The 72,089-nt window shown below is 32.5% G+C and overlaps 5 protein-coding genes, 1 long non-coding RNA gene and 1 other non-coding gene across 11 annotated transcripts in view; 4 read left to right on the top strand and 3 right to left on the bottom strand.

Annotated features, from left to right (window-relative positions):
• Positions 1 to 9,996: 9,996 nt before the first annotated feature.
• On the top strand, positions 9,997 to 10,786 carry LOC116402533. Its single transcript, XR_004214966.1, has 2 exons — positions 9,997 to 10,187; positions 10,262 to 10,786. It is a non-coding gene; the product is annotated as an uncharacterized LOC116402533 (long non-coding RNA).
• Positions 10,787 to 18,456: 7,670 nt separating this feature from the next.
• Positions 18,457 to 18,538, bottom strand: TRNAS-UGA. The gene has a single exon. It is a non-coding gene; the product is annotated as a tRNA-Ser (tRNA).
• A 52-nt stretch (positions 18,539 to 18,590) lies between these two features.
• Positions 18,591 to 28,793, top strand: LOC101215372 (protein transport protein Sec61 subunit gamma). Of its 4 annotated transcripts, none has more exons than XR_004215277.1 (5): positions 18,591 to 18,785; positions 18,868 to 18,983; positions 20,114 to 20,967; positions 21,120 to 21,195; positions 28,779 to 28,793. XR_004215277.1 is itself a non-coding variant. In XM_004145616.3 (3 exons), exons 1-2 carry the CDS (start codon positions 18,692 to 18,694, stop codon positions 18,981 to 18,983), a joined length of 210 nt encoding a protein of 69 aa, XP_004145664.1. In that variant the 5' UTR covers positions 18,620 to 18,691; the 3' UTR covers positions 20,114 to 20,526. The 4 variants fall into 4 exon arrangements, 1 of the variants encoding a protein (XP_004145664.1); XR_004215278.1 differs by lacking the exon at positions 28,779 to 28,793 and having other exon boundaries at positions 18,593 to 18,785; positions 20,114 to 20,485; positions 20,638 to 20,967; positions 21,120 to 21,266; XR_969280.2 differs by lacking the exon at positions 28,779 to 28,793 and having other exon boundaries at positions 18,592 to 18,785; positions 21,120 to 21,266.
• On the bottom strand, positions 20,448 to 23,139 carry LOC101214890. The gene is made up of 7 exons (XM_004145614.3): positions 22,628 to 23,139; positions 22,495 to 22,538; positions 21,854 to 21,911; positions 21,343 to 21,436; positions 20,981 to 21,065; positions 20,814 to 20,879; positions 20,448 to 20,685 (listed from the first exon to the last, which is right to left on the bottom strand). The coding sequence occupies exons 1-7, from the start codon at positions 22,740 to 22,742 to the stop codon at positions 20,581 to 20,583; spliced, it is 567 nt and encodes a 188-aa protein (XP_004145662.1). The 5' UTR covers positions 22,743 to 23,139; the 3' UTR covers positions 20,448 to 20,580.
• Positions 28,794 to 36,558: 7,765 nt separating the features above from the next.
• On the top strand, positions 36,559 to 40,263 carry LOC101214648 (uncharacterized protein YciO). 2 transcript variants are annotated; one of them, XM_004145613.3, is made up of 9 exons: positions 36,559 to 36,926; positions 37,403 to 37,515; positions 38,037 to 38,090; positions 38,188 to 38,212; positions 38,426 to 38,548; positions 38,787 to 38,953; positions 39,301 to 39,370; positions 39,468 to 39,566; positions 39,876 to 40,263. In XM_004145613.3, exons 1-9 carry the CDS (start codon positions 36,720 to 36,722, stop codon positions 39,945 to 39,947), a joined length of 930 nt encoding a protein of 309 aa, XP_004145661.1. In that variant the 5' UTR covers positions 36,559 to 36,719; the 3' UTR covers positions 39,948 to 40,263. The 2 variants fall into 2 exon arrangements, with proteins under 2 accessions (XP_004145661.1, XP_031739482.1); XM_031883622.1 differs by lacking the exon at positions 39,876 to 40,263 and adding an exon at positions 39,707 to 39,869.
• Positions 40,264 to 44,951: 4,688 nt separating this feature from the next.
• LOC101215126 (mitochondrial import receptor subunit TOM20) lies at positions 44,952 to 50,232 on the bottom strand. Its single transcript, XM_004145615.3, has 6 exons — positions 49,948 to 50,232; positions 49,437 to 49,515; positions 49,048 to 49,217; positions 48,910 to 48,957; positions 46,576 to 46,665; positions 44,952 to 45,287 (listed from the first exon to the last, which is right to left on the bottom strand). Exons 1-6 carry the CDS (start codon positions 50,044 to 50,046, stop codon positions 45,168 to 45,170), a joined length of 606 nt encoding a protein of 201 aa, XP_004145663.1. The 5' UTR covers positions 50,047 to 50,232; the 3' UTR covers positions 44,952 to 45,167.
• Positions 50,233 to 68,692: 18,460 nt separating this feature from the next.
• The window catches only part of LOC101215772, a 3,476-nt gene continuing 79 nt past the window's right edge, over positions 68,693 to 72,089 (top strand). The window contains exons 1-6 of the mRNA XM_004145618.3: positions 68,693 to 68,871; positions 69,896 to 70,509; positions 70,778 to 70,878; positions 71,299 to 71,382; positions 71,478 to 71,588; positions 71,691 to 72,089. The exon at positions 71,691 to 72,089 is cut by the window's right edge and continues 79 nt beyond it. Of these exons, the coding sequence (XP_004145666.2) occupies positions 68,708 to 68,871; positions 69,896 to 70,509; positions 70,778 to 70,878; positions 71,299 to 71,382; positions 71,478 to 71,588; positions 71,691 to 71,738 (1,122 nt within the window). The 5' untranslated portion in view covers positions 68,693 to 68,707 and the 3' untranslated portion in view covers positions 71,739 to 72,089. The remainder of the gene's footprint in view (positions 68,872 to 69,895; positions 70,510 to 70,777; positions 70,879 to 71,298; positions 71,383 to 71,477; positions 71,589 to 71,690) is intronic.

Here is a 72,089-nt window from a genome sequence, read left to right on the forward strand (position 1 = left end):
ATGGAGTTATTGAAAATATAATATTGGGAGGAGAAAGAGGAGATTATTTTAATTAGTTGTAGATAGTTTTACAAAGCAAATGGATGATTAAAATAATCCGAAACCTCTATTATTTAAATAAATGCTCGATAAGCCTTGCAAACACTTGGTATAGGTTTGAGCTAACAAGTAAGTTATCAGATTAATAGGTTATCATAGTTGAGTCATAATAGTTTGCATTTAGGTGTAGATTATTTTGGTTTGGATTATAATAATATGTGTTCAAATAAAACATTGTAGTTAAAAATAAAAATATTATGAATATCAAATAGTAAAAACAATAGCAAATAAGTGTTTTGAAATAGTGTTTACGGTAGTCTAATTGAGATTTTAAATAGTAATTATTGTAGCTAGAGGTGATTATAATTGTCTTGCATAATCCTCACCTAAATGGTTCTTGAATGTGATATAGTAGTCCACCCTACCTGATGAAAAACGAGATAAAGTTTTGGAATGAATTTCTTGAGGACTTCACAAATGGATGAAATACCAAAAAAATGTTGTTTGAAAAACTTGTTACGAAAATATGGTAGTTTTGAAACTTTTTACGTAAATGCCGTGGATTTTGACATTTTTTTTTTTTAAAAAATACCTTTATGGTTTTTTTTTTTTTAAAATACCTTTATGGTTTTTTTTTAAAAAAAAGATTAAACAAGACTCGTCCTCCATTACTTAAAAAAAAATTAAAGGGGTGAGTCTTGCCCTCTGTTTATATAAAAAGAAAACAAGTAGAAAACAGGGCACAACAGGTTGCATCTCACAGTAAGTATTTCATGCATTGGTCTTGACACGTCTCAAAGTAAGTATTCCATGCATTGGTCAAGTCACACTTTTCTGTGACTTTGATCTTTAAAATTCCTTCATCCCCATTCATTTTCTCATTCTTCTCAATTCTTCTTCCTTCGATCTTCTAAATTTTTCACCCTCTCGTCCTTCTTTCCATCCTTTGCAGGTGACATTTTTTCCGTCATTCTTCTTCCGACCATTTTTCATCATTTTCTTATCATTAGTTAATTATTTTTGGGTTTGGCTCTCCTTCTCTTAATAAATATAATTTTTTTATTAGTTAAATAAATAAATTTTAATTTATTTATCTAAATTTTAACTATATTCTTGTATTATATTTTCAGATTTGATTGTTGTTGGAAAAGATTTTGTTGTCGTTTGGATTTTTCTTTTCGAACTATCGTGGATTGACAACAATAAAAGAGCATGACCGTCCTCCAAATTTTGTAAGCTTTTTTTAAAAACTGATTACGCAGCTGTATTATGAAAGGTATATTATGCTTAGGTGTAATTTATATTATCAACATTTTATTAGCATTAAATAGACATGATAAATTTGTTTATTAAAAACAAACAAATGTTAGACTCATCGTAGTCAAATTTGTTTCAAATAGTCATTTTATTAGCATTAAGAATGAAATTGGGTATTTTGTTTAATATTTGAAGCGAAATTTACAAATATTTGAAAATTTGAAAAGATAAAAAGAAAACAAACATAAAAATATAAATTTAGAAGCAACCACTTTGCCTCAAATTGCAAACTTCTTTTAAATGAAAATTTTAAAATGGTTAGATTTCAACCTTTAAAAAAAATGTGTTTTACTCAAAATATATAAATATATATATATGTGTGAAAATTAACGTAAGCTTTGTCCAAATGTAGCTGACTACAACATCATGCACCATAAAGAAAAAAAGTAGTACAAATAGAGTTGTACCAAAATGTACATAATTTATTTATTCTCAAAAGGAAAATTAATTAAAAGTTATTACTTGATAATTTTTTAATTTAGTTCAATATATACCAAATTTGTGACCAATTTATTAGGAGTGAAAATTATGAAGAGAAAAAAAACTGTCTTTAAGATTTAATTATGTACGAAATGTTGTGATCGTAAAAAAAAATCATTTATTTTAAATAGTAAAAAGGACATTTATTTTAAATAGTAAAAAAAACTATTTAATTTAATAGAAAAAAATTTGTTGTTAAAATATTTGGTTAACTTTTTAACTATTTAGGTGAATTTTCGATTTTTTTTTTATAAATTTCAAATCATAATTGTTTTAAACCTATGACCTTACTTTTTTTAGTTTTAAATTATAAATGAGATAATAAATCTTTACTTTAAATTATAAATTAGTTGGCACATTGTATTTATTGTTTTTTTTTATATACAGAAAATGACAAACAAATATGTGTCGTTTTTGTTATTTACAAATGGTCATATGATTGATGGTGGGGATGTGGTTGATTATGATCAACCTCCATGTGGAAATTTTAGCATGAATTTGAATAGTTGAATTGTTTTCGAACAATTCCTCCAAATGGTGAGATTATCACTTACGATAGATATGAGTTCAAGCAATATAGAGATAATATATAGACACCCTAACTTAACCTCATCCGGATCAGTAAGGTTTATGTCAATCCCTATTTCAAACGAACAAGCAATGAACATCATGTTTTCAATGGCACAACCCTTTCCGAACATGATGCATTTGTATATGACTGTGAATATGGTAGATTTGGGCATAAACTTAAATGTAGAAATAGAATATGTTGATGTTGACGTGGAGTCAGATGCACAACCAATGTGCGATGAAGAAGAAATGGTAGCTAATATTGAGTACAGAGACTTCAGAACAGAAACTGATGATGAATTTCAAGAGATGGACTTTGATGGTCGTGAATATGAAGTTCCATCAAATACGTTCACTGAGTTGGACATGAATGTAGTAGATAACATTCGGGAACACGATCCAATTATAGTTTCAATGCTGACTAAGAACATAAAATTGTACAAGGGAATGATTTGTGAAAACAAAGAGATGCTACAACATATGGTCAAGTGCTTTGCTATTAAGAGTCACGCACCATACGAAGTAGTAGAGTCAACACCGACAAAGTGGACCATCCGATGTAAGAAGTCGGACGAAGGTTGCAGATGGAGACTTCGTGCAATAATGAAATAATCTCATGGTTTATTTGAGATCACGAAATTATCTTACCCAGATACATGTTTTTACTCAGAACTTAGTCAAAGTCATGCTCAGTTGAATTTTTCAATGCTTGAACGAGAGTTTTTTGAACTTATTAGAGAAAAACCATCAATAAGTGTTGCGTCACTGCAATCAATCATCAAGAAAAAGTTTGGCTACCATGTTTCTTACCGTAGGGCTTGGGATGGTAAAAGAAAAAGCAGTGGCTAAAGTGTTTGGCGATTGGGATGAGTCGTACAAATTACTACCTAGGTGGTTATACATGGTGAAGCACACCAATCTTGGAACACTTGTTGAAGGAAGGGTACAAGCCACATCTACCGAAGGTCATGTCATACTATCATCGGTATTTTGGGCATTTGGTCCATGTATAGAAGCCTATAGTAGATGTAGGCCACTAATTCAAATCGACGACACTCACTTGTATGACAAGTATCAAGGAAAATTATTAATTGCTACGAATGTTGATTCGAATCTCCATCTTCTGCCATTAGCATTTGTCGTTGTGGAAGAGGAGTCTGCAGATTCATGAGGATGGTTTTTAAAACATCTAAAAAAAATTGTGACCAACGATGAGGTATGCTTAGTTTCTGATCAACATGCTAGTATTATATCAGCAGTGAACAATTCAGAGAATGGGTGGACAGGATCAGATTGTCATCATAGATTCTGTGTACGCCATGTCATCAACAATTTCTATAACAGATATAAATTCACACCATTGAAGAATTACGCTTATGGCACGGGTGTTAATTCTAGATCTGAAAGTTTGATAAAGTAATTCAAAATTTGATGAGAATAAACAACAGTTGTATGAGTTTTTTTTTATGACATTCATTTAGAGAAGTGGACTCAAGCACGTGACAGATGATTTCGATACGGGTGAATGACGACGAACTTATCAGAGTGCATGAATGGAGCCCTCAAAGGAGCTCGAGCGTTGCCGATAAATGCTCTAGCTCAAATTACATTCTTCAAATGTGTGAATTACTTTGAAAGGAGAGAGAAAATAAGAGATGCATTGGAACGTCAAGATAAATACACCGAGTATGAATTTTTCAACTTGACAGTTGTCAATAGCTTTTATGGTTTTCATGTTATACTAAGTGTGTCAATTTTTAGGTACGCCATTGAAAAAATTTCGAAATGGGCTGCAAGATCCAATAAGCATGAAGTTCAATCATATGATCGATTTCAAGGAGTTTTTCATGTGAAAACTGGACGTCATGACTTGAATTCTAAAGGAGGAAATATCTAAATATCAAGGTTGTCTAAGCAGTATTGTTCGTGTAACAAGTGGCAAGCCTTCGGTATACCATGCTCAAATTTTATGGCAGTTTGTTCACGGTTTAACATGAATTACGAAGATTTTATTGAGGACTATAATAAAATATCAACTTATGTTGCATGCTACACTCCTCAATTTCAACCTGTACCGCATGAAGATTATTGAAGCACACCCACGACTATGCCTATCTTATATCAAGTTCCATCGTTGTTGAGAAAATAAGGAAGATCAAAGAGTTCATGTTATCACAACGTGATGGATTGGACAAAACAAAGTGTTCAACAAAAATGCTCATTATGTGGTCAACTTGGTCACAATCAATGAAAGTGTATTTTGTTAAGGAGACATGCACTTGATAATTAGAGATCTTTGTATACTCAATTTTTTTTGTTATAAATGTTCACATCTTAAAATGTTTGTTACACTATATTGTAAATAATTGATATTTAATTAAAATTGACTTCTATTTACTTTTTCTTTATGTTGTTCTTAATGCTAAAAATAAATTATTGTTATGTAAATAATGACATTAAACCCATGACCAATCGATCCAAATGTTTATATGATCAGGACATTCACCGATCAGAAAGTGTATGGAATGATCGAACTACACCTGAGATAAACTGTAGACGACCTGAGACAGTTGTTTATCGTACTATCCACTCCTACGTGCTTCAGAATTTTATGGAATTGCCAGATTGGGGTTCATCCAGTTAGACTGACATCTCATCACTGCACTTGTTTAGAGATGGAGACCAGAGACACATACATTTCACATATCAGTTGAAGAGTGCACAATTATGTTGCAAAATGTGGAAGTTTTGGTGGGATTACCGGTTGATGGCGAGCCTATTACTAGTCAGAGTCATGATGATTGGTTGCATCTTTGCCAAATGTTACTCAATGTGACTCCACCTCCCGAACAAATTAGGGATTCAAGATTGAGTTTAACATGGTTGGGGGCAAAGTTTCCTGGATTGGCTGACGATGCCGACGAAGAAACTATCATAAGATATGCACGAGCATATATCTTGCAGTTAATGGGTGGGAGCATGTTTGCAAATAACTCAACTCGTTATGTGCACCTAATGTTCCTACCATTCTTAGCTAATTTGCACCACACGAGACAATATTCTTGGGGTGGAGCCTGTTTGGCATGGTTGTATAGACAGTTATGCAAAGCATCCATATAAGAAATTTGTGAAATTGTTGGACCACTAATATTGTTATAAATATGGGCTTGAGAACGATTCCCAATAGTGGCTCCACAACTTCTACATGTCAATGCCCATCAATTACGTGATCGAGTTAATGGTTCAAGGTATGTTATTTCAATTTAATTTAGATTAAGAACAACTTTTTATATGGAATAGATTTAAAATCTAAAATATTACTTGAACAATACAGATAGAAAGATCAATTTTGTGTGACCAGGTCGGCTATACATGTAGTCTCTCAGTAAAAGTACATGTTTGATCTTCTTTAACCCGATCGATCAAGTACATCAAACTTGAATTTTAAGTTTTATATTATTTGTGCAATATTATTTTTTTCATACGATATGTTGTGTTTCAGATTATCCGGGACCCATACAAAGCTGTCATAGATAATTTATCACATTTCTGTACGAACGGTCAAGACATATGGCAGACGGTTAGTCCTCTCATATGTTTCTACATTGGTGAGTGGCATCAACCTGATAGAACACTTGGACAGTTCGGTATTCAACAAGGTGTTCTACGTGGCTGTAATACTGAACCACTTTTGCACGAGATAGACCTAAGGACTATTGATTGGTCAGAGAGTTGCTCATTTAGTGATGCGATGGCTAAATCGCATAAGGTTTATTGCTGAGGGACATCCAATTAGGAAATTTCATATGGATGTAACTCCAGAATACATCCATTGGTATAAAAACATCACTAGGCTGTGAGTCATCTGGTACACATTTAAATATTGTCTAATTATTTTAGTATAAATTTATTTTCAATGCTTTCTAATTCATTTTAATATTTAACAGAGATAGAACAATAGTAGATTTCAAGATGTTGCAGATGATCCACAATAGGTCCTAAATATATGCAACGAAAACGAGCAATACATGGAGAACATTCACTATATGTACGTTGTCCCTATTATACCTGCTCTAGTCCAAAGGAGATGTGCTCGAGAACAAGAGCCTGATCAAATGGAAGAAGTTGACCAACACGTGGAAGAAGTGCCTCCCGTGACACAGACACAGAGCGAGCATGGTTACATTAGTCCAATAATGATGATGTCAGCATTTGGAACGACATATTATGATTCAGGGTTCGGTCAATCATCAGACTTTGGAACAAGATATTAGAATTCAGAGGCAGGTCAATCATCATCAAACTTTGGACAAGGATACTATGATTTAGGAAGCGATCCATCATCTTCATACATGCATGGTCACGGGCGCAATCGTGGAAAACATAATGAACATTTGTACTACGAAGTGCCTGTAGCAGTACCCGAGCAACTAAATGAGCAACAATAACATGAGAGTCAGGAAGAAATACAACAACAAAGAGTTCAAAGTCGACAACGACAACTAACTAGAAATCGTCGACGTCCAGGTTGTGGAACACATTGATATTTTTTTTCATTGAATGAAAATTGCTAAATTATTGTATTAGACATTTTGTTCCATCTTTTAATTATTTTTCAATAAAAAGCACTTACTACAAATTTAGGTCATTCAATTAATATAAAACTAGTGAATTACAACAATAAATATACATAAATTAGAAAATTAAGTAAACATAAATTGAAAAGTTAAAGAAAAAAGTTTAACAAATTTTAATACATTTAAAAAAATTGGTTTTCATAAAAATTAATTAAAAAATTATTATTTTCAAATTAAATTAAATGACGTGAAAATAAAAAAAATGGAAAAAGAAATATAAAGGGCGAGTTACTATGAAAGAGAAAGAAAAAAAATTAAAAATTTGGTCATTGGTAATTAGTTTGAAAACATCCACATTTTGGTAATTAATTTGAGAAAATGTATTATTAATATAATTTTAGAAAATGCATTATTAATCAGTACCAATATATTTATAATATTTTAATTAACTTTGGCAACAAAACAAAAATTGGAACAACTAATGTTAATCAACAAAATATCTAGTACATTCATCTTTTTTTATTAAATAAAAATTATTAAATTATTGTATTAAACATTTTGTTTCATCTTTTAATCATTTTCAAATAAAAAACACTTACTACAAGTTTATGGTCTTCAATTAATACAACTCTAGCCGTTTACAACGATAAATATCCATAAATTAAAAAATTAACGTAAACATAAATTTAAAAGTTAAAGAAAAAGATTGAACAAAATTTCATCCGTTTAAAAATACAATAGATATACTTTTTCAACAAATTTAAATAACAATAAAACTGATTTTAAAACAAATAATTTTTTTCATTGGAGAGAAAATAAATTGATATTAAATTAAAAAATTAGAATTTAATTTGTTAACAAAATAAAATTTATTTATTATATAAAATAAAAGTTAATTACTTTGAATTATTCAATTATGTTAAAAAAAAAAAAAAAAAAGAAATAGGGTCTCTCATAGAAAAACTCACCCTATGAAAAAGAAAAAGAAAAATATTAAAACAACTACGTTTTAGTAATTACATTAAAAACAGCTACATTTACAACATTAATTTTAAAAATTACATTATTAATATAATATTTCTCACAAACCCCAAAAGATATTTAGTGAAATATCTTTATGAAAAGCTTCTCTTTTTTTGCAAGTATATATTCTCACACATAACCTATATATTCTCATTTGTCCCTAGAAGGGATATAGTACAACTCTTGAATGGACCTTCATTCAAAAGTTTTCTAAAGAATCACATTTTCAAGACTTCCAAGTTTTCATCACATATATCTTAGCTTCTTCAACTTACAGGATAATTCTTGCATGAGTACTCAACAAGATCATTACAATTTGGTCTGTCTCACGATAACAACTATGAAAATTTTATTTTATTTATATTGACTTGTGGATATCAAGTGAAAAAAAGACGAGACTTCACACTCCATACATAAGACATGTTGAATTATATACTATGAAGCAACGTTGTTTTGGATCTCTTTATCGATCAACTTTAAGTGTTTCAATATGAAATAAGATTTAATTTGTTGTCCATTAATTTATCATTTTATGAATAATAAGTTGACGAGCAATGTTTGCCAACAAATGTACCCATCGATAAGTAGTTTTTTTTTTTTATTATTGTTTATGGATCCTCAACTAATTGAAAAAGTGAAATTTCATTTTTAAATTTAGTTTCTATTTGAATTTTATATTTTAAAATCTAACCTTTTATTTTGAATAATGTTTAAGAGAAAACTGACTAGAATAATGACTAGAGTAAAATATATAGATGATGTGACCACTTTTAAGAAAAGAAAAGAACTCAAGAGACATTGTTTGGATCAATGCAAACAAATATTTTTTAATATTTCTCACATCTCTTCCTCTTCCTCTTCCTCTTCCTCTTCCTCTCCCTCTCCTCCCTCCTCCCTCCTCCATCTCCATGTATTCTAAGACTGAGATGGAGGAGAGGGGAGAGTAGATTTAGATAAAACGGCTATTTTTTTTTCCTTTTTCTTTGTTTTGAACTTAAGCTTTAAAAATGTGGATTTGTAGATAGTGGAGATTGATAATGGGCAAAGAGTTTTTTTCTTTTTTTGTGTGTGTGATTTTATAATGAAACTTAGTGTTAGGTTAGGATTTAGTTTAGTTTGGGGGCTCAAGTTCATTCATACATCCATGCACAACCACAACAAAAAAAAAAAGAAAAGCATTTCTTTAGAAGTTGTTAGAGAAGAGGAAGAAACAGAAGGGAAAGAGGTGGAATATATATATATATATATGTATGTATATATATATATATGTATATGTATTTGTTTTCTTCTTCTTAACATTATTCCATTTCAAAAATTGTCTATTGAGTTTCTTTTTCTTTTATTGATTTTGTTTTCTCAAACGAAACATTTTGCCTAATGAATAACATTCTTACATCATCAATATATTTTAATTTAAATTTAGTGTAGCCATTCCTAGCTAGTCAGTCAGAAGATTTGTAATCTCAACGACTAAAATTGAATATTATTAAAATCTAAAGGACAAAAGTGTTAAATTTTAAAACATAGGAATCAAATAAAAACTAAACTCAACATTTAGGGACAAATAAGAGTTTTTTTTTTTTTTTGTCACAGACATCAACTAAACAAAAATTACTACAAGAACTACTCTCTCTTAGTCAATTTATTTGAGATAAAACCTATCAAGGTGGCAGTCCAATCACCAAAATAATTCTAAGAAAAACTTATTATGAAAATTAATTTAGAAAGTATCTACAATACAACTAAGTGTCTAAACAAACAACCAATCCACACTAGAATAAAGTTTGTGATCAATCCTTTTCAAGTTTTAAGTGATAAACTTTATGGGATTCCTAAAGTAAAGATATATGGGAATTAGAAAGAGAATAAAAAAGATCAAGAATGAAGGGAACTAAAAAAAATAAACCCAATATAATGTTATCCAATAATCTCAAGTTATTATATTCCTCATCCAAAAAGACACCTTGCAAATCCATATATATATCCATGGCATATAACGCTCTAATCCTCTCTACAACATCCCCACCATATTAAGTAGCTTTATACAGTCTCAAAAGAAGTTTGTGTAGAAGAAGAGAAATTGATCGATGGAGGCAAACAAAAGAAAACTTAGAGGCTTCATGAGAGGGAAATTGATGCCTTTCTACAAGCAATATAATGGAAGCAAAACAAAGCAAACTGGTTTGGTTGGCTATGTCTTCCATAGGGAGTGCTATAGTAGTGTTTCTCAACATAACATTGGTTTATTGGTGCAGGATGACCCCGGTCGGGACACGACGGCCACTCGTGACTCATTAAGTCAGTTTGATCGTTCATATGGAATCATAGCTGACGAAGGTGTCGATGTAAAGGCAGCAAATTATATTTCCTCCACGTTAGCAAGATTCAAAAGCTTGAATGAGTTACCTCATCCAATAGAATTGTCGTCGATTCCATTGCCCCACCAATAGATTTGATGACCTTGTCGAGCACTTCTCTATTATTTATCTTGGACTTTACTAGTTGATTATTATTCTAAGTAAAGAACCGATGCTCATGTGGTTGGATATAGTGTTTCTCTCACGTATATAGAAGGTTTGAATCCCCACCTTTTATATATTTATAATGAAAAAAAACTTGAATGCATCTTCTCATATATTTCTTATCTCTCCATATACAAAAATAAACGTACCAAATATTTATAAAAAAAGTTGTCTTTGTGGTGGAGAGATGGAAAGCATTTGAGGATGCAACTAACCCTTTTATAATTATAATTTTATCACAAAACTATTTTATGATTGCATAAGCTGCAATTTAATTTAAATAAACATTCCATCATCAATAATTGACTCTTTAAAATATATGTTAAGTTGGAACTTTGACAGTTGAATTTTAAATGTTGTGTATTTTATCTAATAGATTATCTTGTTAACTATCAATTTTTTCTACACATATCTCGATCATTTTTTAAGTTATTGTACTCTCAAGAATCTTTGAACTTTAAATGTGTTTAATATGTGCAAAACCTTAAACTTTAAATTTGTCTGATAGGGAGCTTTCGGTTTGATATGTAAGCTTCTAAAACTCACTACTACAAATTTAGCCTTCTTTGATGTGCAAAACATGTCAAAAAATATCTACCTTGATAGTCTTTGTGCATCAAGTAGCCAGACATCAAGAAAGTTCGACCATCAGAAAACTAGTTTTCTTGATGGTATTGGCCATCAAGAAATGAGACTTTGATGTTTTTTGTCCGTCAAGAAAAGTGAATAGTCCATCAAGAATTTTTTGGATTTGAATCCGGGACTTCTTGTCCACAGGTATATACAGGTGTCAGTTGAGTTAAGCTCATGTTGTCACTATGAATCTTAAAAACCCAAAATTACAAACTTTCAATTCAACTCATTAAAGTTGAACACAATAACTAATTTGATTATGATAAAGTCACTTATTTCAATCTAATTATAATTACAACAGTTAACTTTTAAAAAAGTAATATTGTATTATTGATGAATATAAAGTAATAATTGGAAAAAAAAATAGTAAAGATTAATAATATTATTCTAAATATTGACTGGCGGTTCCTCTCTGGTATAATTTCCCTTAATCGAAATCGAAATTTACTTCATTGTGTAATCGTCGTTGAGTTTTCCCTCTCTCTTTTAGTATTTAGCGTCACATTTTTCACATCATGGGCTTGGGCCTCAGATACCCACCACCCACAACAACCCCATTCATTTAGGGCTAATTTAATTGTCAAATCACGGTCATTCACCATTTGGGCTTCACGAGTACAATCTTTCAAGTTAACTGGGTGACGACTTTTTACTTCGACTTGCAAAGTGGTCTCTAACCCTACGATGAATGCATCAATCAAGACGCTCTTTGTCATCTCTGGCAATGACGCAAAATAGTTCAAAAACTTCTTCAAACAATGGGCATAAGATTCGTCTTACTTAATCCATATGAAATGGACACCCAAACTACCTTCACTAGGGGCCTTGAAGTGTTCAAACATCCTCTTGAATTCTTCCCACGATGTAAGCTTCTTTTGACTGTTACTTCAGCAAAACCAATCAACCTCGTCTTGGCCAAGCTAATGATGGCTACCTTCATCTTCTCCTCGTCGGCCAACTCATTGATGTTGAAATAGTGTTATGCTCTATAGAGGCATCTGAGGCACAAGATTCTTCCCTATGTTTAGTGTGACTGCTCTTCTTCACTTCTTCTGTCAGATTCTTTATGCTCTTATGTAGACTGAGCATCATTTCCTTCGGTTCCAAAATCTCTCTCTCATTTTCAATCACTCCTCCAATGTTTTTGTGCCATAGCTTGTGTCTTCACAAGGATGTTTGTGGCTCTAATACCACTTTGTTAAGACTCTTCCTCTACACTCAGAAAATCCCAACAATAATACATAAACAGAGACGATACTCTGTGGATATATATATATCAACCAGAAAGTGTTCACAATGATTGTTCAAAACAAGAAATACAATAATAGCAAGGTAAGAAATATGAAAATGGTAGCAAAGAACTCCCAGTCGTTCGAGAAGCTGGCTCTCTCCTTAAAAGCTCTCATAGCAACTTTTCACAAAATAAAACCTACCTCACCCATCCCTAAAAATATTCCTTAAGTACCTTCATTTCCTTGGTGGAACCCCCCTTGCACTTGTTGCTATGAGAGACATTTGGTGGGTATGTATGATAGGAGGTCCAAAAAAAAAAAAAAACTCCTTTAATTTATTTATATTGGTCGAGCTGTCTTATTGGATATTCTCTTTTTTACCCTTGCACTTGTGGGTATGTATGATAGGAGGTCTAAGATATTATTAATAAAGATGCCCATTATTACGCTTAGTGTCCACCATATGCCACTCCTCTCTACCTCTCACTCCCTTGTCAAATGTCTTGAAGGTACTCACTCTTAGTGGCCATGTAATTTACATGTTGCTTGTCAAATTGCCTATAAATAGAGACATTTGGTGGATTTGTAATACATAAATTTGGAGAGAAATCCATGAAATTTGGAGAACGCGGGGAAATTTAATTTTTTTTAGTTTTTATCATTTCTTTATTTTATTTTATTTATATATTTGATTTTATTTATTTTAACATTATATTTCTCGATATCCATATTTCAGTTGTGTCTCATTTTTACAAGAGGTTATCAGCATATGTTTCAACTGTCTCCTTCATCGAAGGTAGGTTCTAAAGGTATATCGGTTTTTTTCTACTTGTTATAATTAATAAATGTTATTTTATATATTTTTTGTATACTAAATTTCTAATATAATCATAATATTTTATGATAGTGTTACCACGTCAAATCTTGCAAAACTAGAATTTAGGACTCTTCTTATTAAAGGTAACAATTATTTACCATGGGTTCTTGTTGCTGAAATGCATATCAACACCATGAATCTTGGAGATACAATTAATAAAGGAAATATAACGAACAATCAAGAAAAAATGAAAGCCATGATTTTCCTTCATCACCAAATTCATGAGGATTTGAAGTCATAATATTTAACAACAAAAGATCCTCATATGTTGTGGAGTAAGTTGAAAGAAATGTATGATAATTTAAAATTAGTTCATCTTCCTCAAGCTCATTATGATTGGATACATTTGAAGCTACAAGATTTTAAATCAACAAGTGATTGGTTATCTGCTATCCATGCAAGTATGGATACATTTGAAGCTACAAGATTTTAAATCAACAAGTGATTGGTTATCTGCTATCCATGCAAGTATAGATTGTTCCTGCAAAGAGACAATTTTTAATCCTCTTATAGAGATTATTTTCAACTACAAGGGGGGTTAGGATTGTGGTCCTACCCAAAGTCATTTCAGCCATGAAAGTCATCAAGCTTTCGACTAAGGCACTACTTGTTCTTTTGCAATTTATATTTATGAGTATGTGTGCACATGCAAAGTAATCATGAATGTGGCGTTATGAGCTCTAATTGAGTGATTATGTGGTGACTAAATAGGAGTATGTGTTAAAAGATGCATTCATATCCATGTGTTGCTAAATTGCAGAATATGATCGTTATCGTGCAAGTTTTCCTCTCATTTGTCCAAGTGTAAGCGAAGAGAGGTTTCCTAGTAAGTCTAAAGTCGAACACAGGAAATTTAAGATCCTACTTTATCTTATCATGTTGTTAAAGCTATGCGATATAATATAATACATTATGGTGTATGGACAATATATTTTCTATTCTAATATATTATTTACACTATAGTGCTTTTTGCGGTGCAAGATGACATGGTAAGATGAAAGGAAGAAAATAAGGAACTCATTATAGGCATGACATAGAAGGAATAGTTTAACTATCTAAACTTAATAAATTGCATTCAAAGATTCAAGATGATATAAAGCATACTTCAACTCTGAATTAAGGCCAAAAGCCTTTCGCACTCTACCATACTTGCTCACCTTTCGGGACTCAAGTATACAAAGTTGAGTTATGATTTTTATATGATCATGTTATAGGTATTCTAAGTTGTTTTTTCTCGACTAAGGCAGACAAGCTCTCGGTGCTTTCGCCACACAGATTGTCATTTCTGCAATGTATGTAAAGGACAAACTTAGCAATAAAAACACATTGTTGCAATCTTCTTGCCAAATGTGTAGTTAATTGTGTTCTCTCACTTGTCAAATGATTACGATCAAGATCATTGTTCTTCTTTCAAATAAACAATGCTCTTGACATTCACACTTAACTCAACAAAACTTAAAATACAAACATCATGATTCTCTAATCATCGAAATACATCTTATCATATCAAGCTAAACATAACAAAGAAAAGATGAAACAATAATACGAGTGAAATGAAATATAAAATCCAATGTATTAAATAACATAACTTTAGGCCTTTGGCCATCAAATACATAATACAGTACAATATAGAAAGAAAATGAAAGAAAGAAGAATGAACTACACCTCATAATATAATTTTTCATCCTCCTTGGCTTTAATTTTTGCCTATTGTTGAGGGAGAAATGGAGGGGACGAACTCTCTCTCTTTTGCTTCCGGCTCTCACTTAGAAACTTAGGGAAAGGGAGGTTGGATGATATTTGAGCTTGCTCTTCTATCAAAGTTGCGTACACTTGTTCTGAAGTGAGAGGTTTTATTTATAGGCGAGAGTTGATATTGACAAGAGGCCACGTGCCATTAATGTTCTGAAAACGTCATTACACATACTGTCCTCTTGTTCTTTCTTAGACTTTTGTGTTAACCAATTTGTTCTTCTAGTGCTTTAAACGCGTAGCTTGCTTCATTGTTAAACACCTTGGTTGAACGCGTCTTCTCGCTTAAACATTGTATCACCAAGCTTCGCTTCTTTTGCCAGAAAATCAGGCTCTTTTCTGTTATGTTATTCACAAGTTAGCCAAATCGCCTACTTTTTGTCTTAGTTTTACATAAAAGGCTACAATAACTTATATTTCTACAAGTTATTAGGTACCAAGAGTATCTTGGCTAGTGTTATAGACACCAAAGAGGCCGAGGTTTCTTTGTCATTTGAACCATTGGTAAAAGATTATCCTGATGTTTTACCAGAAGAGCTTCCAGGTTTGTTACCTCACAAAGAAATTGATTTTGCCATTGAGTAAGAGTCAGACATCGTTCCCATATCGAGAGCTTCGTACATAATGGCCCTAGCCAAACGAAAGAGCTGAAGGTTCAACTACAAAAATCGTTGGACAAAGCCAAAACGTCCCAAGTCTATCTTCCTTCCCCTCACAACCTTGCGTCTTCAATTTCGAGTCGAACTCAGTCAAGCATGCCTAGTTGCTTCTATCCAAGCTTTGTTTCTTCCTTCAAGCAAACCAAGCCGATTTAAGTACCTTTGGTGAGTTTGGTTGGGTTTTGGTGTGGGTTTTGGTTTTACTTATCAAGTATAACATTGGTGCTAAAATAATTTAATTTTGGATCTAATTTAGAGTTTTCCTTAGAAGGTTCAACTGGCTAGTTTTTTTAAATTTAATCTGTGAAATTTTTTCCATCAAGGTTAAATTGGTTTTAACCTCAATTTTTGATAAGTTAATTTGGGAGAATTTTTTGGGACAATAGCCAATTGTTAATTTTATTAAATAAGTTATTGAATTCCCCTTATTGTTTAGGAACTGTTTAATTAGAAAGTTTTGACTGTCAGATAAGGAATATTTGTTAGCTAATATCTTAGGCAAGAGATTCTACTACTAGACCTTCAATCTAAATCGATAATTTGCATGTATTACTGACTAAGCATTGATGGTAGCTAAAATGAATAGTTGTGTAGTTGTTGGGTGATGTTATATGATGATTATACATGTTTTATGGATTGCATGATTATGGACTCTTATGTTTGGTGTTTCATGCTATGTTTATGATCGTCACATGCTTTAAGCGATGGAGTCTGTAAAGTTTGGTTGTTAGGTTGTGTATCCCAATTGGACTGTGCTCATATAGGGTCATTTGCACGATTAGGGGCGTTCCAACAGGATCTCATTCACACGATTAGGAGTGTACCTATGAGTCATTCATATGATCAGGGGGTGTACCTATAGATCATTCGCACGATTAGGGATATTTCTACGAGAATACTCTAACTATTAGGGGTGTGTTCCTACTGTATCATTCACTTAGAGTGCTCCATCGGACACACAATAATATTATAACTTTATGGTACCTCATAACAGGAAGTTAATAGATTACCTAACGGGACAAGTAGTGGGTCCCTTACTAGGTATATTTTTATACTCACATTTTTTCTATGTTTCATATTTCAAGCATAGAAAGAGGATTTGAAAAGCTGGCGAGCGACAAGAAAGATGTTAAACATTTTATTTAATTTTTTTTTATCTTTTCATCTTTATTTTTTAAAAAATTTGTTAAAACCCACCTGTCATATTTTCATAGTATGTTTACTGATTTTACCAATTTATGTTTTACAACAAATATTTGAAATTATTTTAATAAAATTTAGTTTTTCTCTTTTAAAAAAAGTGTCAATTGTTATTTATTTTTTAGGTAATGACCTCAACTCAATATAAGAGTTTGGGTCGTTACAGTTTAATTACCACACACACATATAGAGAGAGTGATAGAACGTTATCAATGTCTATCAGAGATAGACCACAACATTATATGGTCTATCAATGATAGACAGTGATTGTGTTTTATCACATGCTCTATCATTTGGTCTCCATTTTCTTTGCACTCTTTATTTTTAATGCTTAATTATCATTAATTTTTTCAATGTACAAAAAATCAAATAATTATCAATCTGAATAAATTTCTCAAAAAATTTATATAGTTTTTAGTAAACACAATTTTTCCACCATTTCCTTCCGCTTCTTTTATATACCACTCTCTTTCTTCCTTTATTGCCATGGCTTCATCCTCATTTTTTCTTTTTTCCTTTGTAAATGTTAGGTTTTATGTCCTAAAACTAGTGATATTTTAATATTAACTTGTTCTATTATTCAATAAAGTTGTTATTAAGGTATTATTCATTAAATAGTTATTGAACAAGAAATTTACTTGTAAATTTTAGATCCAATAAAGTAAGGCTCCTTGCATATAGTTTGAATACTTGAACTTTATGTAGTGACATAAATGTGAATTAAGTTCGATCAGACGGTCTAAATGGTCTATTGTATAGCAATAAAGTTGAGTATCTTATTTTGGGAACACTATGGATGCAGCTCACTTTGTATCTCGTAAAGTGATTTGATCCTATAATCACTCATATAGAGACATGTGAGTGGGGGTGTTCTATGTAAAAGAGTTTGCACAATATCAGACTAAGAAATAGTCATTTTAATATTATAACATCACTTTCTGTTTAAAACTGACTATTTCAAATTTGATGAGTTAGGTAACTTGACCTTAATTCTAAGTTAGACTATATACTCCTATTAGTTCAAGATTATTTATAGATTTGCATAGGTGATGGTAGCTTAAACATTGTTGGTCCAATAGATCTCTCGTTTCAGGAGTAAGACTAAGTGGATAGTTGGAGACATAGAATATAAGAGGGAGTTCTCTCCTACCCACTTTTAGGAATAGTAGAAATGTTGTTCCCTTGAGTGATAACTATAGGTTTTGAACAAATGGCCTCACCCTCTGCTGGTCAAATAAAAATTTGATTTTATGGATGAATCATAAATCAATTGTTCATTAGAGGATAAACTAACACTTAACAAACAAAATATAATTTTGAAGGTAAAATGTAGAAGAAGAAAAGAAGAAAAAAGGAAAAAAAATGCAGAAAAAGGAAAGAAAAGAAAAATAAAAGACAAATAAGAAATATTTTAAAAACAATAGTCGACTTTATTGCATTTTAATTTTATTTTTATAAATATTTGATATTTTTTTATATTTATAAAAATTAGCAAAATAAATAACTACAATTATCTCGAGTCACGTTAAAGAAAATAATTTTTTAGAGGAAGTAGCAAAAAAGAGAAGAAGAAAACGTCGACAGCAGGGTTCGAACCTGCGCGGGCGAAGCCCAACAGATTTCAAGTCTGTCTCCTTAACCACTCGGACATATCGACTCTTGTGGAATGAAAAATACAAAACGTAAATATATTCATAATTTACAACTCCAAAGTTTGACATTCTTCTTCGTTTTGCCTTTTGGTTCTTTCATGTTTTGTTCACCATTTTATTAATCACACGAGCCGGAGCCGCATCAGAAACAAACAAAAATGGACGCCATTGATTCCGTCTTCGATCCACTCCGGGAGTTCGCCAAGGACAGCGTACGTCTCGTCAAGCGCTGTCACAAACCCGATCGCAAAGGTACGGTTTCCGAATCCCTTTTCATCTCTTTGTTTTCATAGATCTTGTAACCAATTTCCTCTGTTTTGCGTGATTTGTGTAGAGTTCACAAAGGTCGCGGTTCGTACAGCGATTGGCTTCGTCGTCATGGGATTCGTTGGTTTCTTCGTCAAGCTCATCTTTATCCCCATCAATAACATCATCGTCGGATCTGGCTAGGTCAGGAGTTTTGGCTTTTCACTTAAGTTTCTCTAGATTTCACTGTTTTGTGAATTGGGCTCTCGTTTGATTTATTGTTTCGCGAGGTTGGGCTACTTCTATTTTAGAAATCTTTATTCATCGTATCAAAAGTAATAATTAGGTTTGATCTATGCCCAATTTCAGTGTTTGGTATACTATTGATAATTTTTTTACATTGCTAGATGAATCTATATCTATGGCATGTAGGTTATGAAGGGAGAAATATTTCGGTTGTTAGAATAGTGTTTTAGCTATGATTCTATGAAGTATTAAGTTGGCCATTGATGACTTCATCGTGTCCCTTTCCTACATACTCCTTGACTTCCTTGTTTCTTAGAGGTTCTCCATGAAAATCATATTCTCCTTTCAAACAAAATTATCCTGAGAGTTTTCTTACCAATTCGTACTGTTTGCACCGTTCAATCAATAATGTAGGATATATTGAACTTTACTATTCAAGGACACAGTTGTACAACATGTTGAACAAATCCTGTTCAAGCAAGGTCTGTAAGATATATTTAACTAAACTATTCTTCTCAAAATTCTTACAATCACGAGGCGAAAACACATCTAGTCTTCTAGCTCAATCAATACCAAGCTTTAGAACGAAATTTGTTGTCCCATACCAAGCCTTATAGATTGCACGCTGTTAGCTATATAGAAGAACACTCATAGTGGGTAGTTTTGAATGAGGGAGCATTTGGAGTTCTGAATTGGTTATTATATTTTGCTGGAATAGTTTATAGGATTTAATAGTCTACCCCACCCAATTTAGGTAGGGGGCTTAAACGCCCGCTAATTGGTTGCTCAATTTACCCACTGATCTAGACTCTTACTTTAATCTTTGAACGTACGAAAGAGGGTGGAAAACCAAATTTTGTTGGGTGACGTATTTTGCTCACCTTTGCATAAGCATAATGATTGATGCATTCTACTTGATGTCTGCATGATTGTGCATTGTTTTCATTCCCTAATAACATTTGCATATATTAATTGATCAGTGTGATTGTTTGTGGATTGAACCCTTTTTGAGACATTATCTTGGGTAAATCTTTCAATTGGTTATGCCCTTCAATGTTCATTTATTGCGTGTTGAATCTGTTTTGCAGACAGCTGAGGCCACAAAAGGAGCAGGCCGGACAATATAGAAGAATGGAACTTGATCAACTATTTCAAATCCTTACCAATGTTATTATTAATTTAAAAAGCTTAATTTATTTTCTAGAGAAGTATAAAACTCCATGAATGGCTGTAACGAATTGCTAGGATTATGTCTTACTCCTGATTGATCCAGTGTCCTTGTTCATGGTCACTGGTTATTTTAGAGTATAGTGACTAAGTTTTTGCTTTATCATATGAAAGTTGGCTTCATCATTGGTATGAAAACTGTAGTTTTCCCCTCTCCTTCATCTCGTCAGGTGTCCGCAAATTGAACTAATTAACTTTGAAATGGCCAAGGAAGCCAAGATATTTTCAGTAAGGTGCGGTCGTGCACTCGAATGCACATAACATTTTTGTATAATAGATGTTTCATGTAGCATATCATTATTTTTTGGGTCAAATTTTGACTTTTGGACTAAACAGAGGTGGGACTCGTCCTTTGAACAATCTCCTGAATCTCTTCTGATGACAGGATTGATGCTGAACTGTCAAATTCCACACTCTCCAGCTGCTGGTGTAACTGGAGACAAACGAGAAACAGAAACATTAAGTCACCAATATGGGGTATATAATTAACACAACCACCTAATCAGATTGCAATTTGTTTCCCTCAAAATAGTTATCTTGTTGAAAGAGAAAACTGCAAACCTTCTCGAGAATGGCGGATTGATCATAAGAGTGTAGCTTGCGCATATGTTGCAGCATCTCCAGTTGCTGTATGAAGAGTACATTCAGTTTCCAACCACTATTCGTATTCAAAATATTTGCTTTCATGTAGTTTGACACGGCCAAGGAAATAAAGGTTGTCACCTTACCTTATCATGTAGTTTTTGTTGATTATTCATTTTTTCTGCAAAATCATCTGGTTCAAGCTCTGCTTCATCACAAGCCATCTCTTCCCTATCATATTTTTCAGCACAATTTCAATTAATCTATGAGCTCTTACTTCTACAGAGTTCAGTAAAAAGAACAAGAAGAGTTCAGAATAAATCAAAAGGAAGAAGACAAATGCACACATACAAATACGCTGGTAAAAATGAGCTCTCTCTATGCTATCATCAGATTATCAATTCATATGATGAGTTGAATGACAGTTTTCAACTTTTGCATTCGGTTATTTTATTTTTTATCCTTTTATTTGGCTAGAGAGGTTGTTCAAAACAGAAAAATGGCTTACATTGCGACGAACTTGTAGAAATGAACCATGAGCTCGTGATCATTCTCATAATATGAACTCACTTTCCCTAGACAGGATATACCAAATCCTGCATCTGTAGAAGAAACAAAGATCAACACAAGCATAAATGTTCTAGGTTATTGGATTATGAAAGATGGCCAATGGCACAACAATCCAGCACAAATAGGAATTTTAGGTATGTTTTAATTTTTTAAAAAATGCTAATGCTCACTAAAAATATTCAAATTAAACAGCACACTAGAAACAAGATGATTAAACAGAAGAGTTCAAAATTTATAGAATGACAGAGAAACCTTTCAATCAAAAGAGAATGCAGAGCCACTACCAGATAAGATGCTTCACAGGCTAGATCATGAAACTAGAACAAGCAGTTTCCACTATTCAAATGGGAAAAAAGAAAAAAAAAACAAAAAAACAAATCATGATTTCAAGGAAAGTGACAAAAGAATAGGCAAAACTTAAAAAACAGTAATGTACTACAAAAGCTGACCAACTCCCATTTCCGAAAAAATCTCCTCCTGAATTGCTGTTGTCACAGCAACGGCTTCCTGCAGGATCAACAAAAACTTCCAGAATAAGAACAACTCACTGAAGTACCAAAAACTTCTCATCATCTACAGTTACACCATTGACTTTCAGCACTACCGTACTATCACAAACTCAAATTCTTATGGTTTGAAAATTGAAAACCTTGAATTAAAGAATGAACCTAAGACCTAGGTACATAACAAGGACAAAAAGGAAATAGTACTTATGATCAAAGCAAGAACAGTGGCTGATGGAGGGGCAATAGAGATTATAAAAGAGAACCCTCACAAACCCAATTCCACCGTAAGAAACCACAAGTTTTCTGTCAACCCGATGTGGGTGAATTCGGAAATTGTCCTATGAGATTAGGCCAAATGTGCTCAAGCTGCCCTAGACACTACGAAAAAGAAACATACAAACAAACAAAACAAACCCATTTCCCCTGAATAAATGGGGGTTTGTGAAGAAAGCTTAACCTATCCATACAAATTATTCCAAGAGACAAGGAACGAAACCCCATTTTGTAATAGGCAGTGACAAGTAACAAGGAAACATCTAAATCAAAAACCATTGAAGTAGAAACGAAATTTGAAGAAGACTCACCTGATTGTCATCCCGAACAGCATCGGCGATCCGTTTCTTCACATCTGTAAGATTAAGAGGAGAAACAAAACGATGATTCAGGGGAAATGAGGAGTGGGAAAGCGGAAAGAAAAGAGTAATGCAAGATTAGAACCAGAGAGAGAAGTGAGTTGAGAAAAGCGATTAAAAAGATGAAACAACTGGTCTCTAGAAAGCATCGAAGAAAAAGGAAGGGTTTGAGGAATGCCGGAAGAAATCGCCATGGCCATGGCCGGAAGGAGAGGTGGATATGGAACCACGAAAGAAGACTGATTGATTAGATGTAATGTAGGGCCCTTTTTCCCGATTCTCAGTTGGGCCCTCGGCAGAATTTTACCATGGATTTGAAGGAACCCATTTCAAGTTTGGAGGAAACAAGAAAAGTTAATTTCAAGAAAGATTTAGTTTTTGCCACCATTAATTAATGCTCATTGCTTGGTGGTATTGAACTATTGGTATTGGAATCAAGACTTTAGGTTTAAATGTTTCTTTCTCTTCTTTTTAGATAGTCGTGATTATTATATTTGAAGTTTTGAACACTTTCTTCTTCTTCTTTTTTTCTCCACTTGTTTTTTGTAAGGTAAATGGTAGATGATACCCACTAAGTTAAGTTGACAGTTGCAACACAATTACACAACTTCCAAGTCTAACAATCCAATTCTCGAAACTTTTGCAAATGTAAAAATTACTATTTCTTGGTGTGTGTATGCTTTAACCCTTCTCACTCCTCCAATCCAAACGCATTTCTGATTTAGAATTGACTTGCAACAATCTTTGCATTTATCAATCCAGCCTCAAATATAATTTGATGTCTTAAATTAGTATTAAAACATATTTAGCTAGGCAAAGTACAGAAAAAAATTACTTGGGGTGCTGAGACCCAACTATTTAGGTTGGTAAAGTGAGTTGTTATTGTCCACCACTAATAATCCAATTTTAGGTTTGGTGTTCTAATTCTAATTTTTAGTTATGTAGCACTTCTAATATTAATAATTAAGTACATGACAACAATTTTAAATAATTGTAAATATTTCAAACCATACTGGTATATGTACAAATTCTTCTTGTTATTAATTAGGGCTCTAAAAGTTAAATATAAAATTTACTATATTTTTAAATTCTTTTGCATTTTTATTTACTAATATTTTGACTCATTGTATGTTTGCATATTCCCTGTAAATTAGGTTATTACTGTTTCAAACCTATGTATGGTGTAGAATTTCCTTTTTCCTACCCTTACTTTCATTTCCTTCTTTATTATAACAATCACTATTTTCTTCTTATAATCCTTTTTTCCTTTTTTTTCTTTTTTTATTGTTTATTTCTTAAATTAAAATTGTAGGCATCTAAAACACAAACTATTAGAATGATTAAATTGTAAAAAATGCTTCTAACTTTAGACTTTGCCTAACAAAATACCTTTAAAGTTTTGAAAATCACCTTAAACTTTGAAAAAATGACCATCATTGATAGAATTCAAAATTTTGTTATAATTTGTAAATATTTTAATTTATTTTGTTATTTTTTAAAAATCTCCGATAAATAATCTTTCTACCATAATATGGTCAGCAATTTGTTTGACGCTTATTTAAGTTCAAAAAAGCCAATTTTAAAATAAAATTATATAGATTTCCACATTTGTTTTTCATTTTGATACTCTAATATTTCTCTTAATTTTCTAATTCTTAACTTGTTTGAAAAACCAAAATAAAATCCAAAATTTAACTTAAAATGTAAAATCTTACGAAATTCCAAAATCAAGTTGTTGAAAGATTTAAGTTTTAAAATCATTTGATGCTTTATTTTATTATATTTATTCTTGTTATAGTTCATATACCTTATTTAAAATGTGTGATTTTATTTATTTAAGATAAATAAGTGTTAAATAGTTAACAAAAAAGAAAGGTAGTAAAATGGCATTGTACGAGGACAGGGAGAAAATAGATGGAACATAGAGAGGTGTGACTGTATTAACATTTTATGTCCATACAACATAATGGTATTTTTTAAACTTTTGAAAGTTTAAGGGTATTTTGACACAAAACGCTAATGATTTCCATCCAAAACGATCTGTAAAGGTATTTTTTAACTCATTTTAGAAGTTTAAGGGTGTTTTTTAAACTTTTTAAACTTCAAGTACATATTTTATACAAAGTGTAAAGTTCTAGGAAAGTTTTTTTTAAATATAATTTAGCCTATTATGATCCATAGACTATTACTACCACAATTTATAACAATAATTTCGTGCTATCACACCTCTATCGGAGCCCCTACTCGAACACCTAAAGTGGTCCAAAAAAGAGTGAGGGTTGACAACCATTGCCATATTCTGCAACACTTCCCAACCATCCTGACATGTCTTAATCAGCAATCATAATACAAACAATGCATCCTTAGACGAAGTAACGCAAGTTAAATGCTTTTCTAAATGCATGCCTAGCCCAACTCGCCTCGCCTTCCTTTATCACTCGTCCAGTCTTCAACCTTGCCCATAATTTTCTTTTCTGTCCAGAACCTAAACCCAAATTTGGAGGTCAATAACTTAAAATTCATAACTCAAATAAGAAAACTTCTTTCTACAAAGTATTATCTTAAGTATTTTACTTCCAAATTTCAGCTTAAGATTCTAAGTAAAGCATTTTGTAGCCCTTAAGAACTCAACGCTGCTCAAATTCATCTGAGAAATGATTTTGGTGCTTTAGCTCAAAAGTTGAACTTCTTCCTCAACTCTTTTTAGTATGACAGTCCTACCTCAACAAATAGACTCACTCACAGTTCTTTTTTAAATGATTTGAGTAACTTTTCGCTAGTAGAATAGAATCTATGATCGTCCAAAGTTTCCTATTTATAATGAACCTTGGATTCCTAACTTTTAACACCTCCTGCTTGCCAAAACCTAGGTGTTTGTATGCCTTAACACTTGAATTCCACTTTTTCATCGTGTCAGAAATGGCTAAGCTTCCTTTGCTTGCATGGCTACTCGCATACACACATCCAAGCTTTGCAGCACACCCTCTTGCGTGGCTCTTGCCCGTATGCCTTGTGTTGGTTGCATGGTGCAGCTTTCCTAGCACACCCATCCTTAGCCACCTCTTGAAAGAAAACGAGACATGTGCAGCGAAAAACAGGAACAACTTTACTTAAATGCATCTAAAGAATTTAGATGTTAACATGCAATACTACCCTAATAAAATAAGATTAAGCTTAAAAGAAGTTTATACCTTTGCAGCTTCTCGATCCTTGATATTTCCTTACGAACTCGAACCAAGGATCACCACTAGAGTTTATCTACTATTCTCCAAATTTAGAACCAGTTGTGGGACCTAATAAGTGAAGGAAAAAGTTAAAGAGAATGATGAAAATTGGAAGGTGGGACTAAAGTTTGAGATTTGGGTGTAACGATCAAACTCTTTATACTAAGTTGAGGTCATTACTCAAAAGACCAATAACAAAATACACTTTCTTGAAAATGGAAAACTAAAATTTTAACAAAATTTATATTAAATAAATGTTCGAAAGACATAAAATTTGCAAATTCAGTAAAATATCGTGAAAACACGACACGATAAGGGTTTTTTAAAAATAAAATAAATGTAAAAAATAATGTTTAAAAAACAAAATACTGAAAAAGTGATACATAAACGCGAAAGCAGAACTGTGTCCATATGACATGTCACGGATTCCTCCTGTCGCTCGCCAGCTTTTTGAATCCTTTATCTTTGCTTGAAATATTAAACATAGAAAAAGAGTTAGTATATAAAATATACCCAGTAAGGGACCCACTACTAGTCCTGTTAGGTGTCTCTGAACTTCCCATTAAGATTATGTGATGAGGTGTCCAAAACTATCGTGTGCCCGATGGAACACACGCAATCTAGTGATCCTGAAGGAACACTCTCGTCTATCAGTGAATTTGAAGGAGCACCTATGATATCGGGTTGTAACTATCGTGTGTCAGATGGAACACACGTAATCTAGTGATCCCGAAGAAACACTTTCATCTATCGATGACCCAAAGGAACACCTATGATATCAAGCTGTAGTGATCCCGTCAGACCAAACATAAACATAATCATGACTGACTGGTGGTCCCGTCAAACTCACAAAGTCATAAATCTATGAAAAGATGGGGATCCCAAGGGACACTCATATGGGTACAATCTTAATAGATAAAGTTAACATAACACTCATATGGGTACAATCTTAATAGACAAAGTTAACATAACACTCATCCATAGCATGTAGCATCATCATAAAGATCTGATAACATATATTAATACTCGTTATTATAACCTCTTTTATTAGAATAATAAGGTCAAAATGTATAAGAAGGTGATCGAAGCGTGTGATTTACGTTGTAAATACATAAATAGTTAGAAATACATCTTACATAAGTAGTATGCCTGTTTTATGTGATCATCATCTTTAAACATATGATAAGTGGACAAGAAGATAAAAGTACATCACAGAGGACATCTCGCACAAAAGTTATGCGATGGTAACTCGCTTGTAACACCTCCAGGCGAGGAACCACGTCATCACGCAAGGAAGGTTCATCAGAAGACAATAATGGTAGTTGGAGTGATATGACTTCATAGAACCAAAGTCAGCACTGAAAATTTCAGAAGAATAGAATTTTCTCGCCTAAAGTTGCTTATAAAAGTATTTCGTCTTCATCAAGAAAACCTAGAGGTAATCCTCACCACCAATTGTACAATAGTTCTTTATCTTTTTCGGTCAAACCGTAATGCGAAAGCTCAGAGCTTGTGTGGAGAAAAGTCATGTCTCCATTCCCTTAACTTGTATTTCACTTCTTTCTCTTACCATTTTATTATTTCATTGCATTGTATTTAGTTATATTGTATACTGGTCGAAGGCCTTCCTTCTCGAATACAATGTATATTTATACACTTTTCAATCCATCCATTCCTCTACTGTTCATCCATCTTTATGTTCTTTGTAGTTAGGTCCAGGATGTGTTTTCATCAAGTAATATGCATTTCTACTACTTGGTGTGTTAGCTGAGCTACATTCTACAGTTAGCCAGTGTACATCGCGAACCACTCGAGAGGGTGAGTAGCAAGGACATGGCTAGTACACGTAAGGAAGAGTTTTTCAACCTTGCGAGAGGACTTATTTCATTTGTATTCTAAAAGGAAAACAAGTGTGGACCAAGACACCAAGAGGTTCTTGTCCTTAAATGAGAAGCACTCTAAGCGGAATAAATAAGTATTACTAGATATAAACCATTTGGTCAATCCTAGTCATTTTTATTCTCAAAGGAAACCAAGTGTGGCATTCAATGACTTTAAGAGAAGCGTGCATTAAACATAGGAAGGTTTTATGAGTTATATCGCAGTGAAGTGGTCATAGACCATGGTCGCATGATAACATGAAATCTTCCTTCACCATCTTCTTAACACAAGTTAGTTCGCCCACTCCTCCATTTTACCATAATTTATCACTTTGTGCATGAGTCTCTAGGTGAGTGTAAAATTTTAAATTCTTTGTATACATTCTTTCATTGCAGCCATCACAATGCCTAACCGATAAGTAGACACTAGAACTAATGTCTTGATACAATTCTTCGTGTTCAACCTTGGATCACTCAGAAAAACCTATTGTTTCGCTTGCACTTGAGCAACCAGTAGGAAAACTTGGATTCAACATTGACTTAGGTTTCATGTGATAAAGAGGAACTTAGTGAGCATTTCACATGCTATGATCATGACCCATGACGTATCGCACCTAAAATTGCGTACACAATATAAAAAGATAAGGTGAGCACAGATCGTGCAGTGAACCTACTTAGTGATGTATTGCAATTGCATTGAACGAATGTGAACTACCATGAATAAGTTCCAAACCAACCAACACACCGTCGTTCCACAAATCCAACCAAGTCTCTGAATTCACCCGAACCAGCATCATAAACATGACATGAATATTAATTATAACGCTCTTAATTATGTGATTAATATATCATGTATCATAAACATCGTAAACATACCAGTCATATTGTTCATAACATATCAGTCATATCGGTTATAACATATTAGTCATTCATATTAGTCATCAACATTACTTTGATGTTAATTGTTATCAGTTGAGAGTACTGATAAATATCAATGGAATTTATATGATATACGTGGGTGATGAAATTTGTATTTGAAAATGTTGATTCTGTTGTTAAGAGAAAATTGCTTTAATATTAATTGTTATCGGTTGAGGATATTGATAAATATCTTGTTGTGATGCGGAAATAGGGAAAGAAATGGCAAGCCAAGCAGCTAGTTCTATCAATGGCAACATGAAGGCAAGCCTTCTGTACTTTTACACTCATACATATTAATCATTTAAAATGGTTGTGGAATGCATATCGTAGATTGATTTAAGTCTGATTTTGATTATGCGTGTTCTTAGTCAGTTGGTTTTAAAAAAATAGTGTCTACTGATGTATTTTATACAGTTTTGTATTCGTTTTCACTAATGTCAATTCCTTGGTTTTGGAGTTCTGATTTTGGCTTTATATTCATGCATCACTAATCTTTCTTACCAACCTGATCTTTAAATGCAATTGGTTGCCTTTCTGATTTTAAATATGATATTATTTTTTCTTTTCATGTACATTTATAATGAAAATGTGCATGCTTTGTGTTGATTATGAGCTAAGTATATATGTTTTATGTGTGCCATTTTTACTGTTTTTTATTGGAGGGGGCTGGAATAAAGGGTTTGTGGTGTTAAATTCCTTGTAGGCATTTATAGGATATACTTATTCTGGAAGAATACTATATTTGGTACCTAAGGCCTTAGTAATTATAACTTTACAAGTATTACATTTTTCATTATTAGAAATTGCCTTAACTTTATTTCCTTTGGATATGCTGCTCATGTTCGTATAGATTAAATTATTGTTTTACCATTTGCTGACTGTTTGCTGAAAATGAGTATATGTGGAAAATGGTAAACTTTCATATCCCAATTTGACCATACTTATGCTTTTGATAACTATATATTTTCTTCTAAATTATAATCAAGGAAAGTGAGAGTTTTGAAATTTTTTCGTTGAAAGTAGAGGGTCTGAGTTGAAAAGTCATTAGATTGTCTTATTAAATGGAAAATTAATTCCATGGAGAGGAAACAGATAATAATCTATTGAAGTCTACAAATAATGAAACGTAATTTTCTAGAGATGAATATGGAAGATTGGTATGCAGACTGTATTTTGTTTTTTGGTATGCACAACCATAGTATTTACTTCCTTATATTCATGTTGTCTTTGTAGGTTCTAATGGAGTCGACAAAGTTCATGAAATTTTCTTCAAAGAAGCTAATCAGGGTCATCAAAATACACCGATTGTTTTTAGAAATGAAGGATTTGACTATAGTTCAAGCAACGAAGAATATTTTCAGAGGTGAAGGATTACCGGTTGGTTGTTTATGCTTGTATAGAAAATCATGTTATATGTATTATAATGGTATTTACACTAATTTTGATTAAGGACTGTAATTCCATACTTGTAAATTGTTCAAACTTGATTGGAAATGTACGAATATTACAGAGTGTATTATAACCTATATATATTAAAGTGTCGACCATTTGTTTTTATATGAGTGTTATGTATTATCATTATTGTCATTCAAACGGTTCGTGTAATGGCGGAGCGACAAGGAGAACATGGAAAAATGAGAGTAATTGAGGAATTTGCAACAAAAAATAAATGTCATAATATATGAATTCGTTACACTCCATATTTGTCGTCAATATTAAAACAATAACATTTTTGTTACAAAAAACTGTCACGATTGCCCTATATTTGACATGAAAAGAAATGTCGTCAATAGAAAAACGACATTTATTTTTTGTCATGAAAAAACTTATTGCGACAGTTTTTGAAAACTGTCATGGAAGGCTTCCATGACTTTCGATACTATGACTATAAATAAATGTCATAGATTTTATTCGTGACAGAAAATAACAGTCGACGTAGACCATTTTTGTTGTAGTGGATCTTATTGCGTTGGTCAAGCTATTCTCATCATCTAGCCAGCATAAGTCGCCAACTACTCGAGAACGAAAAGTAGCAAGAACCTAACTAGCGCGCAAGAAAGAAATTCATCTTCCTTCACAAGAACATTTATAGCATTTGTATCCCAAAAGGAGAACAAGTGTGGATAGTGGTCACCGAGAGGTTGTTGTTCTTAATCGCAAAATCCTATATGGTTTATAAGTGACATCTTCTAGATATTTCTTGTCTAATCATACTTAGTAATATATCTCAAAAAGCGACCATGTGTGACATATAATGACTTTGAGATAAGCAAGCCTTAATTAGAAGTATGGTTTAGTAAGTTATATCACATCAGGTTATTGCAATACTTAATCTCATGATAATCCTTAGACATTTCTTCCTTCATTTCTCTAATACAAGTTAGTTCACATTATCATTCCGTTATCTTATTCCCTCTTTATATACTCTCGAGGCTTAGTTTAATAGTTGAGTTTTGTCCAACATTTCTTACATTTGTTATTTTTTAATTATTTTATACCGTCTAGATGATAAGTAATTTCTAGAACTAATATCTTGAATCAATTTCATGTGTTCGACTCTGGATCATCCAGGTAAACCTACTATTTCGCTTGCACTTGGACAACAGTAGAAAAACTTATACTCAACAAACACTCAGTAATTATGCGATAAATAGGTACATAATGACTACTTTGCATGCACTGATTATGACTAATGACTTATCGCGTATAATTAATTGTGTAATTAACCATTCCTGAGAATGAACCAAACTTAACATGACAGAGTTTCAACAACCAAGCAATAATCATGGGCAAAATCACTTAATTTTGTTAATCCATATTTTTGTTAACAAACACCCTTTTTCCTTCTAAAGTTTTGTCCCTTAGTTTCTTTAATATATATGTATATATTTACATTTTTTATTTTAGCTGCAATATCTTTAGGTGTACAAGTAGCAAAATTTTATATTTTATTTCCTAATAAAGAGAAAATTTTAACCAACTTGAACTCGACTCAACTGGTACCTCTACCCACGTTCGACTCCCCTCACCCCTTAGTTATTTGTATGAAACCTTTTAAAAAAACAGAAAAAATTACAAAATATTTGCATTTGAAAATCGAGGGCAATGAATTTTGTCTTTTACGATTTTTGTCTAGAGTGTAAATAGTTTGTTAATTTTTTTATGATTTTTTTAAAAGTTTGTTAATTTTTCTATTAAAGAAAAACCCTAAATAAAATTAAGTGTATTAGAAAAAAAAAATCAACCTAATAAAAACAAAGTCATATTTTAGGAATAAAAGAATCTCAAATAAACTAATGTGTTTGGAATTAGGAAACAACTGAAAGAGGGCTTTAATTGCATGTTATTAAAGCGATCTTTTCTAAACTTGCTATTTCTCCTCGATTTTAGTGAATAAACTCAAGTTAGTCCTTTTTTCAAATATGAAATCGTGAAGAAAACTTGAGAAATAAGTCTAAAATTGCGATCTCTACCCATAGTTTTATTCCAAATGATAGATTGGTTCTATCACCGTAATTAGGATCATTTAGCAATAATCTAGGAGTATATTATTGTAATTAGAGTATATTGATCCTTTCCTTATACGTTGTTCAAATTTGTGTATATTTACCATTGTATTACATAAATTCAATAACACAAAAATAATATCAGAATATTCCTCATATTGTTTCACATGGTATCAGAGCCAAAACCCTAGATCTACCTTACTCTTCGCCGCCGCCGCTGTCGAAACGCTCTGCCGTGAAGAAGCTCACATACCGTGACCTCCTACCGTGAAGACGCAACCCAGCCGTGAACTCCAGCAAACCCCTCAGTCATGAAGACGACTCCCTGCCGTGAAGACACTTCATGACTCTCTGTTGCAACCTCCTGCCGTGAAGACAACCTGTCGTGAAGACGTTCACCTGCTCGCAACCCCCTACCGTGAAGAAGCAACCCCGTCGCGAACTCCAGTGAACTCCCAGTCGTAAAGACGACTCCCTGCCGCGACCCCCTACGAACTTCAACCGCGAACCTCAATTCTGACGAATCCCAGCCGCGAACTCTAGCCACGAACCCCAGATCTGACGAATTCCAGTCGCAAGCAATGAATGAAGAACTTCAAGCCTTAGAAAAGACTCATACTTGGGATTATGTGGATTTACCTCCTGGAAAGAAACCTATTGGCTGTAAATGGATATTTAAAATCAAAACGCACTTTGATGGCTCTATTGAACGATACAAAACACGACTTGTAGCCAAAGGTTACTCTCAGGAATATGGCATTGATTATAAAGAAATGTTTGCTCTAGTAGCTAAAATGACGTCTGTTCGCAGTCTTTTAGCCATTGCAGCTGCAAAACAGTGGCCCCTCTTACAAATGGATGTTAAAAATGCATTTCTCAATGAAACTCTATCTGAAGAAGTCTATATGAAACCATCACCTGGTACTACTCCACCACATCAGAAAATGTGTCTTCTTCGACGAGCTCTCTATGGTCTCAAACAGGCTCCTTGAGCCTGGTTTGCAACTTTTAGTTCCACTATTACTCAACTTGGGTTCACTTCCAGCTTTCATGATTCAGTCTTGTTCACTCACCAGACACACCTAGTGGTATTGTGCTCCTTATTTTATATGTTGATGACATGATTATTACAGGTGATGACCCTCAAGCTATATCTGACTTGCAATCTTACCTAGGAAAGCACTTTGAGATGAAGGATTTAGGATCTCACAGTTATTTCCTTGGCCTTGAGATCTCCTTCGTGTCTAATGGTTATTACTTATCTCAAGCTAAATATGCTTCTGACCTACTCAGTCGATCTAGTATTACTGATTCTACAACATCCTCAACACCTCTGGATCCAAATGTTCGACTTACTCCTTTTGATGGTGTTCCCCTTGACGATCCTACTTTGTATCGGCAACTTGTTGGCAGCTTGATTTACTTAACTGTAACTCGTCCTGATATTGCGTTCGTAGTTCACATAGTTAGTCAATTCATGGCCGCTTCTCGTACTATTCACTTCACTGTTGTCCTTCGTATTCTTCGCTACATTAAAGGCACCTTGGGTCATGGTCTACACTTCTCCTCACAGTCTTCTCTGGTTCTCTCTGGATTCTCTGATGCTGATTGGGCAGAAGATCCTACTGATAGAAGATCCACCACTGGCTATTGTTTTTATTTAGGTGATGCTCTTATCTCCTGGCGCAGCAAGAAACAATATGTTGCTTCCCGTTCTAATACTGAGTCTGAATATCGTGCTCTAGCTTATGCCACTTCAGAATTATTATGGCTTCGTTGGCTACTTACTGATATGGAAGCCCCATAGACATCATCCACTACTCTTCATTGTTATAACCGTAGTGCCATTCAGATTGCACACTATGATGTATTTCATGAATGAACACAGCACATTGAGAACGATTGTCATTTTGTCCGTCATCATCTTCAAAGCAACACTCTCCATCTCCAATCTATCTTTACCATTGATCAACCTGCAGATATCTTCACCAAAGCTCTCCATGCTCCTCGTTTCACTCTGTTACTTCACAAACTCAAGGTGGTTTCTACTCTACCAACTTGAGTTTGAGGGAGGGTATCACCATAATTAGGGTCATTTAGCAATAATCTAGGAGTATATTATTGTAATTAGAGTATATTGATCCTTTCCTTATACGTTGTTCAAATTTGTGTATATTTACCATTGTATTACAGAAATTCAATAACACAAAAATAATATCAGAATATTCCTCATATTGTTTCACATGTTTGAAGATGAAGGATTGGTTTGAAGAAGGAAGGTTAGAGTTTGAGTTGAAGATGAATGATTGGACAAATATGGAATGATGAAGTCGATTCATGATGGATGATTACAATCTGAAAAAGACTTAAGAATGGTTGTGGAAAAATCAACATAATGAAAAAGTAAATGATGGGAGAAACCTTGATTTATGTTCAAATTTCTTGGATAGTAAGAAAGATGTGCTAAAGACTTAAGGTTCTAGGAAGACACAACGGGTAGGATGCTTTTCCAATTTCAATTTTTAGAGCACGCCCATTACATCGTAAAAAATATTATTATAATTTGGATGTTTTAAACGAGGTGTATAGACATATTTCAATATAAATATTGTAACTCACATTACAAGTTTTGGAGGTATGCTCGACTTTTGCATTGTCGTTATATTTTTAATTCGTTTTACCATTTTTACAAAAAAAAAAAAGGGTAAATTTGTCATTTTTCCAAATGACAACTTAAGAAAGCTATTCTTCTAGTTAGTCCTTTTTGTTTTATATTTATTCTTTCTCTCACTTCACCTCCCTCTTTTATTTTTGTAAAGTTTTAATTAAGTGGCACTTGCAAAAATGGCAAAATAAGTTATAATAATTAAGTCCATAGCGCACATACTTTATTATTTGTGAAAATGGCAAAAACAAAGTCAAACTCACACATCAAGAGGTAAAATGTCACAAACGCCCTCGTTAGTAATATACATTTGATACACCTAATACCCCTTGATATACTTGATATTTCTTGATACACTTGATGCATCTGATACTTTTTTATACACTCAATACTTTTTGATACACACCTAAAACATCTTGATACACACCTAAAACATCTTGATACACATAATACTCCTCGTTACACTTGATTCTTTGTACACTTGATACACTGCTAATAAACTTGTTATGTTTTATTGGTACACTCAACAAATTTGATACATTTGATGTACATTATATGTTTGATACACTCGGTGCACTGTAGATACACTTAGTATTCTTCACTTATACATTTGATTGATTAAATACACTTGATATGCTTGAAGTCCGACTTATACACTTGATATACTATTGATACACATTTGTAAACTTGATTCATATACTTGATAATGATTCAATTTACTTATATGGTTTAACAATATATTGTTGAAATACTTGACAATGATACTATGAGTTATATCATTTATATACTTAATAATACGATAATCAATTGCATAAAATTTGACAAAATAAAAATCACGTAGTAAGTATATCAACCAACTAATACATATAATATAAGTATATCACAACACTAATATACGAAACTGAGACAAAGTAAAACCAAAACAAAATCAATGTAAAAAAATAAAACAAAATAATTTGAAATCAGATTCAGCTCAAAATAAACATTGAAGAAAGTAAAAAAAAAAAAAAAATCACAAATGGAGTTAAATTACTCTAATCAACAACCATTGTATTTCATATTGCAATTATTGTACTATTGATATTCTAAAATCAAGATTAAGATAGATTTTTCTCGTATAAGAATAAATAAATAATTAGGGCATTAAAAATGAGAGAATAAATAAATAATTAGTAGGTTATTAAAAATAGGAAGAGAAATAAGTTATTGAATGATAGTTTATGAATAATAACAAATTTAAGATGAAGAGTATTTTTATAAATGAAAATTTTACCAAATTTGCAAAATTCTAAAACAATATGTTATATTTGTTAGATCATATTCTCAAAATGTTACCCTTTACCATTTACCTTTTAACAGATAGTTTTCGGCCCACTGTTTTTTGCAAATAATATTTCAATCAACCTTAATCCTAGTTATCAAATATTTTATCAAATATTTTAAATGAGGAATAATTATGAGTAACACAAAGAATGAAAGTATTTACAAAATATAAGTTAAAATTTTGAAATAGAATTTGATGAATTTTGTTATTGGTATTATTGGAAATGTTGGTATATTTTAAATATTAGAAATGAAAATTTGTAAAATTAGATTGGGTTTGTAACCCCTAACTTCCCCACTTGAGTTGTTTCATGTGTGAATCACTCATTTTGTAATCCACAAACCTGATTACTTCATCTTACAAATTGAATAATAATAAAAACTAATTAAAAGATGAAAAAAAGAAAACAAATGTTGAAAGTGAGAAAGAAGAAAAATTATATTTTAGTTGTAGAAAGTGGAAGATTGCATGCCTATTTATTTATTTATTTATGTAATGATGAAAAAAGAAAATCCAATTGAAATGTGACGTGGCATTCCAGGTGGGAAGTTCTATCTATGAACTGTGCCTCCTCTCCGATCACAGCTTCTCCCCTCTCTTTTCCTTCTCAGTTCCTAATTCCGGCGGTGCACTCACGCTGGTTCCCCAATCTCCCAAATGATCATCAATGTCAAACCCGGCCTACATCCTTCTACTGCTTCTTCTCTCTCTTCCTCTCGGGCTTTCGCACCAATACGCTTCCCTTCGCCTCCATCTGCCACTCCTTTCGACGGTTTTGAAACTTCCCGCCGCCTCCAGGTCCTCGCCATGGTTGTCAAGCGGAGTCCTAAGCGCCTCAAGTACTCGGCTCCACGCTTCACCAAGGTCCTCTCCTTCCTAACTACTTCTGTGTTTTTTTTTCAGCTTCATTATACCATGCCCTCGCTCCTACTTGTTCTATATGAAACTCTTATCGCTATTGCTCCGGATAGAATATCTAGTGGTGGAGGTAGAGTTGCGACAGGTGAATTAAGCATTTACGCTGTTTTCGTCGCTTATTTATTTTTACACTCTAGATAGATAATTAGTAAATTTTGCAGGAGATTGTGTTGTGGATTTGAACTGTTGGAAACACTTCTGACTGGTTAAGATTTTCCCTTCTGCGTGTGTGCGTTTCTTGTTGGGAGAGGGTGATATTATATGAACACTACTCTACTTCCACCGTGATCATATTCCAGTTTGGGATGCTTTATTGCTAGTTTTTGTTGGGAGTTAATTCAGTTGGGAATGAAATTTGGAAATTAATGAAGTTATTAGACTTGTGTTATTGATATGCTTAAAGTTACTATGGTCTTTACCAGGAAGGGAGCTTGATATATGTCAAAGCTGAATCAGGAGAGGACGGCTGGAAATTAGACCCTATTGTTAATCTTCTAAAAGAGGGTGCAGTTGGGGTTATTCCTACTGATACCGTGTATTTCCCTCTTACTTTATTTCACTCTCACCTTTTCAGATTTTTTTATTGTTATCATTGCTGACTCTCAAGTTGAAATTGGACGCTTGAACGAATAAATTTGTTCATAGTTAGAAAGAATCATATTTTCAATTTTTGTGTCATGCCACTCAGAAATTCAGAATTTAGGTTGTATTACCTCTTTTGGGAACAAGCTTCAAACTTCTGCAATAAATTTTTGGTTTTCCATAAATATACTTGCAATATTATTGGTTCCTTAAAATTGATTGTATCTGTATGGATCTTCTGATTGACGGATGAGAGTTCTCAAGGAAATGTAGAAGGTTTAATTTTGTGATCTTAAAGTTTACAGTGATCAGGAAAGCAGCAGGATAAATTCCTTTTTTGTTCTCACATTATTTATTATGATCTTGGTGGTTCATTTCATGAGTGTTGATTTCACTGCATTTTTGTTCCCTTGTGTACGTCTTCTTTGTCTGTCTTTTTATTTTTAACGGGTATGTATGCTTGTATTTTTCAAGGTATGGAATTGTTTGTGATCTGAAGAACCCCTCAGCCATTGAACGAATGCAGAGGTTGAAGTTGTTAATTTGTTTTGCTAGAAACTGTATTTGGTTAGATACTTCAGCTTCTCTCTCCTGCTGTTAAAGTTTCTTGTTTTGTTTAATGCAGGATCAAGAATATAGAGCCTACAAAGGTATCGTTATTTTTTACAATCTCTTTTATGTGCTTTACGATAATGCTCATATGGTCCTTCAAACTGTTGAACATCAATGCTCAAATGCGTATAATAAAGTTACTGAACAAGATGGTTTATTCTACTTAGATCCCTCATTTCTGTCTTCTATACAACCCACCTTTTCATTTTTCCATTATGCTTCTTAATTTTTACTTCTAATTAACTATGCAGCCTCTGAGCATTTTGTGCCGCTCCTTCCGGGACATTGATAAATATACTACAGGGTTTCCTCGTGGTGATGGCCAAGGCCATTCAAGTATATTTCGCATGGTTAAGCATTGTCTACCTGGACCAGTGAGTGGTTCTGCTAATCCTTCCTTATGACGATAACTCCATATTATCCCTCCTTCGGATTGCATGGTGTCCCAAATGACCTCTAGTACCTTTACTTTCGTAATCATGTAGATGTGAAAAAAAAAGACATTTTCTGGTGTTGTCCTATCTTGATACATTATAGTTCGCAGTGAAACTTTCAATGTACATTGAATTCTTTAACTATAGCTATTGATTTTTGAGAGTTCTTGTGTAACAGTACACCTTCATCTTGACTGCAAGCAAAGAGCTGCCTAAACATTGTATAAGGTATGGCACGACCACTGCAAAATATGCATCAAGGAAGAATGTAGGTGTGCGCATTCCTGATGATTCAATTTGTCAAGCAATACTGGAAAAGATGGACGACCCATTGATATCCACAAGGTTAGAACAATTAATACTCTTCTAATTCTCTCCACCCTCTTAACAAATTTCTTGATTGGTTTAGGGGACTTAAGACCTTCTGGATTGATCATCTATTTTTCATGCCACAATTCCCCATGAGACAGTTTTCAATTTGGTGCAATCGACCATCACTATTATAACAATATTCTCTCCACTTTTTCTATCCAGTTCTGGATTGAGCACTGGAAGGGGAGACTGCTTGTGTTTATATTAATTGGCTTAAGATAGCTGTAATTATTGAATTCTTACAATAATGATGGGTAAATAAGTACTTCGGAAGTGATGATTTGTTCAAACTTCAATCTATACATTTGCTGTTCTTTCAGTGTCAAATCCCCGAAGGAAAATGAGTGGTTGCTCGACCCAGTTGTCATAGCTGATATCTATGGACAAGAGGTATGAATAAATCTTACAGAGGCTGTGTGATTGTTTATGCTAATTTCTGCAGTTATGCCATTTCCCCCCCTGAAAGCGGGTTGTATGCTTCAAATAGGGTCTGGATTTTGTGGTGGATGGTGGAGTTAGAGTGGCAGATCCATCCACTGTAGTAGATATGACCATCACTCCTCCAAAGATTTTGCGGCAAGGGAAGGTAATTCATTAGTCATTTCCTTTCTAGTATGCTACCCCCTAAATTATGATTACACTCATCTCTTGCAATAACGTATGGAGCAGTATGGTAATGAATAGTACTGTCATTCAGTCAAAAACAATATTTTCTATTAACTTCAGATGAAACAGAATCTGAAGTTGATCATTCATTTCTTTACCATCCTGATCCCAATGATCAATCCTCATGGAATGGAATAAGCACCATCATTTCAAGTTTCTGTTGGATTTGGATGATGAATTATTTTTCATTGTCTTCCCACTTTTTGCTCGAATGATTTGCAACGTCCAGGGAGCTAGACTGCCATGGATGGTAGCTGAAGGTGATGACGAACCAAACATAGGTGAAGATATCCGCACCTGAACTTGCCATTTTGTAGATAATCCACTGAACATATTGCATGGAAGACATGATCCAGTTGCAGTTCACAAACAAATCTGGTGGAGTTTGTACAGTGTTTGCTATTGGTATATAAACTAACACTGAAAGAGGGTGGGCCTTTCTAAGTTGAAGATCAAATGTTGCTATACTGCTTGTCTTAGAGGTTTTTTTATCAACTTGAAAATTAGATTCTCTTTTACCTACATGTAATGTAACTCATAAATATAGGCAAATGCAATCCTCATTCTAAAATTTTCTCTTAGAAGAACAGAAGAATTTACATTTTCATTTGGGGAAATTTCTAATTTGGCCCTTATTGTTCCAATGTTCACTCTAAACTTGGATAGACTTAGTTACTCACTAGTTCACTCACCGATTTGAACAAAAAGTAATGTACTACCTTTGGCAAAATTCACAAATTCTTAGGAAGAAAAAGAAAATTAATAGGAGAGGGAACCCAAATCATGTTTTTGAAACCATAACTAAAAAGTCCTCCGTTCCACAACTTCAATCTGCAGTCCTATTTTCAGACTCATAACAATCCAATCTCCTTTGTCACCCTTTATCTTTATTTGTATTTCAATCGCCCTTTATCTTTCTCAACATTGTTTTATTTGTATTTCAATTGTCATCGGACGAATAACCCAATGGCCAAATTGAAAATCGATAAATTGTCATAATTAGTTTGTTTAAGTTATCTTTCAAACTTGTTGAACTAATTTTTCTTGTTGCTTCTTAGTCGAGATCGAGTAGCAAGATCTTGTATAAATAATGAAAATTTTCCACCAAAAAGATGCCTATAAAAGAACTTCATCTCTACCCAGAAAGGAGGTTTGCATGGGCCAAGGAATGGCCTGAAGGGGCCAAAGTCTAGAGAGAAGGGCAGAAAGGAATAGCCTTTCCGCCAGCTGTAAAGAGTTTCTTCTTCTTCTCCGGTCATACTGTAAGTGAGAGCTTAGAATCTGAGTGGTCAAGGTTCCATTTTCTCATTTCTCCTAACTTGTAATATTCTTCATCTTCTTTGTCTTCCATTTTTTGTATTTCTTTGAAATATATGTTGTTCATATTGTATTGTACCATGACCGAGGGCCTACACTTTTTAATATATATATTACATATTGTACCTTTTCAAGCCATCATTTCTTGAATTTCCACTTGTCTATGTGTTATTAGTAGTTAGGTTTGTGATAAGTTCTTGATAAGAAGTTTAACTTATAATTCTTATCACGTTAGTTGAGCTATTCTCATTGCTTGGCCGATGTAAGTCACCAACTACTCAAGAGAGTAAGTAGCAAGGAAGTGACTAACACGTGCAAGAGAGAGTTTTCTCTCCCTTTGTGAGACAACCTCCATCATTTATATCCCAAAAGGTGAACGAGTGTGGACACTAGGCATCAAGAGGTTGTTGTCCTTAATTGTGAAGTTCTATACGTTTTATAAGTGAACTCTTCTAGATATATCTCTTCTCATCACACTTAATCATGTGGATCCCGAGAATTGACCATGTGTGACGTTGTATGGCTCTAAGAGGAACACACCTTAATTATAAGTTGGTTGAGCGAGTTATATTGCATTAAGGTTGTTGCATTGCTTAATTTCATTACAATGCATAGACATTCCTTCACTCTTTCTCACATACAAGTTAGTTTGCATTTCCATTTTTTCATCCATATTCCCCTTATAGAATCTTTAGACGTAGACAATTAGTTGTAGTTTGTTCTTGCATTTTTTATATTTTAGACAATTCATTATTCTTTAATTCTTTTATACCACCTAGATTATAAGTAAATCCTAGATCTAATATCTGGAATCAACTTTTTGTGTTTGATCCTAGATCATCTAGATAAACCTATCGTTTCACTTGCACTTGGGAAAAACTTATACTTAACGAGGACTTAGCTGTCACGCGGTATGGAAAGACATAGTGAGCAACCCGTATGCAGTGAATATGCTCAGTGATATATCGCCTAGGTTGAATATAATTTCATACACCATTTACAAACACTGGGTCTCAGTCGTTGAAGAGAAACAATACTTCAACCCACCAAGTTTTTTGCCATAGCCCCCTTATGTGCAAGGCTTACCGCGGGCCCCTTGCACGTTACTTGCCTTCCACGCGAGCTGTGCATCCAACACAAGCCATAACGTCTCATTGACCTCTAAAACTTTTCTCATGCATGCCCATCTCGCCTAGCATAGCTCCATCACTCGACCAGCCGCCAACTTGCTCAGAAACTCAATTTTCATCCAGAAACATAACCCGACTTTAAAAAATCATAACTAAAAATTCATATTTTCTTTAGGAAACTTTCTTCTACAAAGTTTCTGAAAAATGTCTTAAATTTCTTACCTAAAAATTTCGGATCCTAATTTCAAAGGATGCGTGTTATAGCTCTCTGGAAATCCACCTTGCTCAGATTCACTTGAAAACTGGCATCTTTCACTTTCTTTAACTTAAACTGAACCCTCCCTTGCCCAAAAACATCTTGCAGCCCTAGTCTATAATCTAGACCCAATTTTTGATCTTTTGAAAGTAATTTCAACAAAAATGCATGAGTGGTTTGAGAGAAATGTTCGTCTGAATTTACTGAACCCTGCATGAGTCTTTATTGACACCTCCTACTAGCTGAAATCTAAATTAAACATGCAAGGACACCTGTAAAGTACTTCACCGACTTCACCTATTTATCATCTCGTCCAACCAGAACGCCCAATGTCCATTAACAAGTCTAAAACGCCTTGTGTCAAGCCCTCATCGACCTCCAAGCCCTTCGAGTGTGATGTGCTTCTCGCCTAACACCTAACCACCAAGCCTTCTTGCTTAACCTCTCAAGACTCCAATAACCTCTAAGTGACAGCCTTACACACCCAATGACACTTCTTTCGAGGCTCTCTTCTCGCCTAATGATTTTCCTTCATGCCTTAGTCACTTTGTCGAGCCTAAATGCCTACTAACCTCTTTAGAGGTTTTCTTCCTCCTTTTGGTCACTCAATGCACTTCCAACTAACCTCTAAATACCTTGCTCTTAAGTCTCAACACTTAGCTAAACTTTTTTCTCTTTTTCAATAACCATGACACGTTTTATCCTTAACTTCCTTTAACTCTTTAACTTCCAACAACTTCAAAGAACTTAAGTTTTATTTCAAGGTTCAGGGTTTACATTAATGAAATGGGAGGAGTCATGAAGTCCTTGTATAGCAGATGATTGCCCATACTTATACAAATTTGGGTTTAGCGCATTTATGATTAGTTAAAATTCTAGATATTGATGTTTGTTTGGATTTTCCTTATCTATAAATCAAATTTCATCTATGCATATTTCGTTATGATTATAGATGTTGGGTCTTAGTTTAAGACATTTTAGAATAAAATGTTTCACGCACTTAGCCTATCCAATTGTGATTGTTTGAATTGAATTAACTTGTAATACATGGAAAGGAATCAAGGCGTTTGTTAGGCTCGTGACCACTATGATTCGATTGGAATGGTTCTTATAAAGTTGTAACTTGTATAGTACATTATTTAAGTGAATTCTAGATTTTGTTAGTATGTTGCATACATGTCATATATGGATCAAGTAGAAGAATGACAGAGATTTTGATTTCTAATATTGATTCATATGATTTCAGTATTTGATAATCATTCACACAGAATGAAAAGACAATTATCAAATGTAAATCTCTTCTCTTCGTCCCATGTCGTGAAATTTAAATGTTAAGTGGTGTTATGTGAGTTGGAAAAATAGAGGCGGCTTTGGTTTTTAATCATGGGTGGTTATCAACATAGTGGAGTTGGTAGTTACCCAAGTTCATGGATAGTTGTTCATGTAGTGGAGGAGTTAGAAGTTACATGAGATGCACGTAGTTACCCAAGTTAGTGGTGAGTGTGTGGTTATTTAAAATGTGAGAAGAAGTTGCCTGTGAATATGCAAGTATGGACAGTTTTTCATCAGTGGCTTTTTATAGTAGGTGCTCCATGTTAGAAATCTCTACATGATTTGTTTGTTTCCAAAAATAATAACACTTTCTCTATTGACCAATGTTTAATTTGTTGAATTAAACAACTCCTTAAATTATATCATCAAAGGGTACATCGATCATAAATTTTTTTTGTATATTTATCATGAAATCCTTAAGTATTCGTTCCTTTATAAAATGCATTTTAGTTTATCCTATTAGATCCACTGATCATGATCATTTCCACATTTCAGTTTAATTTTATTCTCACACCTAATACACGCATGTAGATAAAGTAATAGTAATAGTTCATGTTTATTGTGGGGTAATACATGGAGCAGCAAAACCATTAGATATTAAGCATATCATATTATTATTCATATAAGTATACCAACATTCTTATGTGATAAATAAATTCTCACTCACAAACTTCCTATAAGGGTTTGATCTATTAGAGAAGATTAATAGCAAATGTAACGACAAAAGTAATGAATCTAATTGGCAATCTTTCAATTGTATCAAAGCATTTCAAATATATTATTGATATACAACTATTACTAATATACAAGATACAGATATATGAAATACAAAGTAAATAAGATAAAATTGAAATAATTAGTGAAACTAAAACTTTTACAATCTTTACAGATCTAAAAATCCAAGGTAAATTGAAGCTCTCTTTCTTTTTTTTTTCCCCTTTTTTGTAAAAAATTAAACTAAGAACCTTTTTTTTTTAAGAAGAAGAAGAAGAAGAAATGAGAACAATTAATGAAAAGAGGGTTAAGGTATAATTTGGAATCTTACGAGACATTTTGAGTAAACTAAGTTTACAATTGAACCTTCCTTAATGGAAAAGAAAATGATTTTAATTTTTAAGTTCAAAAACTAAAAATCAAGAAATTATATTTATAACTTAAAATTCCTATATTGGGAAAAGAAATTATAGTAAAACTAAAACCTTTTCTACTCTACAAATCATCACCAAATAGTAAAACAAAGGTCCCCAACAACCCCCCCTCCCTCTACAAAGGATTCAAACCCAACTTATTTATTAAATAAGTCATAGCTCAGAAAAGCAGAAACAAAAACGATTCACATGATAATAAATCTATTGAAAATAGTACTGCTCAAAAAGAGTGAAAAAATAAAAGGAAAGGGATGATTGATATGTAATTCTCATCTCTACAAATATCAGCTCTAGATCAGATAAATGCCTCTAGACTTCCAAACTTCTTTCAAGACGACTTACCGGGGTGCTGTCGGGGGTGGGACATTAGACTTTGCGAACCCCACCCATGCAACTAAGCCAACAGCAAGTATTATCCATCCAAATAGGTCATATTTCAGGTCACTGCTATTCTTTTTCTTTGGTGTCATGAAAGAAGGAAAGAGCATGAATAAAGAGCTTGTACTGAACTGATTATGAATCTCTAGATATAATAAAGATGTTACTGAATGAATCATATATAATATAAACAGCAGATCTATCCATTGAAATTGACAAATCAGGTGGTAACACCTAATGGGAGTACTTGTAGAATGGCTAAAACCACTTCCTACCCATAATTATCATGTTTGAGATTAACACATGAGTCATCTTGAAAATAAATAAATGAACCAAGTTTATTTCTTGTACTTTCTGGTTAGTGTCTAATTAGTTTAGTGCTTAGAACTTACAAAAGTGTCTAAAAGGTCCCTAAGTTTCAATTTTGTGCCTACTCTCTAGTATACACACTTTTAAAATTAAGCTTATAACACTAGCTCCACAAATAAGTTCTACATTTTGTCATCCACTTTCTAGGAAGGTTTCTAAAAACCAACTCCACATTTTGAAATTTTGACTAGAAATTCAAGTGTTTCTTTAATAAATGAATTGGAAAATTGGGAGCAAAGCAAACATGCATAAATTTTAAAAATGAAATTATTGTCAAACTAGGCTTTATGATATATGGGAACAAATTGAAAGTTTAAAAACATATTAGACATTTTTAAAATCTAGAAACTATTGGTACATAAAATTAAATGTATAAGAACTAAATTTATTAAACACCTTTTAGAAGTTTGGGTGTTAGACACAAAAATGAAAGTCCATAGACCAATTAGACACTTTTGCCAAGTTTGGGGACCAAGACCAATAGACACAAACATAATAAAAAATTTAACCTCCCAAAAAAGAAGGAAAAAACTTTAAGTTGGAAATGCATTATTTGTAGAGTGCTTTAAATCTTTTATCAGACAGAGAAGCACTTATAAGAGTGCAGAAACAAACATTGACGAACTATGTTGCTAAGAATTTTCTCATATGGTCTCCTGGAATGTAAAATAACATACTTTGGCTAAAAATACTTATTTTGTAAGTGCTCTAAACAAACAAGTAACAGGAAGATGCCCAAGTATAAAGATTCACTAAATTGCCAGCATGCATAATTCTAGCTTTGTTTTTGAATTGTACATGACTTCATGAAAATGATAATAACAATTTGAAAGCATGAAAAATATAGCAAGATTAAGGCACCTCTTCTCTAACAGGCTAAGGAATATACAAAACATGCATAGAACATACCAATGGCAAAACCCTCCTTAATCCCGTCTATAGAAGATAAAAATTTAAAAGTAACTAGAGATGTTATCAGTCTTAAGCAATAAGTACTACCTTAGTACTGGATGAAGCAGAAGGTTCGGCTGCTCCAGTTGCCTGTTGAGCAAAACCATGCTTGTGGATCTCTAAATGCAATTCCGGAGCCTAAAAGGAACAATCCACAAAATAAGAATAGTTCATGAAAATTATAACAAAAGATAGAAACAAAGTACTAACTGGCCCGTTTTAAGTTTTCTGTTATTGAAAATTAAGAGTCTGTTTGGTAGGCAATTAAATTTTGTTTTACATTTTCAGGTTCACATAATTTAAAATGCAAAATTAGATTAAATAAAGATAATATTTAAAACCATAGTATATCATGCTATAAACCCAATTCATTTTTTGAAAAAATTAAAATATGTATTCTAAGTTAGAATAAATAGCAAATTTCCCCCTGCGATTTGGATAAATTTAGAATAGAAATAAGTCCATGTGGTTTTAAAAGTTAGAATTTGGTCCTTCATATATGCTCTCCTATGATTTGTTAAACCCTCTTAAATAGTCCCTACCATAAGAACAATTTATTAAGCTTTTATAACCATATAGAGTAAATTCTAAAATCTAAATTCTAACTTTCTCTAAGCGATAGGGAACAAAATTTTAATTTATTCTATAAATTATATTATATTACAGAATAATAATTAGACAATTTTTTAACATAAATTATGTTTACTAACCTAATATTTAATGGGTAACTGCAACTGGTTTATAGTGGTTCGAATTAGTTTCTAATTTCTTAATTTTGCCACCAAACACATATCTGAAAACATGAAATAAAACTTTGTTTTCATCTTATCCCTTGTTTTCAGATTTCTGTTTTCTATTCTCTTCCAAACAGGACATAAGTTTATAAATATTCTTCGTCAAGTTGCTTGCAGTCTCAATGAGGAAAGATTTTCTACATGCTCTTCTTTTTTTCCATTTGAAGTAAGAATTCAGATGTGTTTTTGAGGAAGGTGAAAGCATAAAAAAAAAAATTTAAAGTAAACAAAGTTAAACAAAAAATGCAAGTCCAAGCATAACTAACCAAAATCAAAATGGTTATCATATGAGACTAGTAGTATATAGTGAAATTTTAGTTGGTAAACGAAACCAATCAAACATATATGATTCACCAATGTTGTTCCGGTCAACACTAAGTGTTACACGTTTACTCAATGAAGGAAAAACAATCTTTTTTTCCTCTCCTAACAACTGGGTTCATTGAGAAAGAATGAAAGAATACAAGAGGCCACTAAAGAAAAACTAGGTAAGATAATTCCTAGAGGGTAATTACAAAAATCCTTCGAAACCAAAGCCCAAAGAGAAACATGGAACTTCACTAAAAACTAAACCTCGTTATGGTCCTTCCCCAAAGATCACACAAAACAACGCACACCCCCACGAACCAAAGAAAATGAACTTTCTCTTTGAAAGGCGAATGAGGAGGAACTCCCCGACCATCAACTGAACATCCCTCTAGCGAGAGAGTGAAAAATCAGAATTCTGTTAGAAACTGTTTCAAATAGATCTTGCAAACTAACACTCCCAAAGAAGATGATCTAGGTTTTCATCCACCTTCTGACAAAGGATACACCAAAAAGAACCCATTAGTGAAGGAATTTTTCTAAATATTCCATCCATTGTATTCACATTACCAAGCAAAACTTGCAAGAAAGAATTTAATTTTTTTGGAATCTCAATCCTCCATAAGACATCTAAAGACCAACTAAACAACAGGCGAAGGATCCAATAAAATCCTAAAAACCTGACTTACAAGAGAATCCCTCCAATAGGTTAGGAACATCACTTCTCCCAAGCCTAAAGTCAAAACCCTCAATCAAGGAAAGAAGAGAGGCCACCTTTGTCATTTCCCCATTAGACAACAGCCGATAGAAATCAAAGGAGAAAGTAACAGAAATCCACAACAAAACCAAAAAGTTAGACACAAAACAATTTTCCAAAGAGGACAAATGAAATAACCTTGGAAACACATATGAGAGGTCTATCCTCCACCCAATGATTCTCCCAAAAATACATTTCCTTACCATCTCCCACATCATAAAAAACAAGATAGGGAAAAGTGGAGATCTGACATTAAAAAATAAAAATGAAAAATCTCTCTTCTTTTTACCTCTCTGGCCATCTCCTAGCTGTCAGAAATTTAGTGGTGGGAGTCAACTGGAAAATGTCCTAACTCTAACGTGGTTACTGGTTAGAAACATAGATTAGTAACTACATTCTTTTTACAAAGCACAGATGAAACAATCAGATTATTTCGTAAAGCCATTCAAAGGAACATAGTCTTGAAAACAGAAATACATTCAAACTACATCAAAGAATGTTGATCCCAAAATAACAGTGAAATACCTTAGCAGTAACCTCCAAAGACTTCAAATAAATTTCATTTCCAGGATCCTGAATGCAACAAATCACCATGTTAATCTAGAAAATTCATTAGAAAAATGCATATTATAAGCTCGTTCCAAACTTTTGCTGGCTTAGTACCTCTTCCACAGCTTGCTTAAAGTATATTGTGGCCTTATCAAAAAACTCCTTTGCCTCATCCTGGTTTGGATTCAAAAACGCATGGGACGTATAAGCATTCCCTAAGCACCAAAGAGCATCATGCTTCTTTGGGTTAATCATCAGTGCCTCCTCCAGCTTTGAAATTGAATCTGTCCTAACCCCATCACAAATTAATCCACAATATGCTCAAAGCTCATCACTAAAATTACTAAATCAAAGAAAGAGCTGGAATTGTAAATGCATTTGTAGAAAAAGGAAAAATTAATCACAAATAAAAAGAACCCCCAGGGCATCCACAAGTTAAAGTCAAACAAAAACATCCTCAAATTCCATGCTTCATCATCTGATTTTATGGAACGAAACAATACCTAGAATCATCTTCTTCGATTCTGGAACGCTCTGGAACTGAGAAAGCTCTAACAAAGCTCCTGCCCATCTCGTCAAATTCTACAAGAAAGTCCGCCAATGTTTGATTATCAAATACAGCTCAATTGTCACAAACACAATACCCAATAAAAATCCACAGGATTGATTTCAGTTAAGCCTAAATCATTTCTTTCATTTTACCCCTTAACATTTAGCGCCCCATTAAATTCAAACAGAATTCTAAGCTGAAAGCCAAATGGTAACTGAGATATATATGTTTGAGAGGGAAAAGAAATACAAGGAGTCATTGTTCAAACGACGAGCAAGCAAAAATTGGGGTCTCCATGGTGATCAACTAACAAAAAAGTAAAAATTGAACCCAACCCTAGAGTTCATAACATGGTTGTATACAATTTAAGTAAACCAACGAGCAGAGAAACGAAAGATGCGCAAAATCATGGAGAAACACAACAAAAAATTAGTAGATGGGAAAAGTGAAGTGGGAAAGGTGACCTCGGCATCAAGGGGATTGGTGGCGTAAGTAGACTCGGCATTCTTACGAGCATGCTCGAAGAAAAGAATGCGATCGAATTCGCTGGCCTGCAAATCCATTAGGAAGAAAAGGGTTGTAAAAATGGTTGTGGGGAAAAGGCGGTTGAGCTTTAGAATGGATTCATGGAATGAGCGGTATTTTCTTGGCGCTCATGCGCTTCTTTCGCGAAAGATTCTGTCTTTGTAAACACGGCAATGGGGACACAACAATTCGACGATGGGCCGTCTACGATCTTGCCTCTTGCCTTCTCCAGTTTGAAGATCATAAGCCCATCCTCACACTTAAAACCCAATCACCCAAAAACAAGGGCCACAAATGTCTAACATGAACGGTTGTTTGTAGGATAATTTACATCAATCTAACCGCATCTAAAAATATTTTATATCCGTCTAACAAAAACAACTACCAAGTTCATAAATAGGTAAAATATTTTCATAAATTTTAGATTTTCTCTCAAGTATTACACTCAATTATGTCACTTCTATTTCATCCTCTTTCTTCTTCGTGATTTCAAGTGCGTTTGAATTATCTATTAAAAATAATGTTTTTCAAGAGTACATTTCCTTTAAAACATTTTCTTGCAAATGAGTTTAAAATTTAAACGCTTACCTGTACAGTTGGATTTTTTTATAAGTATTTAGATGCATAAATTTGTTTGATTTGACATGTACTAAAAATGTTTATATACTTGTCAAATTACTGTAAAGGACTACTAAGCACTATGACCTAGTTTTATAAAGAAACACGTATATTTTGATTTTTTAGAAAGAAATAAATTTTGAAATTAATTGCACGATATCTTAAAACTATTGATTGTTTTAGAAATTTGAAATTATTAAAGTCAAAACTAAGCTTTTTTTTTCTGTATTAAATTTTTTTAGAAAATTTTATTTTAGAAGCAAGAGTATCTTGATATTTAAATTCATAATCATAAAAACTATATTGATCTTCAACAACAAGACATAATAATAATAATAACAAGTTTTCTTAAATAATATAATATCAACTAGACATTAGAAGTTGTGCAATTTGATCGCATTCTTCGTTCATCTCCATTTCACGATTGAACTCTATGTTCTTTTCATTGATGTCCTCCTAATTTATTTTCATCATTTGAAGGTAGTAGCATCTCGTCGTCGTTATAAGGCTTAAACTCGAAATCTGCTTTTGAATGAACTCTTATAAGGTTATGAAGAGTCATTCAAGTAACAACTTTTAGCTGTTTGTCAAATAGAAAACTATGCATTTGCCAAATAATTCTTCATCTTTTCTTCCAAACACCAAATGTTCTTTCAATTATGCATTTTAATGAAGAAAGTCTATGATTAAATGCCTCTTAGTTGGCTTCCACGTCAAAAATCAGCAAGATGGTATCGTTCACCTCTATAAGGACCTAAATATCCATTCGTTTATGAATAACCAGAATCTACAAGATAATATTTTCTTGAAATAATAAAGTACTCACATAATTGTAAAAATAAATATTTAAAAAATATAATAAACATTAATGTATTTATTCTTACATATTAACCTTTGGGTGGATGTCGAAACTCTAAATGTGGTCTTCTTAATGCCTCAACAAAAATTCGAGCATCATAAGCAGCACCCTTCCATCCAGCCAAAAAAAAAAAATGTAAAACACATGTTAAAAACACAAACTGCCATAATATTTTGAGTGGTAATACTTTTCCAACCAATATACGGTATATGTCTTCTTTTATGAGCAACAACCTGTATATGAGTAAGATCAATTACTCCAATACAATTTTTTAAGTACGGCCAATATTGAGTGTCTTGTTTAATTTGATCAGAAGTAATTTTGAATTGTGGATATGTAGGCTTAATTACATAAATAACATCTAACACTATATTAAACCATCTGATCCACCTGAGTGCTAAAATCTTCCTTGAACCCTTCTATTTGAGAAACCATGACCTAGTGTAATAAGAAATTACGAGTGAAAAAAATTGAATTGAACCGAATCGGTTTGGTTCAAGTTGGACTAGTTTATAATAATAGTATTACCGAACTGAACCAAATTGAACCGATTCGGGTCGAGGTTAATCGGTTAGGTTAAATATTGAAATTAACTCAGTTTCTTCTTCATTATTTTGTCTTTTGTATTTTCTCTTCGTTCGTCCTTCCTTCCTTCCGTCTTTCGTTCGCCATACTTCGTTTGTCCTTCCTTCCAAACGGCCATTTGTCTTTCGTCGTTGTTCATCATTCTTCCTTTCCATTCTTCAATTCACCTCCATTTCATCTCTTCCATCACCCCATTTCTGTCTAGAAGTTATAGAAGGAAACCGTCGTCATGAAATGAAGATTATCGGTGCCTTCCATCCATATGTATAAGGCTCCTCTTTCACGGCTGAAGATGCACACCAATTCAGTACTTCACGTAATGGTACTCTCAGCCACAATAAGGTGCAGGTCACGATGGCTCCCCAGTGGAATCCAATGGTTTCTTTCACCATGTTTGCTCCTTCCGTCAGTTGTCAGAGCACATGATGGTAACAGGAAAGTCTACAAATCTTGTTTACTGAACATATTGTTGGAGGCGTTGACGAGCCCACTCTAAATTTACTCTAAATCTCACAAACTTTTAAGAGAAGAAGTTTGTTCTCTTAGAAAACTCAATAACACACAAGAGAAGAATGTTGTTCTCTTGAAACTCACTTACTTTCTAAAACTCAATTTTCTTCTATTGATTTGATTCTTTTTTCTTGTATACAAATGAAGGAAATGATCTCTATATATAGTATTCAAGAGACACTTCCTAAAAGACACAAAATAAATGAAGTACATGAATACATACCATTCATGTACTTGAATAATTACATGTATCTAGAAATGCATATGTATCTTGAAACTAGAAATGTATCTATTAATGTGTTATCCATAATGTATCTAGCTTATTAATTTCTAACACATATATTGCTTGTGATTTTCACTCCTACCTTGGATATCATGGGTTACGGGTATTTGATTTTTAATCTCTATGTACTTCATTTTCATATTTCCTTGTATTGATTGTAAAGAGTGATCTTTTTATGTGTGCTTAAGAGAGTAAGTTTGTTCAAATTGGAGCAAGAATGCAGTGTATTATTAATGTGATTCTCCATTTCGTAAGTTTCAAACTGGTTTTTTTGTGTTGTTTGATGGGATTTTGGATGTGGGTTTGTTTGAATTGATTCGAGGATGCTCAGATTAGCAAAAATGTGACTACATTGGATCCATTTGGATCTCCTAGTGATGTTTGGTATGAAAGGAAGGAAAAGGAGAGGAACATAAATTAAAGAAAGTAGAAGATTAGAGAGAGGAAGAACAAAGACTTGACCCACTCCGATCGACCCGAATGCGATTAGACTCGGGTTGGGCTTTGTTAGTACACAAACAAAATAATTCGGTTTGAGTTAGTTCGAAGAAAAAACAAATGAACTCTATCAGTTCAAGAACCCTATCAGTTCAAGAACCAAGGGCCAATCAAACCAAAAAAATTTGGATTGGGCTGAGTAGGTTTGGCCGGTTGTTTTTTTTTTTTTTTTCATCCATCCATAATTTCAACAAAATTTCATAGTCTTAGTCATCTAATATGTGTTCTACAAAATTTCATAATCTTACCCATCCAATATGTGTTCTACAAAATTACATAATCTTAGTCATTCAATATGTGTGTTATGTTTTGGATTAGGTACTAGCATTATCGGTTTAAAATCGAAATATTAAGTAGAGAGAAGATAAACAAGATCATGGAACTACACTAAACACAGACAAATGAAAGGATATATCCCAATTCAAAACTGCATACGATTTCATTCAACAAATTAAATATTAATCAAAATTGAGACCAAATAGAATGGCAAATCCACAAATTCTAAGCCCTAACAAAATTTTCTTAAAAAGCAGAAGTGGGGTATGGCAAATCCACAAATTCTAAGTCCTAACAAAATTTTCTTAAAAAGCAGAAGTGGGGTTTTAGTTTCTTCTTGGACATTTCTTCTTCTCACCTAAAATCAAGGATTTTCTATGTGCACCCATTTGAAAATTCCAATTCTTTAAGTGTCAAATTCTTCTTCTCACCTAAAATCAAGGATTTTCTATGTGCACCCATTTGAAAATTCCAATTCTTTAAGTGTCAAATTTGTAGCTTGAAGAAAGAAAATAGGACATAAAACAAACAACATTGATGGGTGCAGAGAGCCAAATGTGAGAGCCAAATGTGAGGACGTGAAAAGAACTGTTTTTGTTGGTGCAGGGGTCGATCATATATCATATAAGAACATGAAGAGAAGTTTAGGGGTCGATCATATAAGAACATGAAGAGAAGTTTGGGAGGTAGGAAGAGAAGTTTGGGAGGTAGGAAGAGAAGTAAAGGGAAGAGAAGTTTGGGGGTCGATCATATAAGAACATGAAGAGAAGTTTAGGGGTCGATCATATAAGAACATGAAGAGAAGTTTAGGGGTCGATCATATAAGAACATGAAGAGAAGGACCATATAAGAACATGAAGAGAAGTTTAGGGGTCGATCATATAAGAACATGAAGAGAAGTTTGGGAGGTAGGAAGAGAAGTAAAGGGAAGAGAAGTAAAGGGAAGAGAAGTTTGGGGGTCGATCATATAAGAACATGAAGAGAAGTTTGGGAGGTAGGAAGAGAAGTAAAGGGAAGAGAAGTTTGGGAGGTAGGAAGAGAAGTAAGGGGAATGAGGATGTGAAGAGAAGTTTGGGAGGCTGGAAAGAGAGGTTTAGGGGTCGATAAGAAAAATTAGGGCTTAATATATATATATAGCTGGGTCGGGTTGGGTCAACCTGGCCTCCTCCTTTAAGGCATAAAACATACACTTTTTGATGACCCATAATCTATAGGCTCGTAAACCCTATTATGTTAACCATTTGTATATAATAGGTCTCGTGGAATATTCAAGCATGGATAAAAACATTTGAAAACATTTAAATATTTCCTTGAAAGTTTTGAAATATTTCATGGATCATGAAATCATAAAAACATGGGATAACTTGAATAACAGTTTATAAGCATTTATCATAAAACATAACTTTGAAATAATAATTGAAATCATAACTTGAAATGAGGTTTATAAATCATTTCACAAGCAATAGCTTGTAAAGATTGATATCAAGTTTCATAAGTACTTTGGAAATCAATGTATTACTCACAAGCAATAACTTGTGGAGCTTGAAAACATGTTTAATAAATAGTGTTTTAAACAATTTGTTACTCACAACACTTAAATAGAGTCTTGGTTGTGAAATTCCTCTCAAGCTTTCTTGATCTGAAAAAAAAATCATATTTAATCCTTAATTAAACCCTTAAACATAGAAAATATTCAAAAAAAATTCTAAAGTTTTCAAAAATATCACAATAGCTCAAAACAGCCCAGTCCACGGTGCCCAACGACATAATGGATGGGGCTAGCCAAACGTGCATGGCCTAAGGCCTTGACTCGTGCTAACCTTGCTGAGGTGGGCCACATACAGCATGCTAACCTCGCAATGGAGTTGTCACGCTCGTTCTTGTCGCCAACCTAGCGTCCATCGGCTGTCTTGCCCATGTTGTGCTCCCCGCACACCTTGCACGCCGTGCTAACCTCGAAAGCAAGGTCATGTGCATAGCCTAAGCGCATTCCTTGTCACTCGACTGTGTCATGGCCTTGTCATGTGCATGCAACCTAACCATGCAACCTGACCAAAAATAACCTCTAAACCCAAAATGCACGTCCATCACGTCTATGAAGGGATAAAAACCCTTGGCAGCATAAGATTTTATACAACCATTCCTCAATTTAATTTAAAAACCCCAAAATACCAATATATTAGTAATATTTATAAACAAAATTTTAAAAGGTTAAGCATGCTTTTAAATTAAAAAATACAAAGAATGAAAAACTCAAGCAGTTTGACATCTCCGAATCTACTAAAACTCAAAATTGAGGATACTACAAACTCCGAATCTACGAAAACTCAAAATTGAGGATACTACCCGTCGGAGACCTTCCTATCCTCTAGAATAAGATTGGGAAACAATTTGAATGGAAATAAGATTGGTTAAGCATGAGTTTTTTAAAAACTGTTTTCTTCTGCATATTTATAATTCTTTTTCGTTCGGGAAGTTGGAGAGAATCATGGTATTCTATTAATTTAAAATATATTAAATTAATAGAAATTTCAAATTAACTAATTAATTTATTAAATCATATTTAATTAATATTTCATTTAAATCATATTTAATGAATATTTCTTACATATCTAATAGTTTTAAATTAATTTAATTAAATAAAATTAAACTAAATTATTAATTAATTCTCCAGTTAATTAATAGCTAACTTAAATATCTTATATTTAACTTAAATTAAAATTGAAATCATATTCAAATATAAATTTCTCTCACAACCAATAATTAATTTTAATATGAATCAAATTCACATTAAATTAGTATTTGGACTCATTCAAAAAATTTCTCTCTCGTAAATTAATTTTGAATCATGTCCAAAATTAAATTTATATAATAAAGTTTAATTAAAATATAAACTTTATATTATAATGTTTTTACATTATAATGTATCACCATACATTATACTAATTTTCAAAGTAAATTTGAACATTTCAAATTTCAACCAATATAAATAAATCTCAATAGTCTTTACGAGCTAAGAAGGGGACCTAATGGATCTACAGATCAGAAGCTACAACGATATGAGATTAATTGGCTAAACTCATTAACTACATTAATCAATATTCGTTAACTGTGTGTTCACTCCACTAAAGACTTACAGATGAACTCTTCTCACTGAAAATATATTTAGGTGCCACGAATATAGACCAATAACAATAAATTAGTCATTCACAAGTATTCGTAACACCAACTGAGTCAAATTACCGTTTTACCCCTAAATTACTTCTAATCCTTAAATACCAATGCTCATCTAATGAACAACTTATTTATGATCCAACCAATAAATAGAAACTCCTCTCTAAGAGAGGGTATGGCCCTTTGTTCAAGTCTCAAAGACACCATTTAAGGAAACGCTCATCTATTTACCCTAAAGTAGAGAGGAAGTGAATTCTATCTTGTGTAATTATATTTCCAACTCCCCACTCGATCTTGTTCCCAAAATGATAAGCATATTGAGTCTTTAATCTAGTCACTCTCACCCGTACAAATCAAAGGATAATCTCTCACGAACAAGAGTTCATAATACACTCAGGAATAAGACTAAGTTACCTAGGTCATTCTAATAAAATAGAAGCATAACTACTTAATGGAGTTACATCTAGTGGTTACTATTTTATGGTCTTGTCTTATGCAAACTCATTGCATAAGATTTTCTCACTTGCATGTCACCTACACGAACGTGTTGGATTATTACATTTGCATCAAATACAAAGTGATTTGTATCCATAGTGTTACCAAGATAGGGTACCCAGTCTTATCACTATACTATAGACCATTTAGGTTGATCTCAAACATTAAACCTTATATGTCTCTACATACTGTTCAAGACTCATCAAACAATTTAGGATGTTAGTTTATTGGATTTGGGTTATTAAGAAAAAAACTAATAATATAATCAATAATATTTATTGAAATTATAATAATAACACTTTATTAATAATGATCAATTTGATTATAAATCCCAACAGCTTACACATGCAAACCTCTTGGCCACTACCTATAACACTATTTTATTTTCAGAAACATAACTCAACTTTAAAAAAAACATAACTTAAAATTCATAACTCTTTTGATAAAATGTTCAACAAAGTTGCTTTAAATTGTCTTAACTTTCTTACCACAAAAGTTTAGAACAAAACTCCAAAAGACGAGTTTTGTAGCCCTCTTGGAATGCACCTTGCTCAGTTTTCCTTCTAGAATGACCTTCTCGCCTAATCATGTTTAAAACGTAAACCTTCTTGAATCCAAATTGAACAGCAACCCTCACTCACAAACTAGATACAATTTCTAAACTTTTAAGACTAATTTGAGTGATTTTGCACGAGTGAGTTGTGAGAAATTCATTCTTGAAGAGGTGATACTTAATCTTTGATTAAACACACCTCTTAAGCTTGTATTTACACCTTATCAACTCCCCCACGTCCTCTTTGACCGCAAAATGTATGTTAGCATGCTCAAGACACCTTGATTATCCTTGAACTATTTGCTTAGAGCATGCCACATGTTGTCTTAATCGCATAGCTAACCTCTAAACCATCTCGCATAGCCTTGCCTTGGTCATCTAGCTTCCTCGTGTGCATGATTCCTCGCCTAATCAAGTCTTCCCTGCGTGACTAACCTCTCATGGACAACTTTCCTTGTGTGCCACCTTCCTTCCTCCCCTAGCAATTCAAACCCCTAAGAAATTTTCCAAGCCTTCTCGCGTGGACAACCTCTCATCTTACCGCCAAGCCCTTGTTCAAACGCATAGATAACCTCTTTGGAGGTTATCGCCTTACTTGGTCGCCTACTCCATGTCCAAACTCCTAACCTTAGAGGTTCTCAAGCCTCATCTTGCCGTCCATTGACACCTTTTGGAGGTTCTTTAGCCTTTTCCTTGCTGTCCAACCTAACCACTAAGCGCTCAAAGGTTTTTTCCTGACAAATTTTCAACCTTTCTTTTCCTCTTAAACCTAGACATTGAATTCTTAAGCTTCCAAGTATTTTATTCTATTTTCCTGTAATTTCATTTTCTCCTATCCTTGACGAACTTAATAATTTCCAAAGGCTTAAAATTTTTTTGGGTTTCACACGTCTACTCACATGTCTCTACATGAGCGTCTTGGAATAACGCTTGTACTAATAATAAAATAGGTCGCATTCATAGTTTCCCTAGAATAAGACGTTAAACTTTATTCTTCTACTATAGACTATTTAGACTATTACTCAAACTTGATTCATGTTTATGTCTCTACATAAAATTCAAGTACTCATATTCTAGTCAAAAAACTTTATTTATTGGATTTTGAGTTTTTATCATAAGAAAATCTCTTTATTCAATAACAACTTATTGAACAATACCTTAACAACTTTATTAAATAATAGAATAGTCTAAAATTCACAAATAATGAGTTTTAAGACATAAAACTCAACATATATGATGATTTCTCTTCCTACTCTGACACTCTAAGCTCTCACCTAAAGATACATAGAAGAAAGGTTAGAAATGGACAAAGATTAGAGATGAGAGGTTCAAATCTTTGCTTTCTTCATTCTACCACACAATAATGACTCTCTCGCAAATGAAGCATAAACTGTCTATTTATAAGCGTCTACTTGGTGTGTTTGTATATGACTCTAACTTCACAATAAATCCTTTTGATGGTTTGAGACACTGCAATGTTACTTTGGTGCCAAATTGCATTATTCTGAATGTTGCATGATATTTTTGTTGACATTGTCACCAACATGTTTGGCATCTAACAATATGTACTGCTTGGTATCTTTATGTTTATTTTCTGGTTGGTTAATAGAAACACCATGAATCGCTCAGAACAACTTCTTCATTTTGCTTTTGTCTTCTTTTTTTTTTAATTAAAATTCAGCCTTAAAACAAGGAAACACTTAATGAACCCATGTTTTGTCATTTATAGCTCATATATCGCATAGCTGGTATTTCCATAAGAATTGTCTCGCGTTATCTCTCCTTTATCACTTTTTTATTTCATTATTATATATAAAAGACTATTATGACTTGTATTTCTACAAAGTTTGTATTTAATTGATTGAAGCATCAGATAATAGCTTTAAGACGTTTTAATGACAATGATACGTGCTAGCTAGATTATAAGTGATCCACAAATGGACTCAATTAGATGGGGACTGCCTCTAACAAGTACTTTCAAATATTTAATTTTGATATCCTAAAATTTCTGATAAGTTGGAGTTGGAGATGTAGTTTGAGACTCCCGACGTACCACAACATTTTAATATGCAAGAACATACTAAACGACACAAAATTGAAAGTTTAATCTCTTATTAGGCAAAAGATTTATTTTTATTTCAAATATACTAATTAACCTTTAAAAATTTTGGCTTATATCAAGAATCTATTCGATATAAAATTGAAAGTTCAATATTTATTCTATACGTCCAAAGTTGAATAACTGTGTTATATATAAATTAAAAGCTAAATAATTTATTATACATTAACTTTTAAGATTTAGAGTCAAATAATTAAACCAAAATAAAAATATTCACATCCTTGTTCATTCTAATCTCTACTCATCGTTGTCCTTATGTTCATTATATTTTAGTGATGTCCCCTAGTTTTATAACTCTCTTATCAAAATATCCGTCAAAATACTTATTAAGCTCATGATAATTACATATGTAAAGCTCACTCTTATCTACATCTCTACTTTTCCACCTAGAATATAACAATAACAATAATTTAATAAATGTCTAATATAATCCTAATAACTTGATTACTTTATCCAAATATTATAGTTCTTTTTTCTTTTTACAAATCAATAAGAATCTTCCAAATCAAAACAAACAAAATATTGATTATAAAGAAAAAAAAACCATTGAAGTAATTCATCCAAAACAACAAAACAAAAGCAAAACAACCAATCAAAGCATGCATTCACCAACTATTATTGTTTTCAAGTAACCCCGCCCATGTGCTTTCCTTAAATAATTAATAATTACAATGATAAACATATATATATATTAACAACATGTGGTTTGATTCAAAATTGTTGGTAACTTACAAGACACAATAGAATTTTCTAAATCATAATCAAACTGGAAAAGTAAAGAGAGAAACCAAAGGAATATGAATGATTATTGTATATTTAATTTAATGCAAAATGAATTTCTTACATACAATTTGCTTTTTATTTTTTCTGTCCTTTTTTTTGCCCACATGCTACCACTTTAATACTTAGTCAAATATACTGACAAATTGTTTTCAAATATTTTAAAAGGAATTTATGATGAATCCCAAAATATTAAAACTACAATTTGAGTGTCTATATATCCTTCATATATTCTATTTTTTTATTATATTTATATGTATTAGAATTTAAAAAAATCAATTCTAATGCAAGTAATTTAGAATAGTTATACTAATACCAACTTAAAAGGCAAACATACGACATATGACTCAATTTTTCAGAATTCATTTTTTTGACTGATCGTATATACTTTTTAGAAAATAAAAATTCAAATATTAATTACATAAACTTATGTTGTGTGGGGAGTGAATATCGTTTAGATGTAGATAACGAAGATGAAAATAAAGATGAGAATAGATAAGGAATGTGCATACCCTTATTTGGTACAAACCTGATGATAATGAGTTATTTTCATGCATATCTTATATCACAAACAATAGTGTGTGAACTTTCTTTTATACTTCTGCCCAATCTTTCAATAGATATTTGTATTCTTTGATGTAGTTAATTTAATTTTTTATTATTAGAAGTAATTAATTAAAATTAATTTTAAAATGTAAATTTTAATTTATAATTTTAAAACCACATTAAAATAAATTTAAAATATACTAATTTTACAAATAAAGGTTATTGATTATAAAATTGATATTTTCGGTTGATATTTCAATATACCAAAAGGAGCAAAGTTTGATAAATAGGCATCGTTGAGGCTAAAATTTGGATAAGTGAAGTGAGCAAGCTACTAGAGATCACTGATGAGGTCAAATGATCTCAATCTGATAAACATAGTAAATTTGTATTTGAGGAAGAATATCAGTTGTAATTTAAAAAGAATTACACAATTTGACGTGGATCACACACACTTTAAAAAGTTTGAAAATTAATCTTGGTAGGAAATTACTAATGGAAAGTCAACTATATCTTTTTCATCTTCTTCGCCTTCCATATTTATAGGGTTGAATGACCTATTATGTTTCTTTTTAGGGCTTCTCAATAGTTCTCCAGCTCTTATATCTCCTATTAGGAGTTACATCTATGTGGGAGAAACAAATTTTGTGTTGGGCTCAATCAAGGGCGAGTAAGCCAATTTGACTTTGGATCAATATAATTCTCAACTCCAATCTAAGCCAATGGTGGATCGAATTGTGCATGGGATATCTAATATTGTGCGCTCAGCTCTAACCTTAGCTTGTCCGAGATCCATCAGTTCAATCTAGCGTTCAGCCAAATCAACTCTTTTAATTCTCTTATATGTCATTTTTACCTTTTAGTCCAAAATCACTCCTAACATACATAAATCTCTGTAATATCAATTTTTAGGTTAGAAGTTTGATTCTCCCAATCCACATGTTATACTTAGGTTAGAAGTTTGATTATCCCAATCCACATGTTATACTTAGGTTAGAAGTTTGATTCTCCCAATCCACATGTTATACTTTGATTTATAATTAACATCCAATTAACTAATAAATTTAAACAATCTATAAGGTTGGTGATTAATATCATAGACTAAATATAAACATGGGCATAACAAAAGCACCATCAAATGTGTACATTTTCAAAATTTAACTTATTAGAAATATAGAACTGTAAACTATTCTAAAGTGTTCTTCCTAAAACTCGTCAAATTGTCGTCGTCCCAAATTGGGAAAGCTACCACTATTTCAATTTTTAATTAAAAGAACAAAAAAAATGACCACATGGAATAATTTTTCTCAAAAACAAATTAATGTAGAAAAACTAAAATCACCATTCTACCAAAAAAAACTTTTTTTAAAAAAATTGATATTACGTTTTGCATAAGTGATATTTTGTCCAACATTTTTGTTTTTATACTTTTTCTTGTATTTTATTACTAATTTAATCATCACATTTTCAATAAATTAATCTTAGGAGTAGTAATTTATGATTAACTTTTCTAAAACATACAAGTATTTATAAAAAAAATATTAGAAAAAAATGTATATTACTTTTGTCCGTTTAGTTTCGTACAGTAGAAATGTTTTAAAATGTTACATTTTAGTTATTAAGTTTTTTGGTTTAATATTAATTTGATCTTTAAATTTTAAAATATTATAAATTTAACTTTAAAATTTTATTTTTGTTTTGAATTTGGTCTTTAAAATTTCAAATTTTATATATTTTAAATAATTTCAATTTTTCAATAAAATGTTTATTAATTAACTTTAATGAAAATTTAAAATTAATTTTGTTCGCACCAAATTTTTGAAGAAACTTACATGTGGAATTGAATTTGTGCGGGTGATTATGTTGATTTGATGTGATGTGTTTGGTCAGATTGTTTGATGCTCCGTTTCTTTCTCGATCGAATACGTATGCTTGATGTATGAAAGTAGAGTTTGTGAAGTTCTTGAAGTTGAATATTTGTATCTCCAAGGAACTTGAGTTTGTAAGAGTTCATTTATGAGGAGCTATTAAGTCTTCTTGTTATTAGGAGAACTCTCTATGATTTCTCTATTTATAGAATTTTTTGGTGGACTTTATGTGGTTAGGTTTTGGCTAGTTCACGAATCAAGTCCCCAAGTCCAACCCTATGAATTTGAGTCTAATCTAGTGTTTGGGCTAAATTAATCTTATTTCTTTGGTTCAATGAAATTTAGTCCAAATAAATAATATTTAATCTTGGTTCAACGGTCATGATGAAAACACGTGGCGCCATCAAGATTTGTCAATTTATGTCTTCAATTACAATTTGGGACACATCTTAACTTTTAGTTAGTCACAAGTTCAATTGTTCGTATTCTCTCGTGATCAATAATTTTGTAAATGACGTGATTGATCCAAAATTTCTCATTCAATGAATTTTGTTAGTGATCAAAAAATCAACGTCGCTTAATTAATTATAATTCTTTGGATTCTTTAAAATTATAGTCATTAACATTAAACACTAAAAATGAGTATTCAGCGAAAATTCAAAATTAAACATATAAAATATGGAAACTTATAAGTTAATTTGAAACAATACTTAGGGGTAAAATTGTAACATTTTAAAAACTAAATTAGAATCAAATTCAAAATTAATGATAACATATAAAACGTATGATAAATAAAATTGAAATTTAATTATTTATTGAAAATAACAAAATTGAAAGATAACAAAATTCAAACTGTCTGTTCATTTAACTTTTTTTTTTCTATATTTTTTAATAGTTGCATTTTTTACTATTCATAGTAATTTCCCTATATATATATAATGTAAATTCCCCATGTAAATGCTAGGTACTTTCAAACGAAAGTTAAATTTGTTATTGCAAAGGGCCAATTTGTTATTGCAAAGGTGGCCCTTGCAATAGCACAAGAATGTATCTATCTCATTTTGTGATCTCAAATTATGATTTTTTTATATATAAAAAAACCTAATTATTTTGTTACAAGTAAATTAATTAAATTTTGTGGGGTAAGGGTGAAGGTTGTTGAAAGTTTAAAAAAGGAAAAAGGAAAAGCTTCAGATAACATTTGAGTTGTAGAAATAGCTGGCGCCTGGAGGGATTATACCAACGATAAGATGCAACCAAATTAAGAAACAAAGGGAGGAGAGAAGGGAAGTCGAAGAGAAGGGGTGAAGGGTCTTGCATAGGAGAAATGAGAGAAAAGGGAAAGTGAAAAGGAAAGGTTAGAAAAGAAAGAAAAAAAAATCATCTAATAAAACACAGTAATATATAAATTTTCATTTTACAAACTGAAAGCACTGTTTATTTACCAACTTCGAAAATCAAACAGACACAAATTTTAAATTTTATAGACTAAAAGATTAAAAGAATTTAAATTTATTAGAAAAACGTTTTTAGTATTAAAAAATCTTTATATATATATATAGATAAGGAGGAAAGTTTTAATATAAATTTATTGTTATTTTACCAAATTTGATGAAGAAAAAAGGACAATTTGTGAGTACCTCAAAAAAGATGATATTATAAGGTATTTGGTAATTTAAAAGTGTAGCATAAATGCACATGTCGTTATAATTTGTTGGGGAAACAATGGATATGGACCTTATAGCGTACACAAAGCGATTTGCCAGCTAATTTTATATTTCTTATCTAATTTCCATTTAAATAAATTCATTTTACAATTTTGCCCCCATTTTTCTTTGCCCATTGCATCCCTCCACATCTTTTTAAATATCACACTTTAGTTACTATTTCTACCAATTTCTAATATTTTGGCCGCAACTTTAACCATACATCCTTTCAATCATAAAAACCAAATATATATATATCTGTGTGTAAAGTTATATTTTGTTTTTAAAAAGTTATTTTTTTGGAGTATTTTGAAAATTAATGTTTTTTTAAATAATGATAAAAATGGGATAGTATCAAAAGAAATTTAAAAAATTGGGTATAATCCCAATCTATGGTAAAAAACACGGTGGTTTTGAGTTATTGAAGGAAGTCATGTACTGGATAGATGTGTAATTGGGTTGGGTTGGACCAGGAGATATTCTCAACCCAACCCATAATTTTAGGTTATTTGGGTTGGCAACTCGAATAATTCAAATTTAGTTTTCAACTTAACCTATAAAATATGGATTGAGTTGAGTTGGATTTTCGGATTGTAATGTTTTTTTTTTTTACTGACGGCTGAGAAGAGGGAGACGGACGGTTAGGGGAGGGAGGAGACCGACAGGGAAGATGAATGACAAAGACAAATGGTGAAGATAAACTGAGTATATTTTAGATTTCAGATTTGAGAACTGAGAAGACGACGAAAACAACGCGCACGAGGTAGAGTGGAGAAGAAAGAAAACGCGAAATGAAGGAAGAAAGTCATTGAGACTTTAGATCTGAAATCTTAGAACTGAGAAGAAGAAAGACGACGGAGAACTGAAAAGAAGACGGACGGCCACGCGAGATGGAAGACAGACGACTGAAACTAAGAATAAGAAGGACGGTCGCGCAAGGTGGAGTGAATAAGAAAGAAAACACACACGAAATGGAGGAGGAAAGGGAAATATATTATATAAATTCGGGTTGGGTTAAGTTGAGTTAAACCGAATTTTTCAACCCATAACCCAAAATCCAACCCAACTCGAAAAAATTTAATTTTTTCAACCCAACCCAATTCATAATATGGGATGGGTAGTCTAGGTTATCAGATTACCCAGGTCATTCTTATACCCCTAGTATCGGATACACGACTTCCATTAATCTATGTCACCCATATTTTGACTAGTTTGATCCACATAATAGAAGGGCTTCCTTAAAAAAAACCAATACTTTTCTTATCCATTCATTTGATTATGGGAATCCCTACAAAATCTATTGATAAAACAAAATTATTCTAATCAATTAAAATTATTACATGAATTTATGAAACAAAAATTCAAAAGCATAAAATCAAATTAATCATCAACCCATAGTGCACCAAAATTTCCAAAATGACAATAAAGTTTATTCAAACACGATGAGAAAATTTTTAATAATATTATTTTAAAAAATTATTTAATTTATCTATAGTATATATAAAAGTTCGCGTGTGGAGAAATTTTTTTAGTCAATTTTAACCTTTTGATTATAAGTATTCTTACAATTTTATTAGAATAGAAGTAACCCTTCCTCTCCATTTCTCTAACCATTTTAATATTTGATTGAAAAATATTTATTATTTTAATTAAGTTAATGGGTAGTGAAATAATTTCATAGGCGAGATAATCAATTCAAGGAAGCTTTTAAAATTGTGTAACCTACACTTTCTACCAATTTATTCAATATAATTTTCATTCTTAAACTTTTAAAAATATCAATTTTAGTTCCTGAACGTTTAGAAAGAGATATTTTAGTCTCTAGTATTAAGATTCTATTAACTCATGAATGAAATGATAATATGACTCCTATATGTGTTTTAATTTTTGATGTTTTATTGAATAACTCAAAGAGCCACACTATCTTTAAAATTTTGATCGTTGTCATTTTGAATCATTGTCATTCTACTTTTCACTTTCTCAACTCATGTTAGATGTAATTTCATCAATATACAAACTTTTTAGTGCCTAAAGTTTGAGATATTTTGTGATTCTTTGAGGTTTTTTTTTTTTTTTTTTAAATTTCTCTTATAATTATTTCATCATCTTGTTTGAGGCTTGAGGGGAGGGGAGTTCTAATTTATTGTGAGAATATTTATTTGTAATTTCGTAAAGTTAATTTTAGAAAAAGTGTAAGAAATAGAAAAATTGATAAAATATTTACCCTTCTTAGAAAATTTGAGTGTAACAATTTTTTTAGTCGTTTAGTGATTTTTTCTATGGGTGTAAATAATATGTTTTTCTTAATTATTTTGAAAAACCCCATTTATTTTATGAAAATTGCATTAGATGATAAAAGAAATTAGAAAAAAAAGCTCACAACACCATTTTTTTTTACATATTGCACATTTGACAAATATGACTGTAATCTGACGATAATCTTTTTTTAAATTTGCTATTTTTGTAATTTTAAAAATTAAATGTAAATGACATGAACTCTATTATCATAATTTTTTCTTTGCTATTTTTGCAAACTTTCCTTTATTTTATACATGCATTGCATTTTTTTTAATTTGTTTATTTTAGCTTGCCATGAATGCTAACACTATAGGTCAATTCCATTTTATTTTCTTTATTCTATTCAATGTTGATCTTCTTATTTGTTTTGAGATTCCAATTTTAAAAAATAATAAAAATCGTAAAGGGTGTGGAGGCAAGTAGGAGATCTATTGATTTGAGTTTTAGAGGAAGGGAAAACAAAATTTAATTTTTTGGGATTATTTGATACATGTTTGATTATGTGCATACAATATTTTAGAGAATAAATTAGTAAAATTTCTCGACTATTTCTCAATTTAGGTAATATGATGAATTGAGAGCTTAATCGTTCAAATATAGACATTAAAGCATGTCATCATTTCGTGAAAGAATAAACCATACATTTTTTAAAATTTAAAATAAAAATTGAGCAACATACCAAGTTTAAAATCAAAAAAGGATTTAATTCAACATTTTAATTATTAATTTGACGTGAATAATGAAAATGGATGTGAAAAATTTGATGCATAATGGATGCATCCAAATATTATCTATAAAAATCCAAATTGGTTACAAGAATAAACGAAAATCCAAATATATATGGTTATAAAAATTATATATATGGTTATAAAAGTATACCGACAAACATTTGATTGAAAACTAAGAAGTATATATAAAACCAACTCAACAACTAAGAAACATTCAAACCTATCTATAATATCCTATAGAATATTCTCTTCTCTTACAAGCATGTTCGAAAATTTAAAAATCAAATTTGGAATTACTAATATGGAATGTCATTTAAGTTAACTTCTTGTTAGCTAACAATATACGTTTAGAAGCAAAAACGAGACCATGTGAAGATAACTTTCTCAAATTAATTGTAGTAAATTGGTATGCGATAAAAGATAAACTTTTCATTTCTATTCATCCGTTGTTTATGATGGTCCGAGTTTAAGCAATTAAGATGTGTGGATTGTGGATAGGGACTCAAAATTTTTAAGGACGAGTTTTAGGGTCTTTTTTAAAAAGTTTGGTAGATCTATCTTATTTGAAACGAGTTTGGTAGTGATATTCGTTTACTCTTAATTGGTGCAATGTTTTGTAGCATGCTATTACTCAATGAAAATATCTCAAAATCGCAACTACTTGAGAAGAGTGTTAAAAATATGCTTTGAAAAATTGGGAATGAAGTTTTTAATATAACCATAGAAAAAGTGGGTGCGGTTTTGGATTTCAAAATTTAAACTGAAATTCAAAAAAATTGAATACAGTGGCAAACATTGAAATTATGAAAACTATTGGAGGACAATTTGGTGATGGCGTTTCTTTAAAAACCCAAAAGATCCTTCCTCTTTACTCCTCTGTCTCCCCTGTCGCTCGGCTTCATATAAAACCCCCTTCTTTCTCTCTCACAAATTCTGGATCCCTAAATCTAGGGCTTCTTACTCTCAGGTAACTCTTCAAATCCATACAACTCTCGCTTTTCTTTTCCTACCTTCTTCCCTTATCTCTTCCTACTCGTTGATTTCCCCTTAACTCTTTTAACTCCACTTTTGCTAATTTCGCATTCAATCATCTCTTTAATTGTCTTTTCCCAATCTCGTTTTTTTTCTTCTGGGTCTTGTTTCTTTGTTTATATTTTGAACATAGACGTTTGTATGATGTGGACTTGTCTTTGGAGTTTGGAAGTTATGTTGTTTTTGTGGTGAATTCTTGATTCTCCAGATTTGGAGTTGTGTATTGCATGGAGGAGGATTTTGGATCTTTTGACTGTGTTCTTTGTTTCAAGGGGACTGGAGAATGTGTAAAGGAATCATAAATGTGTTGAAATGAGTGGTGGAAATGTTCTTATGTCTTCTTGAGGTCATGTTTGACTTTGTTTTGAATTTGTGCCATGGGATTGAATTGTGTATTGGAAATGGATTTTTGAATTTGGTTAGTTTTGATTATTATTATTATTATTTTCATTTCCTTTTACTGAAATAGAGAGGTTTTGATCTGGGTTTGTATATCTGTTTTCAACTTCATGCTTATCGTTGACATTTGTGCCTTTTGTTGGGATGACAGTGTCTTCCCTAGTGGTCCTAGAAATGAACTTTTGAGAGCTGTTTCTAACATTATGCTAGGCTGTTAAGTAGTGCAATGGGAGTTTTTCATGGCTCCCTTGTGTCTTATGTAACCATGGAGTTTCATTTGGGGTTCATTTTGATCCGCAAGGATTGCTTTTGTTTGTTTTCCCCTATTATAAAAAGATCTTTTTCTGAATCAAATTCATCTTCATCGTTCCCCCCACCCCCCTAATAAATAAATAAAATAGTGGTTCTACATCTGAACTGCTACTGCTAGGTTGTTTTAATCATTTTTCAATATAAGTGATTATTTAATCGTTCAATTTTTACTCATCTCTCTATCTCTCTGTTGATAGTTACATTTAATTTATTTTTATTTTCCTACTTATAGTTATTATTTTGTATAGGGATCTTCATTCATTCATTGATATCACAATCAAGTGCTGCAATATGGATGGTTCATATAGCTTTTGGCAATTGGGTGATGAGCTGCGAGGTCAGACAAAAGTCTCTGAAGATCATAAATGGTTATGGGCTGCATCTAAACTGGCTGAGCAGACCAGATCAAAGGGGGAGCGCATGAATAACCTTGATTTTTCAAAGAGCACTCTTGATGCAAGGCCAAGGGAAAAGTTTGGTTTTCAGGAAGATAACAAATTTGAGAGTTTCAACTTTAACATGTTGAGCTTGGATTCAAAAATGACCGACCCTGTTAACAAAAGTTCATTGAGGAATGGAATTTACAACATGAATGCAGTTTATGTGAAAAACAATACAAATGTTGCTGGAAATTTACCTGGTGCTAAGTTCAGTGGCAATGATTATATCAACAAAGATCTTACCAATTACAGTAGTACCAACAATAACGTTGGTGAAAATGCTAACTCCATCAATGCAATTGATAAAAGGTTCAAGACATTGCCAGCAACAGAGACACTGCCCAGAAATGAAGTTCTTGGTGGATACATCTTTGTCTGTAACAATGATACCATGCAAGAAGACTTAAAGAGGCAACTTTTTGGTAATTGTGCTTTTACCCTACATTTTTTTTCTGACCTTGCAGATAGCATGTACAAGTAACTGTATGTTTATTATGCTGCATTTCTCAGATTTGCATTTTGTGTACTTATCAAGATGAGCTGCTGGATTTTTTAAAACAAATTTGCTTGCGTTTCACTTATCAAATGAATGATTAGAACTTTATGTGTGAACCTGTAATACAGTGGCTAGATTACGGGAAATAGTTAGTGGCGCAATGTCATATGCTTTATTCTTTGTGTGTTTTGCAGGTTTGCCTCCAAGGTATAGGGACTCGGTGCGTGCAATAACTCCAGGCTTGCCTCTGTTTCTCTATAACTACACCACCCATCAGTTACATGGGATTTTTGAGGTCTGTTATCTTTATATTTACATCCTTCTCCAGTTACTTTCATCATGTCAAACATCTTGTCAAGTCTAGGTTTGTATATCATATTTGTGCTTACAATAATATGTGATTACTGGTAAAGAACATACAAGTGGCCATTATGACGTGGTCTGATACAATCATGTAAAAATGGCTTAGGTCTAGAAGATTCTCTTTATATTCCTTATATTTACTGTATCATTAATGTCATGCCAATAAGATGGTAGATGTTGTATGTCATTTATTACTGAAGAATCTTCAATTGTTAATAGTTTTGGACATTGAAACTCGCATAAGGGAAAAGTGAAATCTTGATTGAAGTTCCTTTTTCCTTAAAAAAGGTAACTGTTAGGTAACCTGATTTGAATTCTGCTACTTATTTTGGTTCACAATTGGTTACTGCAGGCAGCAAGTTTTGGGGGCTCCAACATTGATCCGACTGCTTGGGAAGACAAGAAATGTAAAGGTGAATCCAGGTTTCCGGCTCAGGTAGAGTCTTGTATGCAGTATTCCATTTTCTTGTGCTCCTGTTTGTAGGAGGCTTATAATTTGCTAATAGAAGTATTTTTTCCCCAAAAAAATAGGTAAGGATCCGCATTAGGAAACTCTGCAGGGCACTAGAAGAAGATTCCTTCCGGCCAGTCTTGCACCACTATGATGGTCCAAAATTCCGTCTTGAACTATCAATCCCTGAGGTACCGCAATCATTCTTCTCTCCAGTTGTTAAGTTTCTTTTCCCTCTCCTCTTGTATGTTTCAAATACTTATTCTGTATAAGTTTGGTTGGTGGTGGTGCAGACATTGGATCTCCTAGACCTGTGTGAGCAAGCAGGTTCAGCATCATAAGCTAATCAACAATGAGAAGCTTATGCAGCACACTAAATGGCGAATGAAGAGGGCTCAATGGTTCCTGTCAGCTAAGGCTAAGACACAGATTTTTCAAAGAGCGCAAGCTTAGGATGAATCTGCTGATCAAGCAGGGAGAATAGTGAGTTTGGTGAGTGGGGGCTGAAGCCAAAATAAGGGAAAAAAAATATTTGTATCTTCTTGTATTGTTGTATTGTATCATCAGACAAAGGTGAGTAGATAATGTAATAGTGAATGATAGAGCCATATATATGGATAAAAAAATGCAGCCATATTTTAGGCTTGTGTGTTTCTTTCTTATCAAAGACTTTTATGGGTTGGTGCAACACA

The sequence above is a fragment of the Cucumis sativus genome, chromosome 3, assembly GCF_000004075.3.
Source record: "Cucumis sativus cultivar 9930 chromosome 3, Cucumber_9930_V3, whole genome shotgun sequence".
NCBI lineage: Eukaryota > Viridiplantae > Streptophyta > Magnoliopsida > Cucurbitales > Cucurbitaceae > Cucumis > Cucumis sativus.

What these genes read in the sequence shown, in the direction of transcription:
- LOC101215372 (XM_004145616.3), top strand. Translation starts at nt 18,692, where the DNA reads ATGGACGCCATTGATTCCGTCTTCGATCCACTCCGGGAGTTCGCCAAG. An exon ending in TCACAAACCCGATCGCAAAG is followed by an intron (nt 18,786 to 18,867) that starts GTACGGTTTCCG and finishes TGATTTGTGTAG; the next exon opens with AGTTCACAAAGGTCGCGGTT.
- LOC101214890 (XM_004145614.3), bottom strand. Translation starts at nt 22,742, where the DNA reads ATGGCCATGGCGATTTCTTCCGGCATTCCTCAAACCCTTCCTTTTTCT. An exon ending in CTGTTCGGGATGACAATCAG is followed by an intron (nt 21,912 to 22,494) that starts GTGAGTCTTCTT and finishes TTGATCCTGCAG; the next exon opens with GAAGCCGTTGCTGTGACAAC. An exon ending in TTCTACAAGTTCGTCGCAAT is followed by an intron (nt 21,066 to 21,342) that starts GTAAGCCATTTT and finishes AAAATATGATAG; the next exon opens with GGAAGAGATGGCTTGTGATG.
- LOC101214648 (XM_031883622.1), top strand. Translation starts at nt 36,720, where the DNA reads ATGATCATCAATGTCAAACCCGGCCTACATCCTTCTACTGCTTCTTCT. An exon ending in AGAATATAGAGCCTACAAAG is followed by an intron (nt 38,213 to 38,425) that starts GTATCGTTATTT and finishes TTAACTATGCAG; the next exon opens with CCTCTGAGCATTTTGTGCCG. An exon ending in AGCATTGTCTACCTGGACCA is followed by an intron (nt 38,549 to 38,786) that starts GTGAGTGGTTCT and finishes CTTGTGTAACAG; the next exon opens with TACACCTTCATCTTGACTGC.
- LOC101215126 (XM_004145615.3), bottom strand. Translation starts at nt 50,046, where the DNA reads ATGGATTTGCAGGCCAGCGAATTCGATCGCATTCTTTTCTTCGAGCAT. An exon ending in CCAATCCCCTTGATGCCGAG is followed by an intron (nt 49,516 to 49,947) that starts GTCACCTTTCCC and finishes ACTTTCTTGTAG; the next exon opens with AATTTGACGAGATGGGCAGG. An exon ending in TTAAGCAAGCTGTGGAAGAG is followed by an intron (nt 48,958 to 49,047) that starts GTACTAAGCCAG and finishes TGTTGCATTCAG; the next exon opens with GATCCTGGAAATGAAATTTA.